General features: G+C 33.1%; 3 protein-coding genes and 1 long non-coding RNA gene across 5 annotated transcripts; 2 read left to right on the top strand and 2 right to left on the bottom strand.

Moving 5' to 3' along the window:
- The first annotated feature begins 21,134 nt into the window (after positions 1-21,134).
- On the top strand, positions 21,135-27,369 carry LOC107932929 (calcium-transporting ATPase 1, endoplasmic reticulum-type). Of its 2 annotated transcripts, none has more exons than XM_041117655.1 (9): positions 21,135-21,318; positions 22,563-24,077; positions 24,462-24,528; positions 24,628-24,749; positions 24,953-25,234; positions 25,319-25,696; positions 26,129-26,238; positions 26,352-26,580; positions 26,672-27,369. In XM_041117655.1, the coding sequence occupies exons 2-9, from the start codon at positions 22,665-22,667 to the stop codon at positions 27,254-27,256; spliced, it is 3,186 nt and encodes a 1,061-aa protein (XP_040973589.1). In that variant the 5' UTR covers positions 21,135-21,318; positions 22,563-22,664; the 3' UTR covers positions 27,257-27,369. The 2 variants fall into 2 exon arrangements, with proteins under 2 accessions (XP_040973589.1, XP_040973590.1); XM_041117656.1 differs by lacking the exon at positions 21,135-21,318 and adding an exon at positions 21,669-21,806.
- A 9,731-nt stretch (positions 27,370-37,100) lies between these two features.
- LOC107932913 (18.2 kDa class I heat shock protein) lies at positions 37,101-38,174 on the top strand. The gene has a single exon (XM_016865036.2). The coding sequence runs from the start codon at positions 37,546-37,548 to the stop codon at positions 37,987-37,989; it is 444 nt and encodes a 147-aa protein (XP_016720525.1). The 5' UTR covers positions 37,101-37,545; the 3' UTR covers positions 37,990-38,174.
- A 10,487-nt stretch (positions 38,175-48,661) lies between these two features.
- On the bottom strand, positions 48,662-50,969 carry LOC107932914 (two-component response regulator-like APRR9). The gene is made up of 3 exons (XM_016865037.2): positions 50,476-50,969; positions 50,235-50,408; positions 48,662-48,970 (listed from the first exon to the last, which is right to left on the bottom strand). Exons 1-3 carry the CDS (start codon positions 50,851-50,853, stop codon positions 48,782-48,784), a joined length of 741 nt encoding a protein of 246 aa, XP_016720526.1. The 5' UTR covers positions 50,854-50,969; the 3' UTR covers positions 48,662-48,781.
- A 2,268-nt stretch (positions 50,970-53,237) lies between these two features.
- On the bottom strand, positions 53,238-55,279 carry LOC121232169 (uncharacterized). Its single transcript, XR_005930399.1, has 2 exons — positions 55,057-55,279; positions 53,238-53,602 (listed from the first exon to the last, which is right to left on the bottom strand). It is a non-coding gene; the product is annotated as an uncharacterized lncRNA (long non-coding RNA).
- Positions 55,280-72,089: the final 16,810 nt, after the last annotated feature.

The raw sequence follows: 72,089 nt of genomic DNA, 5'->3' as shown, positions 1-72,089 counted from the left end.
ATACATGAGCCATGTTCAAGTAACAACAAAGGACCCATCTATGAAGAGAGAATGCTATAGATCGAGGAACTAGATGAATGGCGTACACAGAGACCGAGAACACACGATAAACCAGAACCACGCCATGACAGACTAAATGTTTTATCAAATCAACTTAAGGTTGGGGACAAAGTACTATTAGCTGCGGTAGACCTTCATACTACCACTTCTAAACCAAATAGAGCAATCCCTTTTATGATACTTAGCATTTTCCCATACGGTACAGTCGAGGTAACTCATTCCAAATTCGACACTTTTAAAGTAAATAATACTCGTCTAAAACCTTATTTTGATGAAATTGATAGCAGGAATGAGGAGTGTAAACTCCTCGCACCACTATGACCATGAAACAGAGAGGTAAGTCGAGCTTAGACTATAAATAAGCGCTTCTCGGGAGGCAACCCAAGCACTAACGATGTTGATTTCTTTAAATTTTAGTTTTTAACATCTAAATCATTAACTGAATCCTTAAACACAAGTTTTCTAAATCCACACAGCCAGGCACATGGGTGTGCCTTAGGCCGTGCTCATACCATGGGTGGTGACACGACCGTGCGATACAGCCGTGTGAAAATAGAGCAAAATTTTTCCCAAAACACGAGATTCGATACGTTGCCACGTTTGTGCGACATGGTCGTGGGCAATCCTACCAAATCAACACAGGCGTGCAACACGCCCGTGGCTATAAGTCGTGGTAGAAACTGAGCACTTAACAGGGGCGTGCGACACTCCCGTGCCCACCACCCGTGGTTGAAGCTGTCAAAATAACACGGTGTGCGCATTTATACACACTGGAGTGAGAGAAGTGAACAAAGCAGGCCACGGTCGTGTGACACGGCCGTGTGCACCAACATGCCCGAAGAACACGGGCATGGGCCGAATTCCAGACTCACCAAATTTGAAAACCAAGAAACACACGGGCTAAAATAAGGGCACACGGGCGTGCCTCAAGGCCGCGTGCCCCAATATCTATATAAACCCACACTATTCATCATCCTCTTCCCTAATACCCTAACCCTAACCGTCGCTTCCATCACCGCCGTCGCCACCTAAGCCGACCATCACCCCAAAATCCACCCTTTCTCCTCTCTTTTCCTCCATACACATCAAAATCTTCCCTCTTGTCCTCCCTTCCATACACATTCCTTTCTCTTTGTCTCTCCACTCATCCCACGCCCAACCATCACACCAGCACCATCATGTCGTCGCTCCTCTGGCCACCGGTCCTCCACTAACGATTTTCTCTTCTCTTTTACTTTCTTTTGATGCTTACTATCATGATTTTACCCTATTACTTACATTTTTCTATTAATTGATTATCATATCATCCTCATTCTTAGGATCTATTTCATCTATTTCGTGTTGAATTTAGTTATGCTATTACTATGCCATTTGCCATAAAATTTCTGTCGTCAATTTTGATTGCTTTTAGTTGAGTCTTGCTAATGTCATTAGTTTTTGGTTGAATTTGTTAGTTTATATTCATGGTTAATTCCTTTTTGAATTTGTTAGCATATGTTATCTACTCCATTCATTAAGATATAATACACGTTCTTCTTGCAGATATACCATGTCAAATCCACATGGCAAGAAAACTGCCGTCCCCGCTTTGAAAAAGCAGAAGGGACCCGGAGCCACATTAGCAAGTGCATATGCCAAAGTGCACCACCCCTTCCTACAGTTTCCCTTGGGACCCTAAGAGGAACTTTTTTAGATACTCTAGGCCCGACCCTTAGGTGTGGACCGTTGCATTGATTAGACCGCCCTAAAGCAGATCTAACTCGCTGAAGCAGTCCGAGCTCTCCTGACTACTGACCCATGAGGGCTCTTCTTCGAGATCATTGAGCCAACATATCTCGAGCTCATATTAGAACTATGTTCAACCTTCCAACTTCAAGCCATTATGACAGAGTTCGAAAATCCCGAAACGGTCCAGTTCCGTCTTGGCAGTTTAGTTCGCCAGTTGAGCGTGCCTGAGTTCGGTGTCGTATTAAGACTCTATACGAAGAGTTTATGGATGACGATGACTTCGACAGTCTCTATCATCACATCCACTATTCTCTTTCAAATTACTGGAAAGCTCTAGTCCCTACTTCGACCACTTATGACCCTAGCCGCTCCATGGCATCGGCTTTCGTCCCATCACTGTGATACTTACACGCCATCCTAGCCCACACCCTGACAGGTCTGCGAAAGATTATCGGCATCATCAACACTAACGATGCCTATTTTTTGTGGAGCATGGCGCATGGGCACGTATTCAACCTCACTTATTTCATTGCCCTCGCCATTCGCCATCAGACAGAGCGACATAGGAAGAGAGTCATTTCCATCGGCCCTTAGTTGACTCGCCTGGTGCGGTACTTCGGTCTCCTCAACACGACGGCACAATTATCCTCCCTCACCCTCATCGGTCAAATGATCCCACAGGGTATCTCGAGTATGCTTCATATGAGGATGATCGAGCGACGATGTGGATTTGATCCTCCTCAGTACCGCCTCGTCCAGTCAGCCGAGCAGGAAGACCCAGAGGACATTACCCTCCACCTCATGAGGATCCACCATCTCAGCCACCACCTATTCATCGTCTAGTTCATGCGGTTGCTTCACTCGCTGACATCTCTGAGCGTCTCATTCGATTCGAACAGCAATGTTTTCAGCACTTTGATCACATTGATGCAACCTTACATCAGATTTGTCAGCACATTCACATCTCATCGCCACCCCCCACCTCGCGAACCATCTGGCGATGAGGATTTTTGAAGACTTTTATTTATTATTTATTATTTTTTAATTTTATCTTTATTTATCTTTTTTAAATTACTTTTCATTTTATTTCTTTTTAATACTATTTTTATTTCATCTTTAGGACTTACAATTTATATTATGTAATTTATGTTTTCAGCCAACTTTATATTTCCTAAAGAACTAATGATTCTATCGCAGTTATGAAGAGCTCCAAAGCTCAATATTACTTAGGAATTTGCAACTCCACTGGAATAGTCCTCCACGACTGCCATGCCCTGCTCGACCATGACCATAGTTACCACCAGTTATAATATTCTTTTGGCGCAGCACTTGTGGACTAACAACCTCTACCACCACTGGAGTATCCTTCTCCAAATCTCACCCTTGCCTTAGCCGATTACTTTTCATGACTCCAATTCAAGGATTCCATTTAACATTCAAAAAGTTTCACTTCTCTCCCTATCTTATGATCTTACATCTATATTTTTCAGTACATCTATCTTTGTACATTGAGGACAATGTACATCTTAAGTGTAGGAGGGTTATTTATATCATTTTATGAAAAATCCCTAATTTTTGTTTTATTCTTACGTGACTTACTCATATCACTATTAGGATGAATTTTGATTAATTTACTATTTTTTATATGTCTTGAATTAAAACATAGGCATTTATGCATTGATTGTTTAAACTTTAAGAAATTAGAGAATCAAGCATAATAAGTTGATTTTTGAGAATTAAATTTTTTTTAGGTTATTTCCCCAAGTTTAGGCATTATCTTGAAGTTGAAATTCATAGGATTAACATCAAAAAGCCATAATTTTTGTGAGATCTTGAGCCTTTAGAGCATATATTATTTCTTTCATGCTCACTTTTATTGTTGCTATAAGCGCGTCAATATTGATTTGTTATTCTAGAACTTGCTTCGATTATGCATGTCAAGACCACACCATTGATTTGATATGTCGAGATGATAAAGGCACTTAGGTTTAACCCACTCACTCCATAAAAGTCTACCTTCATAATTAACCCTAAGTGAACCCCCTCGAGCCTAACAAGCCATTCATTGATTTACCCTCAATATTAACCCATAACCTATTATTGTTGAAATCCCCTCAATTAATTTGATCCCTATTTTTGTCGAGATTTGATTTGAATAAATTGCTTAGCTATGTTTTATTTTTGATAGTTAGCAAAGTTCTATATTACTTGATTTGTTCTTAAAAAAAAACACGAACGAAGCTACTACAATTGAGATTTGTCGTCTAGCAAATTACGAAATTATGTAATGCTTGGTTTAAAACGATGTTAACCATGAAGAAAAGCTCAATTATAAGATCATCTAATTAAGAATGTAATTTTTCAACTTTAGTATTTTTCTAGTTAGGTAATTTTTCAATTCAATCTCGATTCTAACTTTCTCTTTCAGCTTGTGACCACACCCCCTATCCAAAGCCACGTTACAACACTCTAAAGACCTTTTGATTGATGCATCATCTCAATATATAGTGGTGGAGATTTGATTTTCACGCAAGCCTATGGTAATAACTTTTCATATTGACTGATGAGTGCTAAATTTGTTGTCTTTAAACACCTCGAGTGATTTGAGTGAATCTTTAGTGAGGATGTTGAATTTTTTGATATTTTGAATCAAAGGTGATTACTTAGATGAGGGGAAACACCTATGTTTTCATGATAAAATGCTCAACTTGGAATGTTTGAAACTTTGATATTCTTCTAGTTGAATTATCAATGTATGATTACTTATAAATTATTTTGAGATATTATTGATAGAAATTATAAGTTGAGAAAAAATGAATTCTTAATTGTGAATTGAGAATTTTGCTTGATGACAAGCAAACGCTTAAGTGTGGGGGTATTTGATAAGTCATAATTTATACATAATTTTATTACATGCTTAGCATATTTATGGATGAATTATCACTAGATATGTGGAATTCGATGCTTCTAATCCTTTAATTTCATGTTTTATACTTAGGTGAGCATAGGAGAGAAAAAAGAGCGAGAAACGGGCCAAAAACGAAGAAAATGGGTCAACGTGGGAAATCAACACAGCCTGGACTTCCTTACACGGGTAGACCACACGCCCTTGTCTTTTTAGCAGACTCTAGCACGGCCTAAGCTACCTCACACGGGGGTGTCACATGACCGTGTCCTTGTCAAGCCCAAATCTAGTTCTATTCGGAAAGGGCCACTTTTGAGGGTTTGGAAGCATTCTAAAGCTTATATAAACACCCTAGAAGGGCACTTAGAAGACACACGGAATAGGAGGCAAGGAATTACTCGAAGAAAGCTGATTGATCCATCTCAGAAGCCGGATTCTCCTTCAAGACTGAAGATCTCCCTTCAATTTCCTTCAGGGGTTTTTGGGTTTTCTTTATGTTTTGTTATCATTATTCTTCTGAGATGTTTTCTTTTACACATATGAACTAAATCCCCTAAATACCTAAGGGGGATGAAACCTAAGACTGATCTTATTATTATTTTTTGAATTATATGATAAATACTTGATTTGTTCTTAGTTATTTGTTCTTAATACTTGCTTTAATATTCCAGGATATTGATTCAAGTATTGATGTGCTTATTTAGAGGAGCAAAAGTCCCTGTCTAAGAGTAGATCTAGCATAATTAAGCGGAGTTGATTGCACCCCTAGACATAGGGCGACAAAAAATCTGCTGGATTGGGGTCAAACCTAATAAGGGAATCCATAGATCGAGTTAATGCAACACTAGGGGTTTTAATTAGAAAGAGATTTCAATTAATCAACTTAGGGTTAGACGTTGTTAGTCTCGAGAGAGATAATAATATAAATTAGGAATTTCTACGGATTGAGTCAAGTGAATAAATCGTCTAATTCAGAGTCAAATAACAAGTGAAGTCTAGGTGGATTCTTCCTTGGGTATTGTCTAAATCAATTAGTTTTTCCAAGAGTATTTCCCCAATTTACTTCCTATACATTCTTAGTTTAGTTAATTAGTTTAGATAAAAACAAATCCTCTTATTTTTAGGCTAGAAAATAAAAAGAAGGTTAATACTAGTACTTTTAGTTCCTGTGGGTTCGACATTTCGGTCTTGTTATAAGCTATACTACTGTTCGATAGGTGCACTTTCCTTTATCATGATAATAGTTAGTTTACAAGTACGATCAATCATAAAAATATAAAACTTATCACGCACACTATTTACTAAACCAATTTAAACATAAATTTGCCCTTCTCAATATATTCATACAATTTAATTTAGCTATTCTTCAATTGAAATCATATACATTCATGTTGAGCCATTATCTAATTCATGAACCATTGGTTCATTCTTTGCATTCTCATACTCACATTCAAATCACATTTTCAATTGATGTTCCATTTTCACATTTCTTTCAATGGTTCAGCCAATTCCTTTTATTCAACTTAACTTTTCTTTTAATTGCCCCTATTAACAGACTCGGACTTTGGCGAATACACGGATCTAACCAAACACACCAGTTTGGCACCCAGTGCCTCATTAGATAGTTCGAAACAAAGTTGACACCCAATTTCTCATCGGCCTAACCGAAGTAAAGTGGTACCCAGTACCTCATCGAATTTATCCGAAGTAAAATAGTGACACCCAGTGTCTCATCGACTCAAGGTCGAAGTATCCCTAAACACTTCCAATCCTATGGCATACCAACTATATCTGACTTAGCCCGACTAGTTAATAGAGTTTCCGAATCACATATAAATCTCAATTCAATTCAGTCACAATTTCTCACATTTTCAATTCAATCATTTTTCACTTTTTAATTAATTTTCAATTCACATAATCATAATTCAATACATTTTCTCAATTCAATATGCATTTCAATTATTCACATATAATTACAATTCAATACTAATACTTACCATGCATATTAACTTAAAATTCAACAATTAATAATAATTAAATTCGAATTATAGTAATACTAACATATATTTCTAATTCAATTCAATTTTATAAATTCAATTCAATAAAATTATTTACCTCAATATTTGCTTCTATAAAATAAATAAATTTAAAATTAATACTTAATAATAAATAACTTAAATTATAATAATACAAACCCGAATTTTGCAGTTACTCCTCGACAACCTTCTCCTTCCCTTTTTCTGTCGATACCTCGAATTCTTTATTAGCTACGAAAATTAAATAATTATACTATTAATTACAGCACTAATTTTACAATAATAATTAAATTTCTATCCAATTTATACCCTAATTCCAATTTAATCCTAATTACTCATTTACTTTTCTAACTCAATTTATACTTTTCTAACTCAATTTATACTTTATTTCTCTTCAATTTCCTTCCATATTCTACTTAACTATCTAATGTTCATAATAAAACCCTAATTTAAAACTTCTTTCAATTTAATCCCTACAACACAAAACTTATAGCCTGATTTACAATTTAATCCTTTAATCAATTTTAACTTAAAATTCATTTAATTAAATCCCTAATTCATTATTTTGTTCAACGTGAACTATGTTCAAAACCTAAAAACTTTCAAAACCTCAACTTAATTTCAACAAAACTTTGTTCTAAAACTTCTAAAACATCAAAATTAAGAAAAAATGACTTAATAATTAAGCTTACCAATTAAACTCCAAGCTTCAAATTCCCTATTTCCCCATTTTCTTTCTTTTTCTTATTTCTTTCTTCTTTCCCTGCTCTATTTCAAAAGCTTCTCTGTTCTATTACTTTTTTTTTCTTTTGTCTTTCGTTTTATTCTTTTATTATTTCATTTGTTTTATTTATTTTATTAACTTAATATATTATAATTTAATTATTATAAATATCTATCATATAATTAATAATATAATACAAATGTATACATTTACTTTTCTACATTTTTACATGATCAATACCATACATTTGTCATGATTTTATCTAATTACTTCATAAAAATCTTATAAATAATTATTTAATTAATAACTATCTTTTTAATTTTAATAAAAATAATAAATATCTATTTACTTTAATAAAAAGTAAATAAGTAAATATGTAAATATGTTACAATTGTATATTTTTATCACCATCCATTTGTCAAAATCATATTTTATTTATCATATAAAAATCTTATAATATAATTGTTTTAAATTCATTTAACATAATTTATATCTAAATAATTAATTATATAATTAAAATATAACATAAAAATCTTAGATTTTTATTACATATATGCCGCCTCATTTCTTGTTAATGGCTTAATTTCCATTTTAATCCTTTTTATTTTCTATTAATCTATAATTCAACTTTTACCCCTTATTCAATTTAGTCATTTTTACTATTTTCTCTAAATTGAACTAATTTCACTTAATTAAAGCTAAATTAAACACACTACTAGACTCACAGTTATTCCTAATAATGATTTACGAACTTGGTTTACTAAGATGGAGGCCCAATATTGTACTTTTTCGATACTCGTAAATTTTGGGTCATTACAGATAGTATCGTTGGAGGAGGAGAAACCGAAAGGTTTCTTAAACATTTTCTGATTTTTCATCATTTTTACTTCAAATCAGGGTGAAAAAGGTTTTAAAAAGTTAAAAAAGGGTTAAAACGAGGCTAAAAAGGGTATTTTTTGGATTTCAGCCAACAGAGGTAACGACTACCGTCGCTGGTGACCAGTGGCCACCACAGTGGCCCAGACTGCTCAAAGGCCAGACTAAGAGAGAGGCTGAGAGAAAAATATAAGGTTTTAAAGTTTTTTTTAAAAAACCTAAGTAGAATGAAGTTTTACAAAAAAAAAAAATTGATTTATATAGACAAGACTGAACGGTGCCGTTTTTTTACCCCTTATTCAATTTAGTCATTTTTACTATTTTCTCTAAATTGAGCTAATTTCACTTAATTAAAGCCTAATTAAACATACTACTAGACTTACAATTATTCCTAATAATTATTTACGAACTCGGTTTACTAAGACAGAGGCCCGATATTGTATTTTTTCGATGCCCATGAATTTTGGGTTATTACAGATAGTATCTTTGGTGGAGGAGAAACCGAAAGATTTCTTAAACATTTTTTGATTTTTCTTCATTTTTACTTCAAATCAGGGTGAAAAAGGTTTTAAAAAGTTAAAAAAAGGGTTAAAACGAGGCTAAAAAAAGGATTTTTTGGATTCCGACCACCAGAGGCAGCGACTGCCGTTGCTGGTGACCGGTGGCCACCACAGTGGCCCACAATGGCTCAAAGGCTAGACTAAGAGAAAGGCTGAGAGAAAAATATAGGGTTTTAAAGTTTTTTTAATAACCTAAGTAGAATGAAGTTTTTGAAATAAAAAAATTGATTTATATAGATAGGACTGAACGGTGCCGTTTTGGCCGGTGTTCATAAGTGCCAAAACGGCATTGTTTCAAAGCTCGACCCGCCAACCCGACCCGAATCCCCTGGGATCCGCATGCTTTTGTAAAGTGGTCTATTTGCTACCTTAGTCCTTCCGCCTTTGAACCTTTTTTTAATGTGGTCCTAATTCCTTTGTTTTTTTTCTTTTTTAGATTGCACCATTTAGTTTTAAATACTTTCAATTTAGTCCCCCGATTTGCCAAAGGAACGGAGCATTTAATGGGGTTGGGAATAATTTCCCATTTGGTCCCTGTTCCTTTTCACGCTCACATTTTAGTCCTTTATTTACTTGTTTATTTATTTTATCACAATTAATGCTTTAAATTTCATTTAAATTTTGATTCAGTCCTTTATTTATTTAATTTCAACTTTTTAGCAATTATTTATTTATTTATCATTTTTTTACCGTTTTTATATTTAAAATTTATATTATTCATTTTTCTTTTTATTTGTGCTTGCCCCTATTATTATTATTATTATTATTATTATTATTATTATTATTATTATTATCATCATTATTATCATCTTTCTTTGACTATTTATATTAGTATTAGAATAGTAATTATAATATGATTAAGGCCACTGTTATTATGAATTGGTTCTTTCTTACTATTATAGTTATATCATTGTCATTTACTAGCATGACATTTTTATTTTTATTTTTCGTATATCATCGTTTCTTTTTTTTACACATTTCCATTTTATTTTATTTTGCTACAATCATGCCACGAGTATTGTTTAAATGTACTTATCTATTTCTATACTATGCCGAAATAAATCAAATGTACATCGCATTAAATGTTATATTCGTTTTACCCGATACATAAAAAATAAATTTTTTTCGAGGCGATTTTCTTTGTTTAGAGATTTGAGAAATGATGCCCTAACTTACGTGGTATGATTTTGTCCTTGAACCAAGTTAAACGAGCATCCTTTTAAAATTTAAAATATAAAAGACTTAGGTAAAAATTAAATAATGAGCAATCTTGTTTTTGAGAATTCGAGATGTCGTGCCCTAACTTACAGGACATGGCGTTTTCGTTTTGGTTACCTCGAGATAAGAAGACCTCTTACATAAGTTCTAATTTAGTTAAGTGATTAAAAAAAACGTGGAAAGAGGGATCATATTTTAATTTCTCTTCGAGTTTTCAACTTCCGACATTAAAACAATAAGTAATCAATTAGGTACCAATTTTGGGTATTTTGAGGGTGCTAATCCTTCCTCATACGTAACCGACTCCCGAACCCGTTTTCCGGATTTTTGTAGACTGAAAATAATTTTAATAAATTTAACATTTTATTAAAATGACCAAACTTTGAGGTGATCCGGTCACACCTAATTAAAAAGGATTGGTGGCGACTCCATTTTCTTTTTAAATAAACAACCGATTTTGAAAAAAGGTTTCAAAAAATGTGTTTGATAATCATTTTAATTTTTTTGCTTAATATAAAATTTTCAACAAAAAAGTGTTAAAACACTTAATGTAGAAAATATACACTTAATGTAGAAAATATTAAGTTGATTTTATATTGTTAAAATACTGAAATAAATTATCCTTTAAAAAAACAGGTATTCAAATTAGCATATTTATCTTTCAATTAAAACTATCCAAAATAATATAAAATATTATATTAATAAGATTAAAATTAAAAAAATATATAATCTTTAAAAAATTAATATTTACTTTTATCAAACAATATAATTATATTCAGCACCTATATTCACTAATTTACCAAACAATTTTTTAATATAAATTCAACACTTATAGAATTGAGCAATAAAACCCAATACTAAAATTTTCAACCCAATAATAAAATTTAGCAATAAAAGATTTCAAACAAGTTGACAAACAAAATAAATCTTAATAGAAGATGACAATGAAGATGAAAGATTGAAGAAAAGATTGATATTAAAGATAATGATAAGGAGGATAGATTGAAGAAGAAGATAACATTGAGATCATTTAGTTTATCTTTAATTTATTACATAATATTTTTATATTAAAAAACGTTATCATGGTCCTGATTAGATAGTTAATTTTGAACATGATATGATTGTATTTGATTCAATTTTAATTTAATTGTTAATTAATAATTTTTATTTTAAATTACAAACTATACTTAAATTCTAAAATGTAAACAATATTTTAAAAAATTTAAAAATTAAATCAATGTTTTGAAATTAAATTTTAAAATTAATATTTCATTTGATAAAATTTAATCCATTAAAATCATAATATTGAATTACATTTTTGAATAAAAAAAGCTACCTAAAAGATCTTATTACCTTTACTCTAAGATGCTATAAGATAATTGGGAATCTTTTAGCCGCTATTCCCGCACTATTGTAAACCAGCTTGATAAAGGGTAGTAGTAGAGTCTCGGGTCTCAGGATATTCACACTTAGCAGCAGCGAGGTACGTAGTCGCTTTAGCGAAGCTTAAGGAGGAGTGTTAACGATGGAAAGGGTGAGGTTACGAAGCATTCTATTCTAAAAGCATTCCAACTCGGTTTTCAAGGTGAAAGGAAGAGTCGTACAGGTACAAGCGTGGTCGTTAAACTCCCCAAGTGCACTTTTAGGGAGGTTTTGAAATACGTTCAACGAAGGCGAGAGGTCTTCAACTGCTCTCCCGATCCCTTTCACCTAACCCTCGGATAGGTTTGAGTTCTGCGGGTAAAAGCGCTACAGGCTCTACTTCATAGGGGTCCCTTCCTTCTGACTCCTATTCTTTATGTCTTGCTTTCAAAGGCCTTTCTTGGCTCTATAAAGCAAAAGCATTTTCCTGATTGTAGCGAAAGTTCCACGGATGTATTCACCTTAATTAGACTTTCATTGTAATTTAAACTTTTCAATTATATAAATAGGTTTATTTGTATAATTATATTAAAAATAAGACTTAATATATAATTTAGTTTTTTTTCTAATGTGGTACTTGTGTTATTTTTTGGTCTAATGTAGTACATGTATTTGACAAAAATTATACATTTTGGTACCTAAAGGTAACATTGTTAACTTTTTAGTGCTTAATTTAGGATTTAGAGTTGATTTGATGATAATTCATAATTAGCTAATAATATTAGCAATCAACATTCATCAAATCAACCCAAAAGCCAAATTAAATTAGATCCATCAGGTTATATTTGGCAAATTGAACGCAAAATTAAACAAATTCATAATTAACACTAAATTTATTTTATTAACAAAACCATGAAAAATTTAAACCTAATAATATTAGCAGTTATCTTTCATCAAATCAAGCTTGAAAACCTAAATTAAATACTAAAAAATTAGTATTTTTACCTTTGGGTATCAAAATATATAATTTTTATCAAACAAGTATTAGATTGGACAAAAAAAATATAAATACCGCATTAGAAAAGAAGTCATATAAATATTAAGTGACACTTTATAGTAATATTGAATTATATTTTCATTGTAATTTAAGTAATTTAAATTTATAGATAAGTAATATCTTATTATTTTAAATTATTTATAACTCAAACATAAATTTTTTTATTATATTAAACTAAATAAAAATTTAGAATAGATAATGTTTGATAAATTTTAGATTTCACTTGCATTATATTTTAAACTATTCAGATTTATAAATAACCAATACCATTTTATTTTAAATTATTTCTTACTTCAAATAAAAAATTGTTTACTATTATATTAAATAAAAATTTGAATCTGAATAAATAAAGCACAATAAAATATTGAATTACACTTTATAATTATCTTGGGTTACATTGTCGTTGTAATTTAAAATATTAAAATGTCTAGATACTAATATTTATTATAAAATATTTTAATTATTTTATGTTCCATGAAATAAAAATATATATACAATTAATTAAATAAAAATAATATACGTGCAATACACGTGACCTAAGAAGCTAGTGCGAGATTAAAAGTCAAAGTATATTCCTTTGGGGAATGCTTTTACTAGCAAAAAGTTCTTGCTCAAGTGAGAATTATGTGGTGTGGTGAGGTAGACCAATCTCACCATCTATGATTTTTAACCCTAGTGAACAATAATAAATAAAAATATATTTTGTAAACCTTTTATTTCACCATTGGTGTGATGAGATCGAAAAACACTTTAAGTCAAGTTAGATATTTCTCTCTCTATATACATGTGGAGTATGTCGTTAGATATTTCTCTCTCTATATACATGTGGAGTATGTCTCGCATTTAAGACAAAATAGTAAGTGATGTCACGACTAGTAATCGGTGCCACAACGAGAAGAAAATTTTCGTCCCGACGACATGATCATTCTTTGTCCTGACGATGCAAAAGTTACATCATGACGTGGCAACGTGTTCCTTAAGTTTCTCAGTTTTCTTCTCTCAGTTAAACTATGTTTTAGTTTCTCACATAAACTCTGATTAACCTAGAGATATTCTAGTTATAAATGCTACAAATTTCAGCCTATAAATAGGCCTTAGTTACCCTAGGTTTATACAACAACATAAAATATACAGTTTGAGAGGAATTTATGTTTTTGAGTTTGAAGGGTTTTTCTTTCAGGGTTTTGAGTTTTTCCTTTCTTTGATTATCTCCATCTTTGTAAATATTTTATATTAGTGAAATCTCCTTTTGCCCGTGGTTTTTTATCCTCTTTTGAGAAGTTTTTTTACTTAAATTTGTGTGTTCGATCTTTTCAATTTCTTCTTCACTATTCTTGTTCGTTGCACGCATGAGTTTATCCCCAACAAACTAGTATTAGAGTTTGGTTCGATTTTCGTATTTAATCCGTTTAGAGATGGGAGCAACAAGATTTGACATTGAGAAGTTCGATGGAATCGCAAATTTCAGTTTGTGGCAAGTTCGAATGACGAAAATATTGATTCAAATCGATCTAAAAAATATCATTACATGAAGAAAAAACTCTATTTACAATTCAACTATACCTTACAAATAATGTGTTACAGGAGGTACTGATGGAGAAAATAGTGTCTGTGCTATGGAAGAAACTAGAAGCCTTATATATGACGAAATATCTAGCTAATAGGTTAGTGCTAAAACAATGGTTATACATGTTCGAGATGGTTGAAAGTGAGTCCATTAGAGCTCACATTAGTGAGTTCGCTACCCTTATCAATGACCTAAAGAATCTTGAAGCAAACATCAGCGGTAAGGATCAAGCCATGCTGTTGCTATGTTCTTTGCCCGCTTCTTACAGAACTTTCAGGGAAACCCTGATTTATGGGAGAGATTTTGAGGACGTGAAGGGAAATCTACTAAGCAAAGACAAACTTGATTACGAGTTAAGCCCAAATAAAAAGTCAGACGAGCAAGCCTCAGTTTTTGTTGCAAGGGGTAAGCAACAATCCAGAAAGTCATATTAAAACATGTCAAGGGCAAGATATAAATCCAGAAACCGCAATAAACAATGTGGCTACTATAAGAAGATGGGCCACATCAAAGCAGAATACAACAAAAATAAGAGGGATGACGTAAACAAAAAGAAAGGAAAGCAAAAAGAAAAAGTTGATGATTCTAGTATAACCAAGGACAGATGTGATGATTTCTTGTTGGTGTCTACAAGTGAAAGCTCCAAGCTTACATCTGAGTTGATCTTTGATTCAGGGTGATCCTATCACATGTGTTTCAACACGAATTGGTTCTCTATGTAAAATTCGATTAAAGGTGGAGTTATGTTGATGGGGGAATAATTCTCCATGTAAGAAAACTAGAATCGAAACAGTACAAATTAGGATGCACGATGAAATTATTCGGACACTGTCAGATGTCAAGCATGTGCCTAATTTAAAAAAAAATCACATCTCATTAGGAATCTTAGTTAGACTCTAATGATTGCAAGATTGTCATCAAGTCAAATGGCTTAAAGGTTTCTCGTGAAGCTCTTGTTGTGATGAGAGGAAAGAAATAGGGCAGCTTATACGTTCTGCAAAGGTTGATGATGACTGGTGCAGTTGCAATTACTGAAAAAGAGCTAGAATCATAAACACGTTACGACGAGAACCATCATGATATCGCGATGATATGACGTGATTCTTTCTCTGTGGAATTCGATTCAACTAAACTTTGGCACTTGCGAGTTGGTTATACGAGTGAGAAAGGTATGGCAACATTGTGTAAAAGAAGTATTCTAAAAGACAATAGAGTTGCTAAGTTAGGTTTTTGCGAACACTGCACTTATGAAAAGTAAACACGAATAAGTTTTAATTCAGTAGTGCACAGAACAAGAGAGACTCTCGACTATATCCATTTTAATTTATGGGGTCTGACTCTTGACACCTCAAAAGGAGGTAATAAATATTTTCTAACTTTCACTGATGATTGCTCTAGAAAGGTTTGGATTTATTTTTGAAATAGAAGAATGAAGTCTTCGAAATCTTCAAGCAGTGGAAAACACTGTTAGAGAAACAGAATGGAAAGTCCGTGAAGCGGTTGAAGACAGGCAATGGTCTCAAATTATGTTAATCAGAGTTTAATGATTACTGCAAACGGGAAGGAAGGAATAAAAATACATCGCACCATTGTAGGTACTCCGAGCAGAATAAAGTTGCTAAAAAGATGAACAAAACTTTGTTTGAAAAGGCCTGATGTATGTTTTCCAACATAGGTTTAAGGAAGGAGTTATGGGCTGAAGTCATTAATTTGGAAAGCCTTTCGTGAACCGATCTCCCCATTGAGCATTAAACAAGTAATCCTCCTAATTATTCTAACCTTAGAATTTTCGGTTGTCCTACTCATGCTAAAGTTAGCTAGGGAAAGCTCGAACCAAGGGTCGTAAAGTGCATCTTTCTGGGATACTCTTCTGGTATGAAAGGTTTTAAATTGTGGTGTCTGGAAACCAACAAAATAATTGTTAGTAGAGATGTCACATTCGATGAATCTGCCATGATTCATTCAGAAAAAGGGTCGCCTACATTTAAAAACATAACAAACCAGAGTGTTTCAAGTAAGGTGGAGACGAAAGAAGAAACAATAAGTGAGATCGTGACAAGAGGAAGTATGGCATCGCAACATCATGACAAACAGGGACGTCATCCTGACGAAGAAACATATGACATCGCGACGACACAAAAAAATTGGTTCTCACGAGATCGAAGCTATTTTATATTAGTTTGAGACTTCATCCAAATCACAAGTACCCTCACCATCTCAATTAACGAATTATTAGTTGACTCGTGATAGGAAAAAACGAGAAATCCGACCACCACAGAAATACTATGAAGGGAACCTAATGACATATAATCTAAGTGTTGTAGAGAGCATTGATTCAACTGACTCTTCATGTTATTCCGAGGAAGTTCAAGCTTTTGATTCTAGCAAATAACCCATTGCTAAGAAATAAGAGATGAAATCACTTCAAAAGAATGAGACTTGGCAGCTAGTTAAACCACCCATCGGTAATAAAATAGTTGGCTGCAAATGGATGTTTAAGAAGAAAAAAGGTTCGAGTTCGAATGATACTAGATACAAGGTAAGATTAGTTGCAAAGAGCTACAGTCAAGTCGAGGGGGTTAATTTTCATGATTTTTTTTCTCATGTTGTGAAACATAGGTCCATTCGAGCATTTTTGGCTCTTATTGCATTAAACAATCTTGAGTTAGAGCCGTTAGATGTAAATACTTCTTTCCTTCATGGTAACCTTGAGGAGGAGATCTACATGCAACAATCAGAAGGCTTCAAAACTAAAATTAAAGAAGATCATATTTGTCTTCTACAAAAAATCATTATACGATTTGAAGTAGTCTCCTCGGTAGTGGTACAAAAAGTTCGACTCCTTCATGTTGAATATTGGTTTTTCGCAAAGTGAGTAAGACAATTGTTTATATTCATAATATCTTGATGATGGTTCATTCATATATTTGTTGCTCTATGTTGATAACATGTTGATTACGACTAAGGATCCATCTAAAATTAAACAACTTAAAATCATGTTTAACTCTAAGTTCGAGATGAAGGATTTAAGTGCAATAAAGAAAATTTTGGGGATAAAAATTTGAAGGGATAGACGTTTCGAGAAATTTTTCTTGTGGCAACAAAGATACATAAAGAAGATATTAAGCAGTTTGAGATGCAAGACTCAAAACTAGTAAGTACTCACTTAGCTACACATTTTAAACTTTCAATTTTAAATTCCCTTTAAAATGAAGAAGAAGAAGAAGAAGAAAGGTATATGTCAAAAGTACCTTACTCAAGTGCAGTCGGAAGTTCAATGTATACAATGGTATGAACTCATCCTAATATTTCACATGTTATTAGTATTGTTAGTAGATACATAGTCAAAACAGGTAAGTTACACTAGCATGCAGTTAAGTGGATTTTTAGATATTTGCGGGTACTTCAAATATGTGCTTAAAGTTCGAAAGAAGCCAAAAGAGTTTAGTCGGATATATTGATTTAGATTATGTAAGAGACTCAGTTGAAAGGAGGTCTCTCACATGTTATCTATTTGATTTCAAAAATTGTGTCATTAGTTGGAAAACTATACTTTAAGCCACAATGGCTTTGTCAACTACTGAAGCTGAATACATGGCAATCACTGAAGTTGTAAAGGAAGCAATTTCGTTAAGAGTCTTGTTTAGCGAATTGGTTAATAAGAGAGGGTATCGTATATTATAATTATCAAAATGTCATACATCTCACCAAAGATCAGATGCACCCTGAAAGGACAAAGCAATAGACATTCGATATCATTTGGTTCGAGAGGTAATCATTCAAGGAGATGTTCAAATTCACAAAATTGTCACAGAACACAATTCGACCGACATGTTGACAAAAAGTCTTCCAGTTTCAAAGTTCGAGCACTACTTGGACTTGGTAAGTATTCGATGAAGATCAAATTAGGCCCGTGATAGGGCTTGGCAAAAGAGTTAAGTGAAATACAAGTCAAGGTGGAGATTTGTGGAGTATGCCTCGCATTTCAGACAAAACAGTAAGTGACATCCCGATGAGATAAAGCTCGACGTCATGCCTCGCATTTCAGACAAAACAGTAAGTGACATCCCGACGAGATAAAGCTCGACGTCACGACGAGAAACCAACATCACAACGAGAAGAAAATCTTCGTCTTGACGATGGAAAAGCCACTTCACAATGTGGTGATGTGTTTCTCAAGTTTCTCAGTTTTCTTTTCTCAGTTAAACTCTATTTTAGGTTCTCACTTAAACTTTGATTAACCTAAGGATATTCTAGTTATAAAAGTTATGAATTTCAACCTATGAATAAGCTTTAGTTACCCTAGGTTTATACAACAATATAAAATATACAGATTGAGAGAATTCTGTGCTTTTGAGTTTGAAGGGTTTTTCTTTTGGGGTTTCTAGTTTTTTCTTTCTTTGATTCTCTCCATCTTTGTACATATTTTATATTAGTGAAATCTCCTTTCCATGGTTTTTATCCTCTTTTTGAGGAGTTTTTTCATGTAAATTTGTGTGTTCGATCTTTTCAATTTCTTTTTTACTATTCTTGTTCGTTGCATACACAAGTTTATCCCCAACAATACATACTCTAAAGACATAACTCTAATATGCTCTAACATTTTTAATTTCTTTGCAACCTACACCCAACAAATTCTAAGGACTATCCTGTTTAATACATCAACATTTTGCATCTTATAAGACAAGGAGAAGGGTACAAAAGCCAAATATGATTTCAAAGAAAATTTATATAATTAGAACAAACAGGAAAGAAAAAGCCTAAAAGGGATAGAAGATGTGGGGTTTTGTATTTGACCCCAAAAGTTGCTAAAGTGCAAAGCCCAAAGTTGTTGTGAGCTGAAATTGAGCATTGTCCACTCTATTTTGCCCAAAAAAGGGTCCAAGTTATATACCCTTGTTGAGAGAACAATCCAGATGAGGGGCTAGAAATAAAAACGAAGTCAACAACTATTGGCTGAGCTTTGTCTTAACTATGAACTCATCTTCGCACTTTGTTTGGTGACAGTTTCCCTCCGGCCAGATGACATGATAAATTCCAACTTACTTGTACAGTTTTGTCCCCCATCTTTTCCCCCAAGAGAAACAAGAATAGCATTGCTCACTATAACAATACAAATTTGATGACACCGAGTGATGAAAGTGAATGGCAAATAGGCAATATTCCATTCATACCATTTTCATGCCTACTGCGGAAACTCAGTTTCACTTAAATTTCCTGGTAACTAAAGTAAGATTGAATTGCAGAAAAATATGCAGCGTTGTCAGACTTCCAATCTGCAACTTGTTTGTTTCTTTGAGAAAGTGACAAGAAGAAGCAGATAGGAATGATATAGTTTAAAATATTCATTGATGATATGGATAGATTTAAATTAAAAGAGAATTTTCTCGTTGACTTTGGGATTTGGAGTGCCTGTGACATTTCCTAATCTCCCATTGAATGCAACACCAGTGAATATCTAGCATGCGTCAATGTGGCCGAAATTTCCCTGGAATTTCCATTGAGATAAGAGTATGTATTCTGAGTCTTCCTATGAAAAACACAATCATGGACCCTGGTCATCAATAATTGTGTAATAAGATGCCTTCTAAGCTCCCAATTCACAGCTATGAAAGACCAGCTGATATGGTACATTTATAACTACAATACAAATACTTCACATTTATCATAAAAAAAATTACAATGTTAAATTAAATTGATACACTAGACTAAAACTCACACATGAAGAAATTCGAAAATTTACACATACTAACACATAATAAATCTTGAATTTAAGTACTCAATACCCAAAATCTCTACTTTCACTAATTGTACCAAGTTTGATTGGTAACATTAATTTTTCTCGAGTATATTCATATGAGCGCATATATATATACATACGACATTTACCTAAGCTCAAATAACAGTGAAGGCTAGCTTGGGTAATCCTATAATGAATTATTTCTTCAAAATAGAATTAAAAGCAAACTTGACTTGTTTAAACATTCCATATCCAAATTTGACTTTACACATTTTCATCTTGAATAAATAAAATTCATGTTAGTTTCCTAGCATTGGAAAAGTTGGCATATGGAAGAAAATCCTTTTTAAATTTGTAAATATACACTCAATTGCAAGAAGAAACTCTATCATGCCATCTTTATGTCCCCACAAGAAAACCCCCAAAAGGGAGAAAAAGAAACTTAGAATAGTCACACAAATCAATAGAATATATGAAGGGTTAATATACAATTAGGCCCCTCAACTTATTCATTTATACTTAAGTGGTTCCTAAACTTTATTTTGGACCTAATCAATTCGATAGAGCCATGCGATAACAATGTGCTAAGTGAAAAAACATAAATTAAAAAAATATATATAAATGTAAATATATAAATTATGTTTGTCACGTGACATTATGAGAGGTTGCCACATGATATCACCGCATTAGTTATAAATGTTACGATAATACAAACTAATGATGTTAGTGTGAATGGACTAACTTAATTGATAGAATACAAGTTTAAGAATAAATTGAATCCAAAAATATTTAAGAATAATCTAGGTACAAATAAATAAATTTAAAGGCCAAATTATATATTATCTCTTATATCAACTCCAAATTCTTTTACCAGCAAGGGAAGTAGGAAAGGAATAGGAACTTTCTTAAGCATTAATTAAAAAGTTTGCATTTGATGCACCATATATGAATTTATATACTATTAATAAATTGTACTATGGTATGTTATTAAAAAAATGAAAATTTACTAGCTAAAACAATATAATTTGTAATTATAATTGCATGAAAAAGAAAGAAAGAGAAAAAAGTGTGCACCTTTCCGAGAGTGGAGATTCAGTGCGGGAGGCCACAAACATTGAAACAAAATGGTCGCCCCTATTTGTTTGCCACATGGTAAAGGGCATGAAAAGCGATCGCTTAACGTGGGCCTATCGTTGATCTATGAACACGTGGCAATTCCTTATTAGTTGAGGCAATGTGGAATCTAGGTCCTTCTAAGAAGACAAAAGAGAATACGCACATAGAGATGGAGAGAAAGCGATGTTTTCTAGGCATTGAATCGCTCTCTATAAATCAAATCTCTCTCGTTTCTATTTATTAAGATCCCAAAGATCAAAACTGTAATTAAAAGAAAAAAAAAATTCTTTTTAAAAAAATTACAGAGTAAAAAAGAAAAAAGAGAATGAATCAGAAGCTGAGTGGAAACAGAGAAACTCCAGGATTTTGGTAAGCACAGTTTTTTTTTTTTTACTTTTGATTCATATATTTCTATTGTGTTTGGTTGCTGAGAGAATTTAATGAACAGATAATTTAGGAGAAATTCAATGATAAAAAATAAGATCGGATTTATGGATTCAATCGAAATTTAGAACTGTTTTCTTTTTTGGAAGTGAAACATAGAAGTGCTTAAAGAATAAAGAGACTGGATTAGTAAAAATGGGAGATAAGTTGGAAATCGAGAACGAATAAAATATAAACGATGAAAAGCTGTTAAAAATCTAATAAAACCGGAAATGATATAATATTTTCATTGATTTGGACTCTTTTTAGCCCAAGCGATCATAGATTGAAAGGCCCAAATTGGGGCCCTTAGGGCATCTGATTGATTTTCAATTATTCTTTTTCTTTAATTCGTCCTTTTAACTGACCAACTGCTCTACGGTCTCATTCTGTTCTCTTCTTCGGTTCTTCACATCTTCTTCATTCAGTTTAAGGTTAGATCTTTGAGTATTTTATTTTTATTCCCTGAATGTTTGTCTGGTTTGGATGGGTGTTCATCTGTCGATCTGGTGATATTGAAGTCGCTCTTAACGATACAATTTCCAATTTTGATTTGGTCAAACACAAAACCGAGCTTGGGTTCTTTCTCTTTTAGTGCCAAACCAGAAATATATAATGATTTCTTTTCTTTTCTTTTTTTGGTCAAGTTTTAAGCAACTTTGAGCGCAGCTTTCCCATGTATAAATCATGAAAATGACGACCTTAGCATGCAGGAATTGTTTTTTGCATCGCCTTTTCTATTTAGGAAATGTTCTATCAATATTGGATGCCGCCAAGTCTTGCTGAACACGAAACTAAAACCTGCTTATTAAACATGTTAATATCTTTAGAATTCTTTTTTTATATACTTCTTTTATACTGATTTTCGTTTGCTTCTTTTTGAAAAATTTTGATTTTTTTTTATAATTTATGCTGACCTATCCTTTCAATTGGTTGAACCGGAAATCAGATATGCTACTGGGTAACTCCAGTTTTTTACTCCTTGGTTAATTGTTTCTAATGTATAAATTTGCAAAAAAAAAAAATGTGGAATGGGTTATGGAAGAAAAGCGGTATTCTTTATTTGCTCTTTTATTGCTTTTCTTATTGTTTTGGGGACAAATAGATTGGTAATTTTTAATGCTTAGTGGGTTTTTGTTAATTTACTTTGTTGATCATGATGTTACTTTAAATTTTTTTTTTGCTTTCAGGTCCACTGTTGAAGATAGGAAGTAAAGTTTCAACTTTTAACTTAAGCTATTTTGATTTTTCTTCAATTACTTGAAGAACTTTTTCTTCAGCATTGAATTTCAATGGGGAGAGGTGGAGAAGACTATGGGAAGAGAGAAAAAGTCAGTGCTGCTTCTTCCAAGGTAGAAAATTTTCCTGCTTGGGCAAAGGATGTGAAGCAATGTGAAGAAAACTTCCAAATGAATCGAGAATTAGGGTTATCAAGTGCTGAAGTTGAGAAAATGAGGGAGATTTATGGATGGAATGAGTTAGAAAAGCATGAGGGCACATCAATTTTTCAACTAATTCTGGAGCAATTTAATGACACATTAGTTAGGATATTATTGCTTGCTGCTATTATATCGTTTGTTTTAGCTTGGTTAGATGGTGATGAAGGAGGGGAGAAGGAGATAACAGCTTTTGTGGAGCCGCTTGTTATATTCTTGATCTTGATAGTGAATGCCATTGTTGGAATATGGCAAGAAAGCAATGCAGAAAAAGCCTTGGAGGCTCTGAAGGAAATTCAATCGGAGCAGGCAAATGTAGTTCGAGATGGTAAGAAGGTCTCAAATTTGCCTGCAAAGGAGCTTGTTCCAGGTGATATTGTGGAGTTGAGAGTTGGTGATAAGGTACCCGCAGATATGCGGGTTTTGACTTTGATAAGCTCAACTGTAAGAGTTGAACAGGGATCATTGACCGGAGAGAGTGAAGCTGTGAGCAAGACTGCAAAGGTTGTTCCTGAGAATACAGATATTCAAGGGAAGAAATGTATGGTTTTTGCTGGAACAACTGTGGTCAATGGAAATTGTATCTGCATGGTCACTCAGATAGGCATGAATACGGAGATTGGGAAGGTGCATTCACAGATTCATGAAGCATCGCAGAGCGATGATGATACCCCGTTAAAGAAGAAGTTGAATGAGTTTGGAGAGGCTCTAACAATGATAATTGGAGTGGTTTGTGCGTTGGTTTGGCTTATTAATGTGAAATATTTTCTTTCTTGGGAATATGTTGATGGCTGGGCTAGCAACTTTAAGTTCTCATTTGAGAAGTGCACATATTACTTTGAAATAGCTGTTGCATTAGCTGTTGCTGCTATTCCAGAAGGTTTACCAGCAGTTATTACAACATGTCTGGCACTGGGAACCCGAAAGATGGCTCAAAAGAATGCACTTGTCCGTAAGCTGCCTAGTGTTGAGACTCTTGGTTGCACAACGGTTATCTGTTCTGATAAGACTGGTACTTTGACTACCAATCAGATGGCTGTTTCTAAGCTTATTGCTATAGGTTCAAGGCCTGCCATTCTGCGAGCTTTTGATGTGGAAGGAACTACTTATAATCCTTTTGATGGGAAAATTCGAGGCTGGGCTGCTGGTGAAATGGATGCCAATCTTCAAATGATTGCAAAGATTTGTGCTGTTTGCAATGATGCTGGTGTTGAGCAATCTGGGAGTCATTATGTTGCCACTGGAATGCCTACTGAGGCTGCACTAAAGGTGACTAACCCCATTTCTGAAATTGAACCCTGTTCTGTATATTGGATATGTCTATATAAAGCCAAACTGACCTGAATTAAAACCAAAGCAAAAACTTAGCTTTGAACCTGTTTTTCTTGTATCATATTTTGGATATGGATTATGTCCATTTTAAAGTGATATAATAGGGACACCTAAATCGCTGCATCAACAATTCAATCGTTTCAATTTACTGCAGCAGAAGCTTGCTTCTGTGTGCTGTATTTTAAGCTTGGCCTTGTTTGCCCATGACACTTGTGATGTGCTTTCTAGATTTGGAGAGTGTAAACTTTCGGTTTATACTAAATGATCATGTTGCATATTTTCATCTTGCTGAGATTCCTATTTGGTTCTTTTTTATTTCAGGTTCTGGTTGAGAAAATGGGATTACCGGAAGAGAATGGCTCCTCTTCAGATCATTGGGACCATCAACGTATGTTAGCTGATTCATTTCCTATAATTTTGTTGTTTGTTAGGTGATGCTTTCTGGATCCTACCGAGCTTTCTCTGTTCTTTTGTTATTTTACGCTAGGCTGCTGTCAAGCGTGGAACAAAATGGAGCAAAGGATTGTGACACTTGAGTTTGACCGTGATCGGAAGTCCATGGGAGTTATTGTGAATTCCAGCACAGGACAAAAGGCATTGCTAGTAAAGGTCTAATCATCTCTCTTTGCCTTGTAACATGGACTGACCACTTGTTGATTTATGTTGCCCATTTGTTCTCCTCCAATCTCCTTTTCTTTTTGGTGCCAGTAAACATCCTAGTAAGATTTTATCAATGATGCTTGCTGCTGGTTAAAAAATATTTCCACGTCCTTTCAATATGTCACTCTGGTTGTGCATGTGTAACTTTTCAGGGTGCTGTTGAGAATCTGTTGGAGAGGAGCTCTTTTATGCAGCTACGCGACGGCTCTATCATTGAACTAGATCAATATTCAAAGGATCTTATTTTACAGAGTCTTCATGAAATGTCAACAGATGCATTACGTTGCCTTGGTTTTGCATATAAGGAAGAGCCTTTTGAGTTCACAACATATAATGGTGATGAAGATCATCCAGCACATCAGCTTTTGCTTAATCCATCCAATTATTCTTCAATTGAGAGTAAACTTATTTTTTCCGGTTTAGTTGGGTTAAGGGTAAGCTGCTGCTTCTGGTTTGTTTGCATTTTTATTTTCTTATTTCTGCCTATTTTTCTGAAGCACTTGGATAAACCTATGAAGGATCCTCCTCGGAAAGAGGTTCGCCAAGCAATTGAGGACTGCAAAGCAGCTGGAATTCGTGTTATGGTCATTACAGGAGACAACAAGAACACAGCGGAAGCTATTTGTCGTGAAATTGGCGTATTTGGATCTTCTGAAGATATCAGTTCAAGAAGCTTAACTGGGAAGGACTTTATGGATCATCCTAATCAGAAAAATCATCTGAGGCAGAGTGGAGGTCTTTTATTTTCTCGGGCTGAGCCAAGGCACAAGCAAGAGATAGTTAGGTTGCTGAAGGAGGATGGTGAAGTGGTTGCTATGACCGGGGATGGAGTTAATGATGCTCCTGCCTTGAAGTTGGCTGATATTGGAGTGGCAATGGGCATTGCTGGGACTGAGGTATCCACTACCCTTTCCTGTTATATCCATGATGTCCATATGGTTAATTGCTAATTGTATATTGTCAGCTCTCCTTGTGAAATAGCATTATGGGAGAATATTCAGAGACCCAGATGAATGCAATGCAGTATGCATGGTTGGGCTGCCTTTTATTCAGAATGTATATATGTTGGAATAGCTATACAACTATACCACTATTTCCTGACATTCTATAGATATTGATCTGAGTTACCTACTTATTCTAGACATTTGACTGGATTTCATCTGTAGTTCTTTTAAAAATCTTAGTACTTCATTGCCTATTACCAGGTGATTATAGTAAAAATTCGGCATCCCAAAACCTAGTATGTTAGCAGTTAGTTTAAGTTATTCATGAATGCATAATTTTCTTATTATATACTCTATCTCTATCCCTTGCTTGATTCTTTTCAGGTTGCAAAGGAAGCATCTGACATGGTGTTAGCAGATGATAACTTCAGCACTATAGTTGCTGCAGTTGGTGAGGGCAGATCCATTTACAACAATATGAAGGCTTTTATAAGGTTAGTATTGTTACTTAGATGTATAGATAGAAAATGAGATTTTTGGCCAATTTCTTTAGTTTTTTATTAACGACATTGACTGACATAATTTTCTGCTTAAAAAAACATTGCAGGTACATGATATCCTCCAACATTGGTGAGGTTGCTTCTATATTTTTGACTTCTGCATTGGGGATTCCAGAAGGCATGATACCTGTTCAGCTTCTGTGGGTTAATCTTGTTACTGATGGACCTCCAGCAACTGCTCTAGGGTTCAATCCCCCTGACAAAGATATAATGATGAAGCCTCCAAGACGAAGTGACGACTCACTAATCACTGCTTGGATCTTGTTCCGCTACCTGGTAACTGATTCATGTTTTTCTTGTCCTTGGCTCAATAAATGTGGAATTTTACCAAAGATGTAAGCCCACTTATTTCTTTCATCCGTGCCAGGTGATTGGGCTCTATGTGGGGATAGCCACTGTCGGGGTCTTCATCATATGGTACACCCACCATAGCTTCCTGGGCATTGATCTGAGTGGAGATGGGCATAGTCTTGTTACCTACTCCCGACTTGCTAACTGGGCTAAATGCGATTCTTGGGAAGGTTTTTCTGTGTCACCATTCACAGCAGGTTCCCAAGTGTTCAAATTCGATTCCGACCCATGCGACTACTTTCAGTCAGGGAAAATCAAAGCCTCGACTCTTTCCCTCTCTGTCTTGGTAGCCATTGAAATGTTCAACTCCCTTAATGCCCTATCTGAAGATGGAAGCTTGTTAACGATGCCTCCTTGGGTGAACCCATGGCTCCTTTTAGCCATGTCAGTCTCATTTGGACTGCACTTCTTGATTCTGTATGTGCCATTCCTTGCTCGAGTGTTTGGGATTGTTCCCCTCAGCACCAATGAATGGCTGCTCGTAATTGCCGTTGCTTTCCCGGTAATTCTAATTGATGAGGTTCTCAAATTCATCGGCAGACGCACAACCAGGTTGCGCTACCCTGCTGTACCAAAATCTTCGAAGCAGAAAGCCGAGTGATTATTGTTATACAGCACTTGTAATAACATTTTAGAGGATAAACTTAGAATCTTGTAGTTGCTTTATTTTGAACTTCAGTAAATTTTCCATTAATTTGATTTCCTTTTCGTCTATTACATGTTTCGTTCGAATCACAACCCATAAGCTTGGAAAAATACTGAAGCATTCCGAAAAGCCCCAAGACCAAATTCATCTAACCACCAGGTACATACAAGGTCCTACCCTGCATCTGTTAAGTGCATAAACCACATGCACGGCGGTGACAATCCTCCCCCTTTACCATTCCATTCAAGTATCGGCGAATGATGTTCAACAAGAACTTGAGAATTCCACCGGTTTCCTCGTAGATTAAGCCGATCAAGACACTGAATTGCATGCTTTTGTGATTCTCTAGATGTTATAACCAAGGACCTTACGGTGATGCTTAGCTCCTACTTTGCCTAGTCCCTTGCCTCTCTTTTCCCTCCCTGACATCTCTAAATATCAAACAGACCCCCACCCCCCCCCAACCAAAAAAAAAAAAGGAGATTTTGATGATTTGGAAATTTGGTGAGTAGAATTTAAAATGATAGAATGATTTCTGTGAAATATTTGACGATGAATTGACCATGATGAATTATAATGGAGGGTTGAGATTAGGACAAACATGGACTCCGATCGTTGACGTGAATTGCCTTTAAGGTTATTTTGAAGCACCTTGTTTTTTTGTTGATATTTAAGTTGAAAACTCAGCGAATATTTGAAGGGCAAGTCAGAATCTAGCGCCCCAAGCCAATGCGAATGCCAAAGCGAGAATTTAGGCATCAGACATTGTCACCATCCGCCCTTGTGCAAAGCTACTTGAAGCACCGGGTCAAGTCCGGGATGATGTGAGCATGAGAAAACTGAGTCAAGAGGTTCCCGAAGTGTCTCGGAAGATTCTAGAAGTCCGAATAAACCCCGAAAGCTCTAGATTTGAAGGGACCAAATCCTTTTAAAATCGAGTAGAAGATTCTAGAAGCTCTAGAATTCTCACACATGTAGCATTTAATGAAGTAGTTGGGAAAGTTATAGGGAATAGATTTAGGCTGTCCATTAAGATGATTTGTAATCATTATCGAATGGGACTTGCCTAAGTTCCCCTCACAAGCTAACTTTTGAGATCAATAACATTTTTACATTCTCTCATATTTTCTATCGTGGTTATAAGTATTCTTTTGTGTACATTTTATCATATTTTCTCTCGTCATTGTAAGGGCTCTCTTATGTGCTTGTCTAGGTTAAATGTGTCAAAATCTCTCCTAATTATTGATAGAAGGTTAATTTAAGCTCATTGTCGATGGAACCAAGCTTAAGGTCGTGTGACTAGAGCTAAAGTCTCGACCTGTGACAACAACTTCTATATTAAGTTGTGGCTATGGTTTAATACATGTTCAAACTTATTCACAGGTTGGGTAGCCAGTCTGTCCTGACACAATTCGAGCTTGTACAATAATTTTTATTTTTATTTTATTTTGATCTAGTCTCATCCATCTTAAATCTAAATTAAATAATTTTAAAAAATTATTTAAATATAAAGATAAATATAAAATTTATATTTTATTATTATTTTTAAATAGTGAAGCTGAAGCTTGAATAATCTTTTAGAATTGGATCATGTGTGGATCCACCTAGCCTGTAACCGCTTCTTGTTCAAATATGACTTCAAACATTTTTTGAATTCATGAAAAGATTTTAGAAACATACTCGTGGATCACAGAAGCACCATCATCAATTACAACATTAACATGATTAATAATGTAATTACGAAGGGTAACATTTAAAGTAGGTTTCCAACATAAAAAATAGGTCCTCACCGGATCCAAGGGAACCAACATCCATACCATGAGAAAATACCAACCATTTCCTTAACTATTCCATGTGTAGACCAAGTAGTTTTGTTTCCATCAGAAAAACTATGCAAGGAACTTGAACCTTGAGCAAATGCTGAAGACATTGCACCGGGTGTTGGTTCTCAAGCCCACGGCAATTCCATGAAACCTCATGGCTGTCAGCTGCACTGCTCAAAACTGCTCGTCGAAACATCTTCACCATAATCAACCCCTAACACTGATTAAAGACCATGGCAAAGGATAGTCAACATCCATAAGAGTCAGAGTCTTTCACTTGCCAATTTCATGAACCAATCCTTAAAAGGTATTATGATCCCGAAGAGAGTGTCTTTTGAAGTAAAAACAGATATATTAGATATTGAAGAAGTCAATCGTAACACCACTTATTCGATCCAATAATAAATTTGAGTAACATAATCATTTTTTAAAATTTAATTCGTACATTTGCATTATAACATTTCAAATATATATTTATAGTTCATATTTATACTACTAAATCTAAGTATATGCCATATCTAAAATCCAAAATCATATATAAAAAGTGTCTTTAAACTTTGAAAATTGATGTCATCCTTGTGAAGAAGTACTTCTCGTATCTTCAATCTACTTTCTTTCATCTACGCATTTAAACAAATATGTTAAGCTATGTGAGTAGCTTAGTAAATACTCAACTGAATTCAATATTACCATATATATATATATAAATAAGTTTTTTAATCATTCATTCACATAGTTTCTTTCACTTGTATACTTAAACTTTTAATTCATTTTTAAAATATAAAATCATTTAAATTAATTTTATAATTTATAGTTTTTATTTTAACACATATAGCCATTAATCAACTTTCACATTCACATAACAAAATATTTTTCTCATATCACAAACATAACATAAACACTTAGGGTGAGTTTGGATGGGCGATTGAGTGCGGTGCGGTGCGTTTAGTTTACTTTTTGTCTCACACTACAGTATCGCTACAGTATCTAATCTCACCGCCACCGCTATTTTTACACTAATCGTAGGTAAACGCACCGCCCATCCAAACTCACCTTTAATTTATATATTTCATTTAATACTTAATTCACATGTATTCCTGAATCACATATATCACTATAACACTTTTACATTCACATATTACTTTTGCAGTCCTTTGTGAATCTCAAAGGAGTTCAATAATTTTGATACATTACAGAGATCCAGGCCAAAAATAAACTCACAACCTATAACACAACTTTGATAACGGGAACTCCGGTAAATACATTATATAACCCATTTCTCTTCTCCTAATCCCTTCGAACCCATGCAACATTAGCTTGGTTCCCATCCGAACCCCCAGCTTTTTTCAACTCCAAAATCATTTCATTATCATATATCATATATCCTTTTAAGTTCATTAAGGCATTTACTCACATAACACTTTATTCGTTCCTTTTAAATCACATAAGCATAAACATAATATTTTCATTTCACACATTCACATATTCACTTTCATATAACATACTTTACATTTCACATATATATCTTTGCATCACATTAGTTACTCAATTTGAATTACATAACCACACGCACTATATATTTACTTCATACATTAATTCACATGAACACTGACATATCACATATTTACAATACTTTATATTTTAGATTTTAATTCATTTTCATATAATACTTTATTTTCATAAAACACTTCACTTAAATATTTATTTCACTAATTTAACACACTTAGTAATGTTTAAACATTTTACAATTTAATCCATATATTCATGAAAATTCAATATTTCCTTTTTATAACACTTTAGTATTACTTTTCACTTCATTTAAACCTTTAATCACAATATCTACTTCATATACCAAATTTTACACTATTTACGATTTAGTCCTTTCTATGTTGATTTCGCTATTCTACATCTATTCACTCATCAATCAATGACAAATAAATAACTTTCACTCTTTATAATTTAATCATTAGTTTCATAATATTTGTAATAGCCCAAATTTGACCGGGCTAAAAACAAAGTAAAATTAAATAAATAAGTATTTATTTCTTTAAAGAGTCCATTTAAAAGTCCAATTACAAAGCCCAGGTGTTTTTGGTTCAAAAGCACTACCCGTGACCCTACCCAGCAGACCCAAATACATCCGTAGCCCAATTTAACCTAAACCATCAGCCAAACTTAACCCAATACTTAAACCTACAGCAGACTCAAACCCAATAACCCGTTACACCCATGACCCAGTTAAACTACCCAAAAACCCATTTATACCCAGACCCAAAAACAAACGAGGCCTAGGGTTTCAGAAACCCTAAGCGCCGCAAATGGAAGGCTCCAGAAGTTAAACACTGCAATCAATGCGTCGGTTCGTCTTACGCCATCAGCACCGTGATTCCAGGCCGAGATTCCAGGTTTCGAATCATGCCGTGGTCTATGCTTGAGTCAACGCCGATATTCGTTGTTGCTAAATCTTTCTTGATACCTGCAAAAGAAGGAAAGACCCACAGCAGCAAGCAAAGCAAATATGGAAAGATATGAAAAGATTTCTTTCCTTGTTTTTGTAAAAACAGCAGTGGTTATAAAAGCCCGAATCAAACGATGTAAGGGGAGGATTTTGGAGGTTTCTGAAATACATACATAGATGCAATAAAAATTTTATTTTTACATACGTACACAAAGCAAGATACTACAGTTAATTCAGATACACAAAGGTAAAGTATTTTACATATATGTACTTATATACTGTAAATAATGAAAAGGAAAAGGTCGAACCCTTTATTTGCATGGAAAAATCGGGGTTTCGGATCTTCGGCCATCGAACGGGGAGGAGTCAGCGACGGCGCGTGGGCGCATGAAGCCAAGGACCGAGTCTCAGCTCGACGGAGACTAGAGTCAAGCTCTTTCTCTCTCTCTCCTCTCATTTCAGAGAGAATTTTAAGTTTTTTTTTTAAAAACCCAGTGTAAAATGATTTTTGGGCTAAAGCTTTGGTTTATATAGCCCCAGCAAAACGACTACGTTTTAGACCCCCAGGATCCGCGCTTTGACCCGATTACCTGGGGAGGATCCGCGCATTTTTAGAATTGGGTTAATTACCCGATCAGTCCTTCCACCCTTTTTTAGTTTATAATTACACTTTATTTTATTTATGATTTGGCCCTATTATTTTGTTTTAGTTTTAATTTAATCCCAACGGTTATTACATCCTGGAGACGGCATCGTTTAGGATTAGGGCAAACTGCCTAGTGAGTCCTTTGCCGTTTTAATTCTCGCAAATCAGGCCTAGAACTTATGCTATTTTGCAAATTAACCTTATAATTCTATTTAAATTCAATTTTAACATTTGTTTTACTATTTTTAAATTATGTTATTTTATATAATCTATTTATAAAAAAATTATACATATATTATTATCAAAGATACTACTTATATTTTTATCATATATTATTTTCCTATATATATCTGTACTATATTTTATCACTTAATGTTTAAGTATCTTTATCTTTATATTATCTTACGTTTTAAATATATTATTTTATATTATTATTATTTTACATTATTATTTATATATGGTTATTATATTTGTGCTTATATTATATATTAATATATATACTATACATTATTTTTGTATACATATTATATATTATTCTATATTATTATGTCATTTTTATTTTTATATACATGTATATTTCATCATTAATTACTTATTTTATATTATGCTAAATTTACATTATAATTATTTTATTATAAATATAAATTCTTATACATTTTTTTTCTAAGACAATATATTTTTAAATTCTGTCATCATATATTACATATTGTATAATTAAATACTATTTCAAAATTGTTATTAAATATCATATTTTTATTATATGTATATTTTGTTAATAATTATTCACTTTATATTTTAATTTTTTATGATTTTTTTTATATTGCATATATCATGTGTTAAATGTTAGTTTATATTTATTATTTGATATTACATTTTATGAACATGTACATAGATATTGTATTACTTTTTTTTGTATCTGATGCATTATTGTTAATTACTACTTTGTATGTTTGAATGCTTTGTTTATTCATTTTCAATATATGTTATGTATATCTTTATAGGCATGTTGTTAAGATTTGTTATATATATTATTCTTATATGTATGTATCTAGTATATGATTTTTGTGTTATGGCTACTGTATCGTTTAAATGCATGTTTTATTCACTTACTGTTGCAATATTTTGTTCCTTAATGATAATGTGATTTCTCATTCATTAATTAAAAACAAAGTTCCAAAGTTTTCAACAAATATAGAGGCAATGCTTGGTGTTTGGAAATTTCGAAAAATAGTGCCCTAACTTATTGGGTTGCGACTTTTCTCGTTGAGTTCGAATAATCAAGTACCCTTCTAAGTTTTTTAAGGTTTTCAAAATGCGAGTAACTGTCTTGGAATTTCAAAGCAATATGTCCTAACTGACTGGATATAACGTTTTGTTGTTTCAAGATAGGGATTTCCAAAAAGGTAACTTAGTGTCGATACTTTGATACGAGTGAGCCCAAATTTACAAAATCAAAATGTTTTAAAGAGGATTACATCTTAAATTTTCAAAATTTCCGACATAAAAGACACTTAATAATCAATTAGGTACCAATTTTTGGGCGTTACGAGGGTGCTAACCCTTCCTCGTACGTAACCGACTCCCGAATCCGTTTTCTCAACTTTCGTAGACCAAAATTAATGTTTTGAAACAAAACATTTTATAAGGTGATCCAATCACACCTAAAAAGATTGGTGGCGACTCCCGTTTTTGTTTTTCTTAAAGTCGATTACCATTTTCCAAAACTTAATTTTAAAAATGGTCTCGACAATATTCACTATATAAATAACTTTCACTCTTTATAATTTAATCATTAGTTTCATAATATTCACTAATCACTAAATTATCACTTTCTCATTTCTTACATTACTAACATACATTTAATTACATATTCACTACTAAATTCAATATACATATCCAATGATCTTAATCATATCTTATTTAATTATTTCAAATTAAGATTTAAATACTCAAATATTCGAATTAAAATAAACTAACTTGAATTCAGTTAAGTGCTTACCTATTTCTTCATTTGAACTCAACCTTTCTCTTCACTTTCCTATGCTTTGCTTCACCTTCTTTTTCACCTAATTGATTTCCATGGTAGAAAATGATCTCATAATACTCTAAGATATGAAATTAGGCTTTGGTTTTAAGGTAGAACCTAAGGAAAATCATGGAAAATTCTCTCTCTCTCCTCTTTTTCTTTCTTCTTTCTTTTCTTTCTTTCCTTCTTATTTTAGTTGTCCAAGTTGATTCCATTCAGTCTTCTAATTGTGCAGAAAATTCTACGATTTTCTAGCCAAAAGCATCACTAGCTTATGCTATGACCTAAGTAGCATAAGGGCACATGGAATTCCATGTGAATAAGCAAGGACCACCTTGCAAGGCTAAATACTCCTAGGTGACTGATATTGAAGTAGTATAGTGAAGGAAGGGTGAAAAGCGTCAGGAAGTCAAATATAACATGAAACCAACATTTCAACACATTTCATGCTTAATTACCATTTGATTTTCTCTTCTTTACACCTCATTGCATGGAAATTTTAATCCCATCATTATGTCTCCAAAAATCTATTAATAATGGTAAAATTGCATAGCCTCTCTCTCATAAAGTGAGAAAACTGCACTTTAGTACTTATTCTTTTCACTTTATTTAATTTAGTCCATATCTCAATTTTCCAGCCCATATCAATATATCTCCATGTCATATTCATAAAAAAAATTCTTAAAATTTCATCCCTTTCTAAAATGGTAAATTTCCACTTTTAGTCCTTCAATTTTTAAAAACTTGCAATTTAGTCCTTACTAGATTTCACTATTCATACTTTCTCACCAAATGGTTAATTCACCTTTAAAATGCTTTTCAATTCTTAAAAACCAAAATTTGGGGGGTATTACACCATTGATTTTCTTTTATCCAAAGATGAGTGGTATTACACCATTGATTTTCGGGGTACAATGCAATAACTGATCCTAAAATAATAGAAGCCCAAGAATTGCTGTTGTTAGAAGTAGAGATGGTTGGTACTGAAACCATTGCACCTGCTAAATCCCCAATTGCAGTAGATGCATCCAGAATTCAAAACAACCCAGGTGCACTAGAATGCATTGAAAAAACAAATGTCTTACAATCTTCAACTAGTTGCGAATTACTACCAGCCATAGGAAGTACTAAAAAAGAGCCAAAATGGTTATGCAACGCCCTTTTATTCGAGAAACCCTTAATTGGCCTACTATCTATAGCATTACGGCGTCTAGAAAATTCAATTTGGAGCTGATGTAAATCAAACTCAGAAAGGTAAATCCCAGATAACAGATAAGAGGAAGAGAGTCTAAATCAACTGATGTGCCATCTTGAAAAATTGGTTGATCAACATGCCCCAGAACACAAGTAATCATAGGTTAGTCAGAAATGGAAATCACATTGGGTGTAACACCCCAAAATTTCGTGAGTATAATATATGGCACTATGAGAAAATATGAAAATGAGTTTATAAAATGAATTTTCTTATGGAGTTGATTTGATTTTAGGAAAGGAAATTAGTGAGGACGAATGTGAGTGTGAAATTTTGGAAAAAGAACTAAATTGAAAACTTGGAAGAGTATGATGACTAAAGTGTAATTTGACAAAACATAAAAGAAAAAAAAATTTGTATTGATAATGATTATTTATTATGAAAATGACATGGGGTATGAATGAGGAAGAAGAAATTCACGTTCGGACTAAATTGAACAAATTTAAAACTTAAAATATCATTTTTTTTAATTTTTACATAATTATATTATGATAGTAAAATATCACTATATTTAATTAGTTGTTTTCCTTTCCCCCATGTAACCAAACAAAAATGGTTAAATATACTTTACTTTCCTTTTTCTTATTAATTTGAGCAATCCGAATAAAGTAATATGTAGTAAGTTCATTTTTCTTTTACAAATATTAATCCAAAACATAGTGTAAAGTGCAACCTTGGGCAAAACGACCATCGAAATTGGAGAAACAAAAAGTTAAGTACCACAAACCACTGGAAACTGATTGAAAACCCTAAAATCCTCAAAATTCGAAATTACCAGAAAGATTATGAGTAGAGTTTTCATCTTTCTTTAATCTGAGTAACATAGAAATTGTTAAATATTTTCTTACCAAATTTTAATGATCAAGAAGCAAAATTATGAATCTTTTTTTAAATAGGAGGTGAATTTAGTTTGTAAAATTAGAATTAGCAGTGATTATTTAATTATAATGATAAGCTATGTTTTTATTAAATCATATATAATACAAATAATAAAATATAAAAAAAATGTCAAAAAATTAAGACATGGTTCTGTGGAACAAAATTCCTTACCCCCCCACCAATATGTTATTGACACGTGTATTAATATTTTAGTAAATCCCGTTTGTTTTTTAGTTAAACTTTTGTCCTGTTTACTTTTTTTTTTTTTTTAGGACCAAACTAACTCCTTGAGAGTCAAGAGTTACAAACACGAAAAATAGCTTTTAATATTGAAGACTTTTGTCAACAAGAGTAGTGGGAAAACTCAAAAAAAATATGGATTTAATTGAAATTTAACCAAAAAAGGAAGCGAGGGGAGAAAAAATTTATTTAATAATAAAAGTTATAATAAAATTTTATAATTTTTTAAAATTGTAAAAAAATTAATTAATTATTAATGTGACTTAAACCTAATTATTGTACTAGAAAAGTTAACAAATGTTAATATTAATCTTTTTTTCATTTATTTAAAAGCATTTTGACAAAAAATACTAGTTTAATGATTACAAGAGAAGAAAAAATTAAAAGAATATCTAAAATATATATTGATAAAGTTGGATGGTTTTGGAAAAATACATAATAAAATGAGAAACAGTGAAGATGGGGAATTCACAGGCTAGACTTGCCATGTTACTCTGAACTTTATTTTCAGTTTTCTATAGTGTTACTCAATATAGAATTATAAGTCTTAACTGAGAGTAGATACAGGTAAAGCCTCCAATAACGATCTTAGTTCAATTTCTTGTAAAAACACAGTCTATTTCTACTTTTTTCCACCCACTTATTAATTAAGTTAAGAAACCTTGTGATCAACATGCATGTAATAATTTTTATTTTAGGATCTTGGCCCATTATTGGTTGTAGCAAATCATCCATGTTTAGGACTTCAACTGCAAAACGGTTTTCTTCCCATTTGAATCCTGAAACTGTTATTCCTCAAGTTACTAGATCCTTCCTCCCCGTCTTTCTATATATATATAATACTCACCCATCACCCTCTTCTTTTATCTTTACCAACACGATTAAGTTCCAATTTGTCAGAGCGTTATTTCTCAAAAGCAATGGCGATGCTTCCTCACTTCTACGGCGCCCGACGCAGCCCCAGCGGCCTTTTCGGCCCTTTTTCTTTGAACATATGGGACCCTTTCAAGGACTTGGATTTCCCTCTACCCTCCCGTGAAAAAGCCGGCTTCGTCAACGCACGTGTGGACTGGAAGGAGACCAACGACGCGCACGTGTTCAAGGCCGACCTTCCTGGGCTGAAGAAAGAGGAAGTGAAAGTGGAGATCGAGGACGACAGAGTGCTCCAGATCAGCGGACAGATGATGTTTGAGAAGGAAGACAAGAACGACACCTGGCACCGCCTCGAGAAGAGTATTGGCAAGTTCTCCAGGAGGTTCAGGTTGCCGGAAAATGTGAAGATGGATGAAGTTAAAGCTTCTATGGAGAATGGGGTTCTCACTGTCACTATCCCTAAACTTCAGGCCAAAAATTCTGAGACCTGATCCATTTTAATTTCTGGTTAAAAGGGCTTATACCACCATGTCTCGACTTCAATCTGCTGGGTGGGTTTCCACTCTATTCCTGCATACTATTTTACATTATGTGTTGTCTATGATCAGTGCCTTGTTTCTCTTTTGTTGGCCAATTGCCATTGAAATAACAATAAATGGGGTGGATTTCATTTTCATTTCACCATTGAAAATGACAATGGATTTGGCTCATTTTCTTGCCAATATACAACCTAATCATTTCTTGTTGGACCCAGTTTTTTTTATAATATTAAAAGAATAAACTACTCATAAAAACCATTACTGCAATCCCAAAAAAAGCCCTGGATGTTCCACCATTTTCAGTATGCTTTGCAAAGGTTATTTGTCCATTTACATATTCCAAAGATTATGAATAAGAAACTTTGGAGACAATGAGGAATCTTTTTATTGATTATTTATATATACATGGATGATGGGAAGTTTGGGGGTTCGTAGTATTTTAAGGGTTTAATGTCTTTTCTTAAAATAAAGGTCAAATATAATAAACTTAGTGCGCAAACCACAGCCGCTACCGCCCGGGCCCGACAAAGAACCAACATTGCCGCCGCCCTTCCCAACTGTAGGGGCTGCCTACTAGCCTTCAGCTAATGACAAAGTAATAAACCTCTTAATTATTATAATTAACATGAGCTATTCCGATATTCAATTTTTTTAAATAAATGAAGTTTTTTTCTTCCTTCCTCTTGGAGTTTTTTCTCCCTAAAAATAAAATTTCCTCGTGTTTATTTCCAATACTTTGTTGCTGACTTATCATAGTGTATAGGTCTAGCAAGCACAGTTGAAAAGGAAATAGTTTTCCAAATACAAATTTAAGTACTTTTTAATTATAAATTAGATTCTGTAATCTTTTGGTTTCTTGACATGTTTATTACACATGATGAAACTTAACATACATTGTAAATTGTGAAAATGACCGTTCATAGATTCTACATTAAGAGTATGTTTGCATTGAATTAAAACAAATTTGGATAATGTTTTTGTTTTAGAGAAGGGAAATAAAGAGACTTGAAATTTTTAATTTTTAATTCTCTCAATTTAGAGAGAAATTAGAAGAAAATAAAGAAGTAAAATTGTTTAATTTGTGAAATACATTTTTATAAAAAATATAATTAAAAGAATCATAAAAATTTATTTTAATTTTCATTAATTTACTAGTTTTTATTTTCCAAACAAAATATAAATATGGAAAACTATTGTTAGAGTAGTTTTTAGAGAGTGTCCTCTTCAGATGGGTTAAATTGTGTATTTATATAATATAGTTACTGTTCGTGGATGTGATATTGTAGGTAGGTTCTCATGCATGTCGACATGTACCATACTCTAGGGTTAACATATGTTTACATGATTTGGGTTCATCTTTATGATGGTGCAAACCCACATCATACAATCTCATCAAAGAAAGGTGTGAGCACCTTACATGCGAACCCAAAGTGCAAATCGTATAGAGTACGGGTTAGGATCCAATCGGGTACTCGAGTAATAGGTCGGTAATAGGGAGTATCATAACAATTTGTCCCCCGTTTAGTTCAAAGAAGAGTTTTAAAGTAACTTCTTTTAGAACCTGATTTTTACGAGATGAAAGTTTACATAAGGAAAAGCTATTATATACACCTGGTTTTAACTTGTAACATACACTTCGCCATGTGTTAAGCAGTGGTACAACTGTACACAGCTCATTGTTCCCCTATTTTGAAATACATTAATCATTAAAATAGAGAACCCTTTTAAAAGGAAGTTGCTTGAGCCTTAAAAATTAAACTGTTTGAATTTAAGATTTTGGAGAAGAAGCTGTTGTTGAGAAGAACAGCTTTAGAGGAAATTTTCTTAAAATTTACATTGTTCTTGTGATTCTTTTGGGTTTATTAGAATACAATGGTTAGGATGAGAGAAAGCGATTGTGTTATTTAGGGCATCTCTTCACAAAGTCGTTGTAATGGGCCAATTTTGCCCGAGCCCAAATTACAAACAATAAAACAAAAAAAATAGAACCAAAAATAAAAAAATCAAAATCTAAAATATAACAGTCCATTTACAAAAAAAATAGGCCCAAATAGCCCAATTCAATGAAAATTCTAATGGCCCAGCGACCCAAAAATTTAAATTTTTTTTATATTGGGTTTTTGGCGCCACACCCTCTTCACAAGCACCCCCCCGAGGCCTCTCGTTCTAAGGTCTGCCCTGCTGCCGTTTCACCAAAATGGCAAGGGCAGGCTTCTTTCCTCATCGTTGACCCTCCATCGCTACCTGCAAATAAAAAGAGAAAAGAGGACAAACGCATGGACATAAACGGCGTAGAAATAGGAAATGAAAACAATAGAAAAACAGTGTATAATTGGATAAAAAGCCCCCTCAACAGCATGTATTTTTGGACAGAGAAAAAATATATACAAGAAGTAATAAAAACATATACAAAGAAAAGACTTCAAAGGTGATTTTTCTTTTTTTCATCTGCTATTTAAAAAAAGCATAAAATAAATAGAAAATATAATTTTTACCTAAACGCCGCTTCGTATCCCACCGTCGAGGTGTGCGAGGACACCGTCTCCAATGAAAGATTGCTCTTTTCGGTGCATGGCCTCCGAATCGTCTTCGATTCGCCTGAGGACCATGTCGAAGAGGAAGGTGCGGAGAACCCACCAAAATACGGAGAAATCAAATGTGTTTATTATTATTATTATTATTATTTTTAATTTTCATGGGGCTTTGGGAATACTGACCCTAGATTTGGGCTCTTGGAGTCAAAGCACTAAAAAAAAGAAAGGGTATTTGGTGTTTTCTGACCACTGGGACGGCGGAGCCCGTTGCCGGTGACTGATGGCCATCGGGGGAAGGGTCACCAGACCTAAAGGCCGGTCTGAGGATGGTTTGAGAGAAAAAAAGGGCTTTTAGTTTTTTTTTTTAAAATTGAAGGCAGAAATGAGTTTTTTTTTTAAATTTTTGTTTAAATAGGCGGTACTAAACAACACAGTTTTGAGCCAATTTTCAAACGTCAAAATGATGTTGTTTTGACACGACCCAATACCTGACCCGAGAGCTGGTAGAATCCGCGTGTTCTTGCTACAAAGGGGTTAATTGTGCCTCTAGTCCTTTCGTTTTTTTAATTATTTTTCAATCCAGTCCTATTTCTTTTTTTTTAATTTTTACCTTGTGATTTTGATTTTGTTTCATTTTGGTCCCTTATAGAACAGCGCATTTGTGGGACTGGGAATAATTTCCTAGTTAGTCCCTCCTCCTTTACGCGTATTTTATTTTGGTCATTATTTATGTTTTATTATTTAATTTATTATTATTTATACTTGCAATTTTATTTAAATTTCAATTTAGTCCATCATTTATTTGACCTCAACCTTTTGCAAACCTTTTATTTATTTACTTATTACCTTTTTCGTATATTTGAAAATTAGACTGCTTACATTTTTATTTTTTATTTATTTGCACATTTATTATTATTATTATTATTTATCTTTGCTTGATTATTTATATTATTATTAGAATAATAATTACAATTTATACCCCTAATTTCATTTAAAGTTCAATTTTATCCTTTGCTTATTTAATTTCAACCCTTTTTACAAACTGTTTTTTTATTGATTTATTGATTTATTATTATTTAATTAAAAATTAGATTGCCCATATGCTTTTATTTGTGCATTTTTTTGTTCGTTTATTATTATTGTAATTATTATTTTATTTTTAATTTTTTCTTGTTATTTTATTATTTCTTTTATTATTTTTGGCACTTTCATGTCATGTCTATTTATCTTTTTATCATGTATTTTCCATTTTTATTTTTTATTTTAAGTTACCTTATTTATTTTATTATTATTATTATTATTATTATTATTATTATTATTATTACAATTACATTAGTATTATTATAGTATTCCTCTATTTATTTATTATATATCATTCTAACATTCTACCCTTATAGCCATTTTATATTATTCCATTATCACTATACGATACATTAGGTTTAGATATATTTATCCATTGTTGTACTCTACCCAAATAAGATAAACATACCTTGCTTTAAATGTTACATTTGTTATTACTCGATGAAGGAAGTTTTAAAATTAAGGCAATGTTCTGTATTTGGAGATTCAAGAAGTCGTGTCCTAACTTATGGGGTTTGACTTTCTCCTTGAACCTAGATAGCCGAACATCTCTTTTAAAACTAAAACACATGAGATTTAATTAATAATCGAAAAATGAGCAAGCTTATTTTTGAGGATTCGAGATGTCGTGTCCTAACTTACGGGACGTGACCTTTTTGTTTACCTCGAGATAATAAGGCCTTTTACATATGTTTTAATTTACTTAAGTGATTTTAATTAAAAAATATCATTATGCAATGTGGGATCGTGTTTCAAATTCTCTTCAAATTTTGAATTCTCGACACTAAGACATCAATTAATCAACTAGGTACCAATTTTGGGCATCACGAGGGTGCTAATCCTTACTCGTGCGTAACCGACTCCTGAACCCATTTCCTGGATTTTGTAGACTAAAAATCATCATCTTAGTAAATTAAACCTTTTATTAAAACGATCAAATTACAATGTGATTCGATCACACATCATAAAAAGGATTGGTGGTAACTTCTATTTCCGTTTGTTTCAAAATAAAAAGATGATTTAAAAAAAAGAAGGGTTTTGACAGTCGTGAAATGAGTACTCCGGTGAAGACAAAAGCTTATGTTTGCACCACCAAAAAGGAAGAAATGAGTCGAGTTTTAGTTGCTCGAGGAATTCAATTACCCAACTTGCTTACGACTTCTCAATCGCTGAAGGATTAAACCGATTGAGCAGCACCACCAACGGGAGTTTCCTACTTCCACTGCACGTGATAGAGGCATGTTTTCATTTACCACTCCACCTCTTCTTCTACCATATTCTCGATAAATATAGGATAGCTTCGGGACAGTTATCTAGCTTTTCATGGTAGGTTGCAATGGCATATTTCATTGAATGTAGTCAATGGGAGGAAGTGCCATCAATCGTCGTTTTCCAGAATTTGTACTAGCTGAAAGCGTGCAATCAAGGATGTTTAATAGATTTGTTTTATTTGTCTCCTCACAAAGATGTAGAATCAATCATCTCGAATTGTTCTTCAAACTTTTTCCTAAACCGTTGCAAGTACATACGAGTTAAGTATAAGCTTAAAGGTGGTTTTGATTTTTCCAATTGAATGGTCGATACCTAGCAAGAGTATGAGCCTTGATCACTATTCTTGAGGTATATTCTATTCCAAATTATGCCAGTTCAATTCCCAATTTGGTCATTCTACCTAAAGTAGCCACTCTAGACAAAATATCCTTGATGGGCTAATTCGTCATGACAATCATAGGATGAACCTGGAAGTAAGGTCTCAACTTGCGAGCCGCTACTATTAAAGTGAAATGAGTTTTTCTGTCTTTGAATACCTTTGTTCACTGTTCTGTAACACCTTTCTAACATAATATACTTAAAATTGGTGAACACCATCAGTTTTGATCATTGTTGCTACCGTTTCTTTCGAGATCGCCAGATAAAGATAAAAAGTCTCCCTTATACAAGGCGACATCAAAAGTGACGAGGACATGAGATTGTAACTTGAACTTCTCCAAAGCAGCTTGGCATTCTTTTGTCCTGCTAAAAGAATGGTAAGCACTTATCTGTCATCCTGGATATGAATCTGTTAAGTGCGACCACTCTCATTGTTAAGCGTTGAATGTCTTTCATGGTCTTCGGAGGAGACATATATAGAATGAACCAAACCTTCTCAGGGTTTGCCTCTATGCTCCTTTCTAAACCAAGAAGCCTAAGAATTTGCCTGCTCTCACATCGAAAGCACACTTCTTAAGATTCAACTTCATACTATGGGATCATAATAAATCCTAAATATGCCCCCTCAAAGTAAATCTCTTTACCAACATATCATCAACATAAACTTCAACACTACGATCAATTTATTCTTTGAAGATCTTATTAACCAATCTCTAGTAAATCGCACTTGTGTTCTTCAACCCAAAAGGCATAACTTGATAGCAAAATAAACATTCTTTTGTAATAAAGATTATTTTATCCTAATCTTTTGGAGCCATGAAAATTTGGTTAAAACCTGAGAATACATCCATAAAAATCATGAATTTATAACCCGATAATACATCTACCAACATATCGATCAAGGGTAAAAGAAAACTATCCTTTGGGTAAGCTTTGTTAAGGCTAGTATAAGCAATACACATTTTCCTCTTTTCATTAGCCTTCTTTACCATCACATTATTTGATACCCATTTTGGGTACGCCACCTCCTTGATGAATCCCGTTGAAAGTAACTTTTCTACTTCCCGCCTAATGGCCTCTACGACTTGTAGAGCAAACCTTCTTCTTTTCTGTTTAACTAGTTTGATCTCAAGAGACTTGTTTTGTCGATGAACAATCACTTAAGAATTTACATCAGGCATGTCTGCAGTTGACTATGCAAAAACTTCTACATTCTCTCTCAAACACTAAACCAAATCCTATTTGCCTCATTTTCCAACACTGATGAAATCCTTACTAACTTATCCGTGCTATCATAGAACAACTGCAAAGTTTCTATGACCTCTTCTACTTCTGGTTTACTAACTCTCTTTTCACTTATGACATCCAAACTATTAAAATCTAAAAATTGACTAGCTACTTCTGTCTATTGCAAAGTCTGACCTGTTCATGTATTTGCTTGACTGATAACATATAACATTATCTAGCTACTTGTTGGTCAGACTTCATAAAACCTATCCCTGTTCTAGTGGGGAACTTAATCTTCATACAAAAAGTTATAATAATCATCTTAGCCATTTTTATGATGGGATGCCCAAAAATGACATTATAAACCATTGGATGGTCTATCACAAAGAACTGAACATATTTTGTAGTGGTCTACTCACCATCCTATAAAGTAACAAGCAGAGTAATGCATTCTTTTACCTCGACTGAATGATTCGTAAAACCATACAAATGGCTCGCCCTCCTCAAAGCTTGCTTATTCAGCCCCATCTTCTGGTATGTTTCCCAAGTCAACACCTCCACAGCACTGCCATTATCAACCAAAATTCTCTTCACCTCAAATCTTGCTATAGTTGCTGACATGACCGTCGGATCATTTCCTTGTTCATTACATACTAAATCTTCATCCTCATCATTAAACTCTACCTCCCACTTTTTTTGTTGATGCAGCAGCCTCTTCAGTGAACTGACTGACATTACATTTCTAATATGAGCCTTTTTTTTCATGTTAGAGGCCGTCCACTCTTTATCTGTATCAATTATCACATGTATTGTGCCTCTAACCTTTTTTTACCCTTGTCAATTCCCTGCAAACTCTGACCTGATGATGTAGCATCTTGAGCCACAAAGTCTTTCATCTCGCCATTTCTAACTATCTCCTTAATAACATCTTTCAAAGAAAAATAATTATTGGTCTTATATCCTTCGTCATTGTGAAAATTATACTTGTCTCTCAGATTGGTTATTGACTGACTACGTCACATGAGTGGAGGGCTTGACAAAATGCCCAAACTTTTAACCTGACTAAGAATGTAGGCATGTGAAGCATTTAAAGAATGATGCAGTCGTAAACCAACTAAAAATTTGAAAAAGACAAGTTCACCTATCAATTAATAGTATATCTACGATGAGTACAAATACTCTTAATCGATAAATTTGAGTGATTAATTAAAACTAAAATTAACTAAACTGAATTAACTAAGGAACACTGCAAAGAAAAAATCAGGAAAAATAAACAATTAACAACCAAAAATTGAGACAATACCCAAGAAAGAATTCACCTAGACTTCATCTGCAATTATCAATCTAAATTATGCAATTTCTTTACTTAATATCTTGATTGGTAGAAATCCCTAAATTATGCTAATATCTCTCTTCAAGACTAAGAGCAACTGACTCTATGTTGATTAATTGAATTTTTTTTCTAATTAAAACCCCTATTATCGCATTAACTCAATCTATGGATTCCCCTATCAGATTTGACTCTAATCTGGTAGATTTATGTGGTCCTATTTCTAGGATTGCACGTAACTCCACTCAATTACACTAGATCTACTCTTAAATAGGGTTTATTCCTCCATTAATTTAAGCACATCAAACATAGATTAATAGTTTAGAAATACCAAACCAAGAATTAAGCACACATAATTGAGAAAAAGATCCAAATATTTATTGCGTAAAAATAAAAATCAAATAACATAATCCATCCTAGGGTTCATCTCCTTAGGTATTGGAAAACTAGTTCATGATAGCAAATAAAAACATCCTAAAGACAATATAACCACAGGAAACAAAGAAACTCATAATAAAATTCGAAGAAATTAAAAGGAGATCTTTAATCTTGATGGAAATTTACTTCAAAGTCCACTTAAATGGTATTTTTCGAGTTGTTTTCTTTAGTAATCTATGATGAATCTCTCCCATCTTTTGATTTTTGTTATATATAGGTCTCAGAATGCCCAAAAAACCTAAAAAATGCATTTTCCTACATGTTTGAAGCGTGACTCACAAAATTGACACGGTTTGGCACACGGTCGTGTGTCCAGCCTGTGTGGCTCCTAAAACTTGCTCTGATTTTTCGATTTTTGCTTGTTTTCTGCTTCTTTTGCTCCCAAAGGCTCTCTTAAATATAGAAACATGAATTTAAAGGATTGGGAGCATAAATTGTACCATTTAAATTGAATAATTATCCAAAAATACTTTAAGAATTAGGCTAAAACATGTTATTTTTGGCATTTATCAAAGGATTATAAGTTTCAAACTTTCCATAAGGAACGTACCTTCTTGTGTATTCAGCCTTAGGTATCTAAAATGCCATCGGTGATTCATGTTTTGAATAGTTCCTCTGATGTACCCCACCTTATACACATAGACTCTAAGAAGGAGGAGCCTGATGACTACGAACCCCTTGTCGACCTCTAAATTGTCTATCATCTTTTTGGAGAGTATTGCGAGCTGCCCTCTTAATTTTCTCTACTTCAACAAAAGTATGAGCCCTCAAATACAAATCTGTCAAACTCTGTGGCTTATTATTAGTAAACAAATATTACACGTGCTCATTTTGGACTCCCATGATAAAGGAATCATTAACCCACTGGTCCTCCAAATTCTTTGTATTCAACGTTGCTGCATTGAATCGTTTAACATAATATTGCAAAGATTCTCCATCCCTTTGTTTCACTGACATCAAATCCACAAGAGTGCTCATTATAGTTTTATGGGCTCGAAACCTTCCCAAAAACATCTGGTCCAACTGCGAGAAGCTTTAAATGAAGTCATGTGGCAAAGACAAATACTAATTTTTCGTACTTTCTCTAAGAGTCATCGAGAAAACTTTACATTTTGCTACATCGGAAGCCCTTATTACATTCATATAATTATTCTATTGCATGAGATGTGCTCGAGTATCCCTTCTTCATTCGAACATTTCTTTTGGAACTTTAAACTCAGTTGGTAGGCTCACAACTACTATTTCAGGAGATAATAGGTTATTATAACAAAACAACCAGTCCATATCAGGATGCAATGCTCGTACATATTTATGCAAAGCATCCATTTCATTTTGCCACGACTTTTCATGTGCCCTTACATCCTCCTCCTCGGTAGGCATGACACAATCCTGGAGATCGAAATTATCAAATTGCATCTTCCTCCTCAATTCTTCCTTCTGTCTTAGCAACTCCTGCAGAAACACTTCCTGCTGTTCGAACCTAACACTTTGTTGAGCCATATGTTCCGTCATCAACCTCAATTTCTCCTACAAACCAAACAAATGTTGTGGCAATGCTTCCTGATCAGGGGGAAATGACGACCATTGACTAAAGGGAATATTGATATCGAAAGAGTTGGAAGCACCTACATGGCCTGAGATACCTAAATTCTCTGATCTGTCAGCAAACCAACCAGTAAAAAGGTCTACCTTACTGGGTTGATTGCTAGTGCCAGAACCTCTTGCCTAGCCTGATGGAAAATTAATATAGAAATTCTAGTTGAGGTAAGTCATTTTGGTTTCTTTAGTAATTTGAAAATTTGAAGATCAGAAGTCTGTCCACACTCACCGCACAAAATTGTTGAGTAGTTTTTAGAGCATGTCCTCTTCAAATGGGTTAAACTGTATATTTATATGATATTGTTATTGTTCATGGATGTGATATAGTAGGTAGGTTTCCATGCATGTCTACACATGGCCTACTTTATGGTTAACACGTGCTTGCATGATATGTGTTTGTCTTTATAATGATGCGAACCCACATCATGTGGTCTCATCAAAGAAGGGTGCAAGTACCTTGCAAGCGAACCCAAAGTGTGAACCGCATAGAGTACGAGCCAAGACCTAGTCGAGTACTCAAATAGTGGGTTGGTAATAGTGAGTATCATAGCAACTTTCAATTGCATGTATAAAAGGAAAATATTCCATTTTTTTTAATTTTCTTTAACTAATTCAGTAGGAAATTTAATTTTAGTATTTAGACAACACATCATGTTTAAGATTATTCAATTTAAGTCCTAGTTTAGAGGGTTAACCCGAATTAAATAAACTTTGGGATTAAGACTAGCAATTTCATTTTTATAATTAAAAATATATGTATAAACTATTTAAAGGTAAGAAGAACTTAGTTAACATTGCATCAAAATATTAAAAAGAACAAAAGCAAACCTAATACAATTTTCACAGTAAATTTGCAAAAAAAAAACATTAGAAACTCCTTTTAGCATTAAGGATTAATGAGATTTGGTGAGAGAGAATCAATAAAAGCAATCCAATTCTCTTCATCGTCTTCTTCCTCACCGTTTACATGGATCCATTCAACTTGATGATCATTGATCTTCTCGATTTCTTCATTTCTTACGAATCGACCTCGAACACGTGGCCTACTATCTGCCAATGTTTTCCTACATGCATACTGACAAATCAGAGCATATAATTAGATGACAAGTTGAATTCTGTTAATCTATTTAAGATGAGACCTAAATTTGAAACTTCAATGATTCTATTATTATTGATGTAAGGCCTGTAATGTACCATATTGATATACTTATCTTTTAGTTGGAGAATCTTTTTACTTGTTTTCGTGCACTCAACAAATTCATAGAAACCACTTTAATTTCTTATCTAATTTGATTCAATTATGGTAAATCTAAGTTAAATTCAATGTGACAAACACTAAATGAGCATCACACAATAAAGGGGAAGGGGACCCTACAAGGATCAAGAAAATAAAATAGATTTAATACAGAAAGTGCTACTTGTCAATTATGTAATTGATATAGTGGACAACAACATGCACTGTTATTAAATTTTTAATCAACACTTATTGTGGAGGTCAAACTTTGAATAACCCTTTTCCTTTTTAGCAAAGATAAAAAGAAATTGGCATTAGGATTTTATAAGGAAGTTTGTATAATGTTTTTTTTTGAAAGCAATATGTAATTAAAAATTCAAAATATAAATGAAGCCATTCCATTAACAATATGCCGTTGTGTTAAACTCGAATTTAATGATTTTTACCTAGTAAAAATGTGTAAAATATTCTTTTGTGACAATGATGAAATTAAACTTGAATACTAAGGGGATAAACTTTAATTATAAAAAAATGGTTAAAATTTTTTATTAGTCCCTATATTTTGAGTAAGTTGTGAATTTAATTTTCGAACTTTAATTTGGTTAATTTTAGTCTTTGTACTTATTGAATTCATCAATTTACATCCCTATACTTTTTGAATTTTGAAATTTCAATCTTGACTCAAAATAGTAGCAGTTAAATTCATTTGGTTAAATTATTTTGTTAGTCTTATACTATGTTTAGAGTTATAGATTTAGTTTACATTTTCCAGTTGGTTCATTCTTAGTCCCTATATGTTTTAAAATTTTAGTCTTGACGTAAAATAACCGATAAATTCACTGACACATGTAAAAATAACAAGCTGATATGACATTATACATGTAATAATATATTTACCACATCATATTTTAAAAAATCAAGACTAAATTTTTAAATTTTAATCAATACGGGCAACTAAAGATGATGACATTAAAGTATACGACTAAACTTATTTACACATATTACACGCAGAAATGGAAGAATTTGAAATGATTAAGAAAAGAGAAAAACATAATTGAAAAAGTAGAAAAAGGTTAGGGAATTGAGGTAGATAATTAATAGAAACCTTAATCTTTTTGTTGAAGTTCCTGAGATTTCTTTTACTTCGATATCTTTCAATCCTTTCTTTCTTCTGTTGAGGACTATAGCGGCAGGCTCTGCTCAATCCTTCAATGATGGCATTACTCTCACTCCCCAGTGGACTCTCCCACCTCCAATTTCGCTGCCCCATGCTATTTCCCTGCATTTCATTACACTTTAATATATATATATATTAAACTAAACAATAAGGCACTGTAGAAACCAACCTGGTCTAAATCTCCTGTACTGAAAACTCTCCTCACCGGGACGGAATAAGAATCAATAGACTCATTAAGGCTGGTGGCCAAATGACAATTATGAAACCCATTCTTTTGAATTTGGAGGGAATGGCTACTGACGCTTCTCTGCATCAGGCTCCGTCTCTGAGTGGTAGTGGTGCAGCAACTGGTGAGCGAACTCGGCGAGTTGTAACTCCCGCTGCTGCTGCCACTGTGAAACGCCTCGGTCACTGACTCGAACAACTCGGCGGTTACCGGACATAATGTAGGGAAGATTAACGGCGAGGTCGTCAGGACGTCGGGGGACGTCAGGGAGTCGCTGAAAAACTCGGAGGAGGCGCGTGGGATTGTTGGATATCCAAACATAGCGCGTAAGAGAGATGGGAGAGAGCAGAGGCTGCAGAGGCCGCTACTTATGAGGAGCAAAGAGAGCTGGTTGCTGACATGAATAATGACGCCATCTTTCTTAGAGCTTGCATTGACCTTTTTTGTTGGAATTATTATTTGGCTAGAATGTGATATAAGTCCCTTGCTACCCTCGTAAAATGAAAAAATTTTCTATTTAATCCCTTTTATAGTTTATAAAATTTTAGATTAGTAATAATAAAATTACATTATGCCCCCTAAAATAATAAAAAATTGATTTAATTCTTTAAAAATTATAAAGAATAAGCTATTAAAACAGTATAATTATATACAATTTAATTTCTTGATGTCCACATAACTAACTAAAATTTTTACTAAGTCAAGTATTAGTAATTCCCGTATTAGTAATTAATAGTATAGCTACGGTGAGCAAATATATCATTCCTACGAAGACTAAAAGTATTAGTAATTACCGTATTTCTATTATTTAACTGAATAATTTGAATGATTAATTAAAAATTAAAATTAACTAAATTAATTAACTAACATAAAAACAATATCGAGAAAAGAATTCACTTAGATTCCATCTATCACTATCAATTTAAATTATGCAATTTCTTAACTTAGTATATTGATATGTAGAAACCCCTAAATTATGCAAATATTTTTTTCGAGCATAAGAGCAATTGACTCTAGGTTGATTAATTAAAATTTTTTTCTAATTAAAACCCTTATTATTGCATTAGCTCGTGCTATGGATTCCCTATTAGATTTGACTCTAATCTGGTAGATTTATGCCATCCTATTTCTAAGATTATATGCAACTCCACTCAATTAAGCAAGATCCACTCTTAAATAGGGTCTATTCAACCACCGATTTAAGCACATCAAATATGGATTAATAATCTAGAAATATTAAACCAAAAATTAAGTACACATAGTTGAGAACAAGAAACTGAATATTTATTACATAAAATAAAAATCAAACGACAGAATACATTATAGGGTTCATCTTTCTAGGTATTTAGAAAAATAGTCCATGCTTGAAAATAAAAACATCCAAGATACAATATAATTGAAAGAAACAAAGAAACTCAAGATAAGCTCGTAAAAAATCAATTGGGAATCTTCAATCTTGACGGAAATCTGTTTCAGAATCAGCTTCACCAGTGCTTTTCGAGTTGTTTTCTTAAATATTCTATGACGACTCACTCCTATCTTTTTATTTTTGTCATATATACGTCTTAGAATGCCCAAAAAACCTAAAAATCGCGATTTTTCGAAGTTTGGCATGAAATCTCGTGAAAATGAAATAGCCTACCACATGCCCGTGTGGTTCACACGGTCGTGTGGCCAGGCCATGTGGAATGGGTCAGCCCATGTGGCTTTTGTAGCTTACTCCGATTTTTGCTCATTTTCCTTTCAAATGCTTTATTAAGCATAAAAATATAAATTTAAAGGATTAGGAGTATAAAATTCACCACTAACGTCGAATTATCACCCAAAAATGCATTAAGAACGAGGTTAAAACATGTTACTTTTAGTACTTATCATTTCTCTTCCCTAAAAAATTCTTTTTGGATTTGCCCATGTCCCATGGTTATCTGAAATGGATCAAATTGGCCCATCATCTACAAATCCGAAGAAAGACTTTAGACCAGTTGAGCCAAGAAACGATACATATTAGTTGAATTGATTTTTAATATTTTTATTTTTTATTTTTATTATTTAAATGTTCAAACTGTCCACATCGGGTGAATTGGTGGCCTAATCGATTTGACTACCACTTTGATTTTGAAAACCTTGTTATTTCTAGGAATTTAGTTATCTAATTTTTTCATATTTCAAAATTTAGATCTAATTATTAATATCATTAAAATTTATGTGAAATTTGCTGGTATAACATTTTTAAAAAACTTACTTAGTAGCTGTGTAACTAAAAAAATGTCATTGCAATGAACCTAGATTAGACAAAATTTTAATTATATTAACAATTGGACTTGCATTTTTAAATCTAAAGTATAGAGGGAATAAATTTCTTGAAATAAAATCAAGGAGACTAAATTCTAAATATATGAAGAATAAAATGAGAATTTAAATTTTAAACTGGAAAAACTAAAAATTATGTTTGTTGCAAAGTAATGATTAGGTACTACTACTTATATTATTTGAAAACTGATTCTTTTTAAATGTGGTTCACGAGAGGGTCGAGGGTGTGGATTTTCAAGAGTAAGAGAGGGTCGAGAGTGTGTTTCTTGAAAGGATTTGTGAAATTTTTTATATTTAAATCAAATTGATAGAATGTGTAAATATTGAAGAGTTAAGTTTGTTATTAGGCCAATAAAAAAACCCACATTAGCTTTCTGTCCCTGAACTAACGACAATTAATGGAAGAGTGACTAATATATTTATTTTTAAAAAGTTGAGTGAGTAAATAGAAAAAAATTAATAATTGGGTGATCAAAATACAATGAAGTGAGTATTTTTCTTTTTACCCTATTTACAAATAAAATTTTTTGGGTACAAGATCAAGAACAATTAAGGCCAAGAGAAATTGAAAAAAGTTTTAGAAGCAGTTTTAGTCCAATGGTACGCTTCACTTCTCAGTTGATGGTTATTCGCTGGTTGCGAAGAAATATTGACGTGTTGAAGATGGGACATAATATCCTTAAAATTTAGCTGAAGTTTCCATCCAATTTTGGTGCAACCAGCAATGATGTTGCTCCATTTCTTATTGCCCTTCAATAGCCTACAAGAATTAATATTGTGAGACCTAAGAAGCAGGAGAATAACACAATGAGTGAGGATCCGAGCAAGAAGTTTGCTAGAAAATTTAAAACTGCAGATAGATATAAGTTTGAAACCGTTAGAATTTTGGGCCATGGCTGATCCTCCAATCATGTGTTTTGTCTATTTTGAACAATGTTAAAAGAAAGATACCATTGTGAGGTAGGAGTATCTAAAAAAGGAACCAAACGAATTCTCTACTGTCGGATTTGGTAAAAGTTGTCCTGGAAGGAATTAAGGATTGACTGAAACGTGTCAAAGATTCTTTTAATTACACCGATGAGGCAAGGACTAGTTCCTTGAAATATGATATTGTTCTTTGATTTCTAGATTATCTATAGAGTGCAAGACGTTGCCGTGTAGAAACTCCTTTAGCACTCAGATGAGAGATTATTACATTGAAGCGATTGAAGGATCCAATTGGATATAGATGTACCATTTAAGGATTTAATGCGGAATGCAAAGGGAGATCCAAACTAGACCGCTTTAGCGAAGTTGTAGTTAAGAAAGAGATGGTCAAGGGGTTCTTTATTATCCTTACAAAGGGGACATAAAAAGTCATTGATTGAAAGCCTTCTTGATAAGAGATCCTTTGTGGAGAAGTTATTGTTGTAGATCTTCCATAGAAATATGATAATCTTTTGAATGCGATCTTAAGTCATAGGAGATTTTTCCATGCTACTTGCTGGTATTTATAAATTTTGAAGGTAGTAGGTAAATTAATGTATATATGCTCATAGTTTCATTTTACATCTTAATTTGTTATCTTAAATTCTTAAAACAGAGATCTTTATAATCAAGGGATAAATTTCAAAACTATACATGAATTTTATTTTAATGTGTAATTTTATATGTTGTTGACACAATAAATCAAAAAGGAAGAAACAAGGAGGAAAAGGTGGTGGCCACGGGAAGGCCGATTCAACTGTGACAAGTAGCAAGCTAGAATAGGGAACTAAGAGAAAAATAGTGGAGAGGAAGGAGAAGGTTGGAGAACACTAGGGTTTTCTTAGGGAAGAAGAAGGGACTCATTGCCTCTCGTGCTCCAAGATATATATATATATAGGGGGTCATTTTTTTGGTAGTTGATTGCCTCCGGACATACCCACGTCCAGAGTAGAAATCCTACACAAAAGATGTGAAAGGTGGTATCACAAATATACGGGTCAGGTTGTAATATAGTTACAATGGAATAAATAAGTACTCTGAGGATCATATCGAAGGGAAGCGAGTAATATTAAATTTTAAATATAAAGATGAGATGCAAACTTGTCTTCCAACATAAAAAACATCAATTAATAATGAAGAGTTATCCACGACCAATTCACAACAAGAAGAGAAAACAATTGAATTGCAAGGGGTTATTTGCGACTACTCCTCATGGCTTCCCATTGTGGCTCTCCTCATTGTCTTTACCTTAAATCACTAAAATGCTCTCAAGTTATACCTCTTTGATTGCTCTCATTTTTGGCAAGTGAATTGCATTACTTTGTGGAAATTGAGTGTTTAACAAGTCATGAGAAAGACAAGAACACTCAAAAGATGTTTTTTTGCTGAAAACTAGTGTGTGTTGATGGATGAAATAAAGCATCCTTTTACAGCCTTCTAGCCCCCAATGTCCTTGGTGCTGTCCCTTAAAGTGAGGAATAGTGGGTGGAGACTTTTCAATTTTAGCAAGGAAGTTGGCTTATTTTTCTCCTTGTATGGCCGACCTTTGAATGGTAAAAGGGAGGTGGTTTTGACTGCTATTTTTAGCAGGGAAGTGGACAGTTTTGAGCCTTGATTCAAGGGGAAAAATTTGCTGATTTTATTTGATGGAGAATGGGGTCAAATTTGTTATTTTCGGGAGATGAGTGGCCAGTTATGGTTTGCTAATTTTAGCAGTGGATTTTTCCATTCTATTCCATGGAAAAGTGGGTAAATGGAATGGTTTTGGGCCTTCAATTAGACAGTATTAGGCCTCTATGTAATTGAATCTGGAATAAAGTCATTTTGAAGCCTACGTGACTATCTTTTGAATCTTTCAACCTATACATGTTTAAGATTTAAATACATCCAAAATTTTATCATCTTTTAGCCTAATTATTCCCAAAAATTAATAAAATAACATGCAGTTAACATAAATTTTACAAATTTAACACATTCCCATTGAAATTATAAATATCAGAAAATTGAGTATAAAACTACAAAAAGTGCTATTTATTTGCTCGGAATCAGCATAAATTGTACACAAAAAAGTGCTAAAATATCTATATATTTTAAAGTTTACAATAGGCTTTATGATTTTCGATTAAATATGATTTGAATTTAAATTGTTATTATAGCTATTTCATGTAAGTGTATAATAATCACTTCTCTATAATATTCAAAATTTTGATAGATAAATAGAAAGAATTACGTATTTATAAAAGTAACGTCAAAATTTATTTTTACAAAAATTCTAACAATGCAATAATTATATGATTAATTAGTATAGTTATGATGATTAGAAATCATATAATGAAAAAAAGTTTGCCTCTGGAAGATGATGCCCAACTAGCATCAAGATAAAAAAAGAGACATACCCCACACCCACTTTACTTAGCTCAAACGAGATGGCCTTAATAGCATTTGCAAGTCCCATGTGAGGAGCATTTTTACAGATAGAATGATTATAATTTTATTTGCTAAATTTAGAGGCTAAATAAGGTTCATCCTATTTTTGCATATTTTAAACATAGTAATTCGGTGACAAAGGAACGTAATTATATTCATTTAAATTCTTGTGATTCAGGGTGTCTTTATGTATTTATCACAATGACTTGGTTACCCAACTTGTTTCCATCATCATCATTAATTAATTAATTAACTTACTTGTCTCTTAATGTATTTTTTAAATAAATTTTTTTAAGAGGTTTTCACTTTACTTAATAGAGTAGAAAAAAATTTAAAAAAATGAAAAATTAAAGAGGTAAAAATAGAATGATGGAAAATGTAATTTCTTTTAAATAGGTGTTTTTGGTAGAAAATATGAAAAATTTGAAATAGAAGGTAATTGTTTAACGTTTATTATTTGATAGAGTTGAAAAAGATAAAGAAACAAAATGAATATTTGAAAAATTTATAATTTTGAATTGAGATATATATATCTCTCTCATTTTCTCTTATTTCATCTTCGGATTTTTTTATGCATTAAGATGTTTCTTATTTTATTTCCACTCACTTTTCTTCTATAATCCTTATCAAACACATTCAAAATTTATTTTCTTTTAATTTGTTGGTGTTAGGTTATTTGTTGGTTTTTAACTTCTAATATTTCCCTTCATTGATGCATTGGTTTCTTTTATTAGAAAAAAATATTTTCTTTTTATTTTTCCAAGCACTCCTTTCATCTCTCCATCTTTTTTATCTAACCAAATATATTTTAAACAAAATTAAAAAGAGTAAATACACTATAATCCCGTCGGGTGAATAGACGAGAGGAAAGTATAATCCCCTCTCTCTCAAGTAAATATATTTAAAAACTATAAAAGATACCTTATATAGCTTCTTAATCTTATGAAATCAATATATTCTAAACATCATTTTCATAATTCACAAAAGAGATCATTATTGTATTACAAAAAAGTTTTTGATTAAATCTAGAAATTAGCTTGTTAAGCCAAATTCCCAAAAATAGAGATGCGAGCTTGAAAGCACATGATACAATAGGCTTTTAAATATAAGCAAGGATTTTATGGTTCTCTGTTTCTTTTGTTATTTCAAGTCCAAAGGCTGCATTACAAAATAATGGGGGGAATATGTATTGTTATAGTTGATTGGCTTAAAAAATCTTTGAGGATGATGATGACATTGAAAATACGTTGTGGGAACTTGATATCCCTAAAGAATCTCCATGAAAGAAGGGGACCCGAAGAGTGGCTTAGCATCTTCTCATATTGTTAGTAGTAGACCGATTGGACAACATCTATATATCACTTTCAAGAGGGATATAAACCAAGGGACTATTCTCTCTCTTTGAGGAACTACTTTATATTAAAGCACTGCTGGTGCTGTCGTAGCTCCATTGTAACTTGTAGTCACTCGACGTTTCGGTCCTTGGTTGGTCAATAACTAGAGTTGAATGACAATGAGGAACCCATTCACCCTAGTCTATGTTTGGGAAACAACGATTTCCATATCCACTTTAGTTACTCCAACACAACCAGTCTCTTTCTTTGTGCCATGATGTTTCATATCATAACACAAGTGCTAAGCTCCCAACTTGTTGTACCTTGTCTCTGGCCCACTTCCTTTTTCTATTTTTTAATATTTCTACATTACAAAATAAATAAAATTTTATGTTCGTTTTATGATTTATAAAGATTATTTTTTTTTAAAATTTATAGTTATTCTTCCTAATTAATAATATGTCTTACCATTACATCTAATGTTTATTTATCTTTTATAATTATTCACTTATATATTGTACAATATAGAGAAGTTGAATTTTACTCCATCAATTCATATAATCAATTCTTACATTTCTATATCATCAATAATATTTTCACTATTTTTAAATTTCATAAATATAAATGGGAATATATGATTCTGAACTAATTCCAAGTTTAAGTTCTTATGAAAGTAGAAGTTTCGTCAACAAATTTCTCAATAATCCTTAGCTCCATACATATTTATATAACCTACCACCATCCATTAATAGGCTTCATTTATGGTGGTTTTTTTAGATGAAAAAAAAAAGATTTGATGCAACATGACTTGCTATAGGCTCTTAGATTGGGTTTGTGAAATATAAAGGGTATAGAGGCTAAACTGTTTTCCCCACTACAATAAGTTATTTCTCTGACCCATGCATGTGGTTAATGTGTTACACTATCAACTTCCAAGTTTTTTCCATTAAAAAAAAAACTTTCAAGTTTCAACGCCTAGCTTCTGAAAATGACAACAACTTCAAGATTTCAATAATTTGGACAGTCAGCCTTTAGGAAGGACTATTATGTGTTGCAAATGAATTTTGTTTTAGGAACATATCATTTTTGTTCGATTTTTAATTAACTGTCAAAACTTAAAAGAACCCATAAAACAAACAATTGAACGAAGAAGGAGCTCTTTGAACATGAAATTTGTCTAAATTACTTCATATTGATAGATAAAGACCTAACTATGATGATTTTATCAGTTCATTGTTGGACGAATAGTACACATGCAAGTATATGTATTATGACAAGTAATATAAAAAGATTATTTTTACAAAGAATTTTGATGGGTGTCGAATCCATCAAAAATAAATTTTTATGCCTAAACAATATATAAATTGCAGTATAGGGAGCATGGTCGATCTCACAGGGATTGAGATATCTAAAATTGTTGTTTGGTTTAACCGGGTTGCATGCGTAGGCAACTGTTTTGCTTACAACATTTGACGATCCGTGCAAAAAAAAAAAAAGAAAAAGAAAAAAGAATAGATTTAAATATGATAAAAATAAAAATAATTAAAATCAAAATAACATAAAAAATAAGCAAAATGAAATTAAATTGAATAAATTGATGTGATGAAATTCTAACTTTAGGCTCAATTTTTGCTCTGATTTCAAACCAATCCTTGATAACAAATCAAAAAACTTCCCCTTTAACCAATAATCTAATCTACTATTAAAAAGTTATCTAAAAATAATCAAAATATAAAATACTATAAAATTAAAATATGATCCTAAAGAACAATTAAAAATATCCCTTTTACAAATAAATCTCAAAATAAAAGTTCCCAAAATAGATCTTTGTGCATTAACTTGTTCTTTGACCCAAAACTTTTACAACAACCCAATTTCTTACTGTTTTTTATTTTTGGGGTTTGCTTTTGCATCTAATTAAAAATCAAATAATATATCTAAAATTAGTAGCATCCCATTTAATGATTTATCAAAATTAAGCACAATAAATATGTCGATTAAGCATATTATCAAGCTTTTACTAATTATGATGTTAATCATCAGTTATTACTCTGTAACCTATCCAAATAAATCGATAATAATTTTTTTTCAAACTAAATCAAGTGAACAAAAATCAACAAAGCAAAATAAAACGAAATAATCAATCAATAATAAATTCCTAAGATTACAATTTCATCTAATGTATTAACTAATTATTCTATCTTCACCCATTTTATCCTAATAGAGTTGATCACTAACCTGGATACTAAATTCCCTTAATTTTCTTCCGAGCAATTAAAGAATTAACTTAATTTAATTACTTACCTATATTCCTACGCCAATAATTTAAACTCAATCGATTAAGAATAAACCCCAAATTTGGTTAGTCAAGGCAGTAAGATATATTCATATTCTAATTACAAATCAAGATTTGACCCATCTAATTTAAGCTAAGAGTTATTCATGCTAGACCTAAAACGAAAAGTCTTTTTCCAATTTCTTTGAGCTTTATCAAATTAATAGCGGGCAAAAATATTATCAATAAAGAATAAGTAAAGAATCAAATCTATAAAAAGAAATGGAAAAATAAAAATATTCAATTAACATGAAATTCATTGCAATCTTAGCAAAGGATTCATAATTCATGGAAAAATTGAGTATTTCAAAAGAAACACATGAATTAGTCATGGAAAATTAAGTAAGAACGAAAAATAGATAGAGAAATTGAGTATTCTTGATGATTTACGTCGATCCTTAATGCTTGAAGCCTTTGGCACTTGCTCTTCTTTTCCCTACACCTCCTTTGAGGTTGTCTTTTCTTTTTCCCTTTTATTATCCTATCAAATTTGCAACCTTTAAAAATTATCAAGCAATCATGCCACTCTTGAAGAAGAATCTTTCACTGAAGCAAAATACTATATGCCACTATTCACGTGGTGCACACACTCCAGAAGGCAAATCTTTTGCTAAGGTGAAAAATTGCATTTTTTGCGTAAATTAAACTATCATTTCTTCATGCTTTGTTTTCACCACTTGAAAATGAGCTCAAATTAGCATTAATAATTTATAATTAACTTAAAAGATAAATTAAATATAAATAAAATAAAGTTCCTACAATCTACTAAAAACTAACCTACAAAATAAACTAAAATCCTATTTGATAATATTCTAGAACGACATATTTTATATGCTAATTGCATGTTTATTTTGAGTATGATCCTACTAATTTGGGTTATCTTATGATATTTTATCTTTTAGGGACTAAACTGCAGGCAAAAAGAAATTTAAAGGAAAAAGGTGCGAATTTGAAGATATAATGGGCCAACATGCAAAGAAAGAGAGAAGTGGTGCCAAAAATGGAAACATGGAAGACCTAAGGACTAAAATACAAAAGAAGAGATTTTTTAGAACAAGACTCTACTTTAATTTCAATTATATTAGGATAATTATTAAGGATTTTTATTTAGATTTAATTTTAGGATTTATTTTCATTTATCTTTAATTATTTTTATTTATTTGTATTTATCTTTTAGAATTTAATTAGAAATAGACTAGGTTTTCTAGTACTATAAATAGGAGATGGAGTGGCACATATTGGATATCTCTTTTTTTCTGAAAACACTCACTCTTCCAAAAATTCTGTCTTTTGTTTTCTCCATATTTTCTTCAATAAAAATTCCATATCTATTTTATTTATTTCTTTCCCAAAATCATAAGCCACTAAACCAATCTAGCCGAAGGTTGTCAAAATTCCCCAAAGAAAAAAAAGAATCATGAACTCGCGCTTAGCCTTCTCAACAAGATATTCATCGCTTCTCCGCATTACCGGGCTGACACTTCCATCCATGTCTCTTAATAGGTGATCTTTTCAACTTGTGCAAGGATCGGTCGCTTTGTACGTTTTGGGAAGGTTGCACAGTCAGTTCGTTGGCTTTTTGCGTCAGAGGTTGGCGAATCCAAGAGACAAAATTGCGTGGTATTCGCCGTTGGGAAGTGATGATCTAGCAGAAGATAGTCCCACAAAAGCGATTATTGGCTAGAGTCAGGCTCCGCCAAATTTTAAGTCTAAATCCTTGGAGTTGGTGGTCGTAGGCGTCCTCTTCCACTATAACTAGCTTATCCTGCTTGAGAAGAGTTACTTAAAAGCCAAGAATTGAACCCAAGGCGGATCGAGACAACCGGAGGCTGGAATCTCGCCACATAAGAAACTTTCTCTTTTCCCAAACTCTGTTTATTTTTATTCTTCATTTTAATTTTCGTAATTTATTTAATTTCACAATTTCAATTCAACTTAAAATTCTATTTTTATTTTTCCAGATCGAAATTCTTAAATTCTGTTTTTTTTTATTTTTCAGAAATGCGAGTTTTCTTGGCCAAGAAATTGTCCACGATTTCAAGAAATGAGCATTCGTACAATCTGGTCCCTGAGGATTCGACCCTACTTCCCCTTTACTGTTATTTTTACTATTTTACATGGATTAGGATATTTTTGGTGCTCTCAACAACGCATCACTATTAGAATAAAAGACAAATAACTTTAAGATATTAGAGTTATCATACCCTAAAATGTAGAGTTTCGTTAATCCTTAGTAAAAGAAAAAGAACAACAACTAACTACCTACCCAACTTAAATATGTTAGTCCTAAATTTTCTCATAAATTGCTTCAATATCTCATATTAAAGCTCTTTGTTGACACCTCAATGTCCAATGTTCAAACCATGCTGATGCAATTCCCCCTCACTTTGTACCAAAAAAAATATATTAGGTTCAACAGTATCAAAGTCTAAGTTTCCTCCTACAACTAATACCTAGTGTGAACTTGTGTGACCCTATGTGTGTGTGTTTGTATGTGTGTCTAAATATTTCAAATCTAGCAATTAAGCTAAATAAAATTATAGTAAGGTAAGCATTATAAAAAAATGTCTCATACATATTCCTTTCAATCTATCTCTCTACTAATGTAGAAAAACATAATCAAAGGTTAGTAGGCCTTTATTTAGCTTGTAACATTGATTATGGCTAAAGTATGGATAATATTCAATTTAAGCTCAAACCTTAAGCATTAGTTACTCATGGATCACATATTAGTTAATAGTATCATTCCCTCACTTTCCCCAAAATATCCACTCAACTCATTTACGACTCCACCCATTTTCGCTCACCCCCTTATCTCTCTACCTTTAAAATAAAACATGATCAACAAAATAAACTGAAAAAGTTTCATTTGCACTTTGTTCCAACTTGATGTTAAAACTACTGTTGAAACAAATAACCTTATTTGCAATTCAAAAACACTTTCGTTTTAACTTCTATTAGAATAGAGGTAGGAATGAAATCGAATAGAACAAATTAAAGACAAAGTAAAGCAAAGAGCAAACTAAGAATAAATTAACCCATGATATTTGTTAACATAGTTTGAATTCACCAATCCTACTTCGTAGAGCCTCACTCAGAGAATGATTTTATTCCACAATTTGTCCATATCAAATATTGGCTAAAGCCCAAACTATCTTTACAATAACGGATATTTGCAGCCCCAATGTTAAACCCAAATTATTACAAACCACTTTTCCTAAAATACCTCCCTTACAATCAAGAAAATTTCTCCAATAAAACTTAAGAAGAATGTTAAAAATACTAAGCTAGAATAAAAAAAAACTCAATAAAACACTCAAAAAACCGTTCACCAAGTGTGACACAAAATAGCCTATTTATAAGATGATAGAATAACCCCTTTAACAGTGCCTTGATAAAAATTAATATCTCATTCAAAAAATGAATTTATCACTTGAAATATCTTAAGTAGTTATCTTATAACAACCTTCATAAACAAGCTCTTTAATAGCTTCAAATACTTTGAAGTTGGCATTATCAAGATGTTCCTTATCAGTTGTCCACTGCAACTTAGGTTTTCGAATTCTTTCAGCATTTGTTTCAACCATGGGAGGTTTCCATCCAACAAGAATAGAGTGCCAAACCTTTTCATCAATAGGCTTGATATATGCCTTCATTTGTGCTTTTCAATAGGCATAATTACCACAATCCAACATCGATGGATTGGAGGTTGATGATCCTTCCATATCTTGCAATTAGCAACACCAAGAATCTCCATTAACTATGTTAAATGGGTAGCTTTGATGCCAATTGTTGACTCGAACCAATTGGTAAAGTAAAAGAAACATAATATAAGTAGAAGTGATAGCAAAAGAAAAATAAGAGAAATAAAAATTGTTTACATAGTTTAGTTTCCTTATGTCTACAAAGTCTATCTTAATGAGATGAATTCATTATTTTTGAACCTGGTACAACCAATGAACCTAATTCTAACACACCCATTGAAGAATCCCCATTATTATATTATAAGGTTTTACTATCTAAAATGCACATTCATAAATAACATTCCTTAATGAACTAAAAAGTGCTCTCAATATTTAGTACATAAACCTATACAAGTCTCTCAAATATATAGAAGTTTTCGGGACTTGATAACATACTAAAGAACAATCATAATATACAACTAAAATAGCTAAATACAATAAAATAATAATGAACCAAGTAAGGTGAATTGTTGGAAGATAAGTCTTCAAGTTTTGTCTCGATCCAATATCCTTGATCCAAGGGATTGGTACAACCGATTCGATCAGATCTGATATGTTTCTCCAAGTGAACTGATAATATAAATCTTCCAAATAAGGCAACTTTATCTCTGTTGTAGTGGTGATGAAAGTGGGCACTTTCATTGGCACATTACAGTCACTTCAAAAAATTGCTCAACACATCTATTTCGACAATGAGGGTTGTCATCACATCAACCTCTACTATTCCAACTATTTTCTTTTCGCTCACACTAGTTCTACTTGAAATCCATTGTGTAACACCCCTTTTTATACTAGTCCATTAGTATTCACACAACCTTATCTTTTAGTCATTCCACACCAATTTCATGGTTTACCATATTCCTTATTATCAATCCATTATGAGTGCTAAATCATGCAATCACATACAAGCAAATAAATAGTCATCCATTACCCAACACATACATATCTTAGTATGCATGCAAAGGTAAACTTAGGGATACATCTCAATCATTAATATGAACCAAACCACATGGCCGCATACAAAATAATCAATGCCCAAATGAGCCATTACACTTGGCTACTTCAACATGACACATATACATAAAATAGACAAGGTTCCTATACATGTCATGACAAAAATAATTAAACCCTTTTACAACTATTGATAATCTAAGCATAATTACTTATCCATTGTAATACTTTCCATCATGTCATATATATACTTACCTTTCATAGTCATATGCACATGCTTATCCAAATACATATCTTTCATAATATCATCATATACTAAGTCCTCATAAGGTTTTAGTACATACCTGTGCCATCTTGCACACATATGGCTTATTTAAATCTTACTTACAGAATTCATATTATGTTACCCATTGAACACTTGGAATATAATTCGAACACACGGAAGAAATGCACCGAAGTGCCTGAACGTAGCCTTGGTTACCTGCCAGAAAGTGCACCGAAGTGCCTCATATCACAGAATCACATGCCCTCTCAAAGGGGCTACTCAAAGAGCTAAGAGAGTATCCGAACACAACTCAAGATATCCAACACCCGGACCCTAGCATGTATCACATATTGAATGAGCTTATAACACACATAACTATCCTAGTGACATGTCACTTGTATCTTCAACTATTCTTAAGGTTCAAACGGGATTTTAGACTTTCAGATCTTTACCGAACGTACTCGCATAAATGGGTTCTTTCGTATGGCCAACGTCTCATAATCATATAGCAAAGTATCAAAACTTGTTATATTATCAATGTAATAGCCCAAAATTGCCCGGGCCCGTAAAATAAAAAATTAAAAATTAAGGAAATAATTAAGTCCTTTACAGTCCAAATGGGTGGCCCAAATACCTAAACTACCCAATACCCGTTTACACCCTCAACCCAAAATATACAGGGCCCAAATGGCCCAAAATGTTGACAGAAGACAGAAGGCCTAGGGTTTCTGAAACCCTAGGCGCCGCAGGCACACCAATAGTCACGCCCTTTCGTTTAGGCGCCGTTCCAATGACCCTTCATCGACGCCTCGATCGACACCGTGACTCCGGCTTCATATTGCACCGTAATCGGTACACAAATCGACGCCAGCGCATTCACAGCCGGATTTCTCGCTGGTACCTGCAAAAAAGAGAGAAGAACAGCAGAGACAAATGCAAATATGGCAAGAAATAAAATCAAAGATTGTAATATAATCGGTGGCTATAAAAGCCCGAATCAAGAACGATGTAAACAGTTTTTTATATTTACATACATACAATAAAATACAGGCAGTTGACATACACATAAAAAATACCAACAGATTATCGAGGAAACAGAGGTGATTTTTTTACCTTATTTTTTTCTTTCATTATTAGTGTATGAAATATTACCAAAATAAGGAAAACAGAAGTTTACCGACGGATCTCCGTTGAAAAATGAAGCTTTCCAACTTCCAGCCGCCGTAAGAGGCGGTGTTGACGGTGGCGCGTAGGCGCTTGTGAGCCCCTGGACGGAGGCTCGACAGAGCTCCGAGGGCTGATTCTCAACCCTCTTTCAGAGGATTTTTTTTGTTTTTTTTAGAATCAGGTTTAAAATGAAATTTTAGATTAAAATTTGGCTTATATAGCCTTAAGAAAACGATGTCGTTTTTGCTTAAAACAATAAGCTCCAAACGGTGTCGTTTCAAAGACTAAGATCCGCGTGTAAACCCGTGACCCGGATAGGATCCGCGTGTTTTTATTTTAAGGGCAAATTACCAAATCGATCCTTCCGCATTTTTAAAATTTACAATTACATTTTATTTTTATTTTAAATTGGCCCTAATCTTTTACGATTAATTCAATTTAGTCCCAATGGCCCTTATAAAATCTATCTGAAGAACGACGTCGTTTTTAGGGATTAGGGCTAATTGCCCAGTGAGTCCCTCAGATTTCAATGTGCATTTCAATTAGGCCCAAATTTTTTTATTTATTTGTAATTAATCCTGGATTTTTAATTAAATTCGATTTTAATCCTCTTTATATATTTAATTTATTTTAAATACTATGTGTATTATTTATTTCTATAAATATTAGTTATATATAAAAATAATGTATATATTATTTTTATTTATATATTATTCATTATATTCATTATATTACTATACATTTTATTTATAAATTTTATTATATATTATATATTTATTCTATATATATATCATTCCTTACATTTTTATTTTATTATAAATTATATATTATTTTATTATTCATTAATTGCGTAAAATTTAAAAAATTTCTTAAAATTTAAAAAATTTCTTGTAAATTATTATTAAATAATATATATATCATTATTAAATATTTAGCATATTATGTAAAATTCCAAAATTTATTATAAAATTTTGCACCTATTTAATATAGTATTATTTATATGAATATATATTGAATTATTATATCATATAATATATTTTTTTAAAATTTTTTATATTATTTATATATTGCTTTAAATATTTTTTACCTCATTTATTTTTTCCAATTTTTTTTAATTTGTTTGTTTTTTTATATCCCTTTTGTATTTATTTGGTATTGTTTTAATATGTTAATTTTATCTTCTAAATTATTTGTTATTTTTATGTTATTTATTTATTGTTGTATATTCGCATGAAAATGGATCATTTATGTTGTTATTTTAAGAATATATTTGCATGAAATATTATTATGTATATGTGTAATTGGTATTGTTATATTCATTATTTTGCTATTTTGTATTTTGCATGAAATGATAATGTGTATATTCATGTTATTTGTGATTATATATGCATGAAATGTTAATGTATATTGTGTGGTTTATGTCGTATTTATCGTTTTCTATATTATATTTGCATGAAATGTTAAAGTATGTAGTTTAATTAATTTAATATTGATCTTTTGTAATAGGTTAAATGCATCATCGCTTTTTTTTTAAAAAAAAATTTATATTTCATTTAATCTAAAGGAATCTTAAAAATGAGGCAATGTCTTTTGTGTTTAGGAATTCAGGAAATAGTGCCCTAACATGCTGGGTTGCGATTTCTCGTTTGTCTAAATGTCTAAAGTATCCTTTTAAATAGATTTTGTAAATCACAAAATGATTTTTAGTTATGAAAGTTTAAGAATATCGTGTCCAATCACGCTGGATGTGATGTTCGCACTCTTTTGGAACAAAAGAATTTCGATTTTTAACTCAAATTATTACGGTTTTAAAAAGAGATCTTATTTCTAAATTCTTTCAAGCTTTTGACACTAAGACAAAACTATTCAATTTGGTACCAATTTTAGGCGTTGCGAGGGTGCTAACCCTTCTCGTACGTAACCGACTCCCGAGCCCGTTTTCTCACAATTTCATAGACCAAAATGTTTTATAAGGTGATCCAATCACACTTAAAAAGGTTGGTGGCGACTCCCATTTTCAAAGAAAACCTTCCTTTTTAAAAAAAAAAGAGGTTTCGACAGCTTGGCAACTCCACTGGGGAGTTTATAAGAGAGTCAAGCCAAGAAATTGATTTTTTTGTCTTAATGTTAAAAGTTTGGAAAAATTTTAAAATGTCAATCTTTTACATGTGTTTGCTGCATATGTTTATATTTTGATTTCACACTCATTGCATTTGCATGACTGCTGTGGTCACACCCTTAAGTGGGAGTGAGAAGCTACGCTTTCGTGAGGTTTTCACCTCCGTATGGGCTAGTGGATTGCTTCCGGGATACATCTGTACCTATGTCTTCGTGAGATTTTCATCTCTGTATGGCCATAGGGAAATGTGTTCCCCTGAACCGAACTTGGTCCATATGAGCCTATAATGGGTGAGGATCGCGGAATCTGCTGGTTCAGGTACCCTTGCTTTAGAACTGAAACGCATATAGTGAACTTTAAGTGCTTACCCTAGGGAGTATAGTGATAGCCTTTAGTAAGCTACCCTTATAAGTGCTTGTTTGTTATACTTTTATATGATACTGACTTACTTTATTTTGCTATCATTGCATGTCACTCAACATTTAAAGGTGTCGATTCATGGTTCGATTTCTAGATTAGAAAGTTTTGTAATGAAGAACGAATATCTTGATAAAGTGGAGGACAATGCTTCTGTCTATGCATGGTCAGAAAAAACCCAGTTAGAGAAAGGAGATAGTGTCACTAAGGGGTATACATCAGAGTTGTGGGACTTCACTCGTATAAGTTCAACACAGAATGAGTTTCAGGAGTTGAAGGACATTTGGGCCCAATGGGATGACGAGGCCAAGCAGCTGTTCTACCAGAATTATGGAGATCTTCCCTATTTGCTAGACATCAAGGTGGATAAGCATCTGTTTCAAGCTATGGTACAGTTTTGGAACCCTGCTTATAGTTGTTTTACATTTGGAGAGGTAGACTTAGTACCTACTTTAGAGGAGTATACGACCTTACTTCGCTGTCCAAAAATTCAAGGTAACAAAGCTTATGTTAGGGCTGCTAATCCCCCAACTTTTGTGAAGAAATTAATGATGATTACAGGGGTGAGTGAACAGTGGGCCGCAGCTCGAGTCCAACAAAAGGGTGATAGCAAATGCATTCCGTGGGCAAGTTTGAGGGATTTGATATTGGCACACCCAGATGTGAAGAAGAGGGTTGATATCTTGGCCTTAAGTATTTATGGTTTGTGATTTTCCCTAAAGCTATTGGGCAAATAGATGAAGCAGTGGCAGATTTATTCGATTGACTTGGTAAACAGAACACACCTGTACCTGCAATCCTAACTGAGACATTTATATCTTTGAGCGCATGTCAAAGAGCTGGTGAAGGTAGATTCATTGGATGTGCACAGTTGTTATTAGTATGGTTTCATAGTCACTTTTGGAAGGTTGATAAGGTTCCTTACCGAGTGTTCTTTGAGGATTACTCTCCCTTAAGGGAAGCTGCAGCTACGCTGAAGAGGGACGACATCATAGAGGAAAGATGGACGGAGATACTTCAGAATCTTCGAGAGAAAGATGTAATGTGGAAAGCTCCTTGGATGGCTCCTAATGATGTCCTTTATCATTGTGGAAGTTTTAATTGGGTACCTCTTCCTGGAATTTGGGGAGTTGTTGGTTATGCACCATTACTCGTCCTAAGGCAATACAAAGCGGGGCAGTTTATACCGGCAACACAAGGGTTAGCTCAGAGTGATTTCTCATATAAGGGGGATCATTATAAGAAGAAGATGCGAGAGATTTTCGAGGCTTGGAAGAAAATTTACTGTGTGAAGATTCTGACCGAAAGACCAACGACGACCCTTGGGTAGAAAGAGTGGTTTAGCAAGAAGATCAATGATAACATCCCTAGGCTGAGTTTGGGGGTTGCCCGATTGATGGAGGAGAGTTTACGAGTGATCCCAACAGAGTTAGAAGTCATAAAGCAAGAGTTTGAAAGAAAGAATTTGGAACTCGGGAGAAAGACAAAGAGGCTTGAGGAGGAGAAGATGTACCTAAGCTTAGACGTCGACGTTCATAGAATTGAGGTCGAATAAGAGAGGAAAGAAAAGAGAAAGATTGAGGAAGACCGAGATAACTTGAAGACGCAATATAAGAGGATACAGTTATCAATGAAAAGAGCTGGATTGGGGAAGTTTTCAGAGCAGTGGCAACAATAGGTTCAAGAAGAAAAAGCCAAAGCCGAGTATTGGGAGAAGAAGTTCCAAGAGATGCAGGCGCGTAATCAGGCCCTGGAGAAGGAGAATCAAGGATTAAAGACTAAGGTGACTGAGCTTGGACGGTCTCTTCATCATCACCGAAGTCGCAACTCTGCAGTTGAGTTAAATGCAAGCTTGGATAAGATCGAGGAAATGAAGCACAATATTGGAGGGATGGAAGCAGCATTGCAGGACTGTGAGCTACGGATTGAGCAGGTCAAGGCAAGAGAAGAACATTGGAAGGGAGATCTTCACCATTTTCAGGATCAAGTCAGAGATAGGGACTAACTCATGGGAGAAGATATAGTACAGATTCGAAAGGTTACTGATCATTTGTAAGACCTGGCAGCGTAAGCTAATGTATTGAGTACAAAGTATGAGTTAGTGTCAGATAGAGGTCTAGAGTTAGTTTTGTTATTGGATAGGGTTAAAACTCTAGGCATGAGGGCGAAGGCGTATTTGTAATTCATTTTGTGTAAAGATTTTTGTTTCTTAAATAACGTTTTCTAAAAGAAACTGAATCAGAATCGATATCTTTTACATTCATGCATTTGCATCTCATCGCATCATATGCATTCAAATTTATAGAAAGACCCTAATTAGTTAAAATTATAGAGGGAGAAAGAGTGTGAGAGAAAGAGGAAATCTGGAAGCAACACATCCTTACGGTACACGTACCAATACAAAGAATATGGATCAAAGACTTAAGCAGATCCAGAAAGAAATGCAAGAGTAATTATAGGAACAATTGGCAAAAATCCAACAGGAGATGAAAGATCAAATGTTGGAGGCCTAAAGGAATATGATGGCTAAAATGGCTCAGCTGCTGAAAGGGGCAACAGATAAAGGAAAGGCCCCTATGACTATCACTGAAGAGGATAATGAGGACCATCCTCCGGGTTTTACTCCACCCCATGTACAAACTCAACTTGAGGCGTATCCCCGAAGGCCGTCCATCACAATAAGATCACAACATGGGCAAGTTGATGTTGGAATACCTATGAATTTTCAAACTAGCTCGGGATTTAATCCAGGAGATAATCCTACCAATCCAGTCATCCCTGATTTAGATGTAGCGGAGAAGGAAGAGATGAGACTCGAATCATCAAGGCAATTAGAGGAATGTTGTAGTTGGTTAGAGGAGAAATTTAAGGCATTAGAAAACGTTGATAATCGTCAGGGAATTGATGCTAAGGACTTGAGTTTGGTCCCAGATTTGGTGCTTCCTCATAAGCTCAAGATGCCGGAATTTGAGAAGTACAATGGAACTACTTGCCTTGAGGCTCATATCACCATGTTCTGTAGGCGGATGACTGGCTATGTAAACAATGATGATCCATTGTTTTCAAGACAGTTTGGTTGGGGCAGCGGCTAGGTGGTACAATCAATTGAGTCGCGCAAGGATTGGTTCTTGAAGAGACTTAGTGCAAGCCTTTACGCAGTAATATAATCATGTGACTGACATGATTCCTAATAGAATCACTTTGCAAAATATGGAAAAGAAGCCTAATGAGAGCTTTAGGCAATATGCACAGAGGTGGAGGGAGGTTGCCATGCAAGTTCAACCACCGCTCTTGGAGAAAGAAACTACCATGCTATTCATTAAAACTTTGAAAGCCCCATTCATTACTCACATGATTGGAAGTACCACCAAGAGTTTTGCTGATATAGTTATGGCGGGAGAAATGATTGAGAAAGCCATAAGGGGTGGCAAGATAGAGGGGGAAACCGCTAAAAGATCGGCCCTAAGAAGGAAAGATAATGAGGTGAACAATACGAGTAGTTATAATTCAAAAGCGGTTACGG

This window comes from Gossypium hirsutum, chromosome A07, assembly GCF_007990345.1.
Source record: "Gossypium hirsutum isolate 1008001.06 chromosome A07, Gossypium_hirsutum_v2.1, whole genome shotgun sequence".
Classification (NCBI taxonomy): domain Eukaryota; kingdom Viridiplantae; phylum Streptophyta; class Magnoliopsida; order Malvales; family Malvaceae; genus Gossypium; species Gossypium hirsutum.
This window is presented reverse-complemented; position numbering and strand designations above follow the sequence as displayed.

Excerpts from the sequence above, each read along its gene's own strand:
- LOC107932929 (XM_041117655.1), top strand. The coding sequence starts at position 22,665 with ATGGGGAGAGGTGGAGAAGACTATGGGAAGAGAGAAAAAGTCAGTGCT. Across the intron at positions 24,529-24,627 it reads AGATCATTGGGACCATCAAC|GCTGCTGTCAAGCGTGGAAC; the intron begins GTATGTTAGCTG and ends ATTTTACGCTAG. Across the intron at positions 26,581-26,671 it reads GGATCTTGTTCCGCTACCTG|GTGATTGGGCTCTATGTGGG; the intron begins GTAACTGATTCA and ends CATCCGTGCCAG.
- LOC107932913 (XM_016865036.2), top strand. The coding sequence starts at position 37,546 with ATGGCGATGCTTCCTCACTTCTACGGCGCCCGACGCAGCCCCAGCGGC.
- LOC107932914 (XM_016865037.2), bottom strand. The coding sequence starts at position 50,853 with ATGTTTGGATATCCAACAATCCCACGCGCCTCCTCCGAGTTTTTCAGC. Across the intron at positions 50,409-50,475 it reads GTACAGGAGATTTAGACCAG|GGAAATAGCATGGGGCAGCG; the intron begins GTTGGTTTCTAC and ends AATGAAATGCAG. Across the intron at positions 48,971-50,234 it reads ACTTCAACAAAAAGATTAAG|TATGCATGTAGGAAAACATT; the intron begins GTTTCTATTAAT and ends CTGATTTGTCAG.